The sequence below is a fragment of the Hyperolius riggenbachi genome, chromosome 5 (genome assembly GCF_040937935.1).
Source record: "Hyperolius riggenbachi isolate aHypRig1 chromosome 5, aHypRig1.pri, whole genome shotgun sequence".
Taxonomy (NCBI): Eukaryota; Metazoa; Chordata; class Amphibia; order Anura; family Hyperoliidae; genus Hyperolius; species Hyperolius riggenbachi.
Genome location: NC_090650.1, coordinates 342201124 through 342273212, shown reverse-complemented (window position 1 = coordinate 342273212; position 72089 = coordinate 342201124). Strand labels below are relative to the sequence as shown.

At 43.8% G+C, this 72089-nt stretch overlaps 1 protein-coding gene and 1 long non-coding RNA gene across 3 annotated transcripts; one reads left to right on the top strand and one right to left on the bottom strand.

Moving 5' to 3' along the window:
• Positions 1 to 38165: 38165 nt before the first annotated feature.
• MRPL15 (mitochondrial ribosomal protein L15) lies at positions 38166 to 58603 on the bottom strand. The gene is made up of 5 exons (XM_068234772.1): positions 58383 to 58603; positions 50302 to 50459; positions 43530 to 43695; positions 41144 to 41267; positions 38166 to 38679 (listed from the first exon to the last, which is right to left on the bottom strand). Exons 1-5 carry the CDS (start codon positions 58488 to 58490, stop codon positions 38342 to 38344), a joined length of 894 nt encoding a protein of 297 aa, XP_068090873.1. The 5' UTR covers positions 58491 to 58603; the 3' UTR covers positions 38166 to 38341.
• A 354-nt stretch (positions 58604 to 58957) lies between these two features.
• LOC137517737 (uncharacterized) lies at positions 58958 to 71486 on the top strand. Of its 2 annotated transcripts, none has more exons than XR_011020640.1 (4): positions 58958 to 59017; positions 69532 to 69577; positions 70996 to 71084; positions 71217 to 71486. It is a non-coding gene; the product is annotated as an uncharacterized lncRNA (long non-coding RNA). The 2 variants fall into 2 exon arrangements; XR_011020639.1 differs by lacking the exon at positions 58958 to 59017 and adding an exon at positions 68380 to 68458.
• Positions 71487 to 72089: the final 603 nt, after the last annotated feature.

Sequence of the window (72089 nt, the reverse complement as noted above, 5' to 3'; positions counted from 1 at the left end):
CTTTTCCTGCTGTCAGCCTGTGATTAATTACCATTCACTTGTGTGGGAATCTGCAGGTCTGCTCCCATTGGATGACCTCAGTATAAAGAACTGCTTCCTGCAATGCTTGATGGGCTACCATAGTCTCAGATTCTGTCTGTTACTCTGCTCGTGCCCCACCTTGTTCCTGGTCCGTGTGGACTGCGCTGACTCCTGCGAAGGGGTCAGCGAGTCCTCCTAGTTCTGCTCTTGTTCTGGAAGTTGTTACTTGCTTGTCTTGTGTCATATATTGGTTCATCGCCAATATATACGCATACTTGCGCATTTTGTTATTTTCCTTGTATTCGTGTTACGTTGATACATCAGTGTCGCTGATATATACGTACACGAACTGTTTATTTCCTGTGTTCAGTTAGTCAGCCTTCCAGCACGTTTTGGTAGTTTGCGCGTATCGTGAGCACCCGTGCTGAGCTAGTATCCTGGTCCTGTTTGTGGATTGCGTTCATCTCTGCGAGGAGATAACGAATCCTTCTGAATCCTGTCCTGTTACCGTTTGTGGATTGCGTTCATCTCTGCGAAGAGATAGCGAATCCTTCTGAGCCCTGTTTCCTGTATTGCTCCAGTGCTAGTCAGTGTTCCTGCTTATGTCATATATCGGTTCATTGCCGATATATACATATGTTAGTCAGACGTTACAAATAGTTTCATTGATAGCTGTAATTGTAATACGCTAGGAAAACATACTTATTGTATATTTGTCTGTGTTACGTTCATCTATCTTGATCCTGCTATTTCCTGACTATCTTGTCCTGTCTTTGTGAGGCACGCCATCGCTGCAATCGCATTGGCTGCCTCATTCCAGTCTGTCTTGTTTTGGACGCTTGCTGTCGCTAAGTAGTGGCTAGTTAAGCAGGCGTTCATTCTGTCTACCTGTCCTGATCTCCTCAGTCCTGGTTTATGCGCTCAGCGCTACTTTGCGCTGAGACGTTATTACGAAAGTGTTGTTTGTGGCTGTACGGATCTGCACCGGCTCTGTGCACCACAATCTCCTATTGGAGTCAGTCCTCTCCTCCACTAAACTGGGGATATCCTGATCCCTTGTGCTGGTGTGTGTACCTCCTTCACGTCAGCTTATGTGTTGTATGCTGACTGTGGAGATTACACCTCCAAGCTTAACACATCAGAGAGCAATATAATAGCTTGGCGGATGAGCTTTTTGTCCCTAGGCCTTCTCAAAGTACTAGAGGACATGATCTGCGCATGGAGGAAAAACGTTTTAGCCATTTATTTAGGAAAGGGTTCTTTACAGTAAGAGTGATTAAGATGTGGAATGCATTGCCACAGGAAGTCGTTATGGCAAACTCTATACCTGCATTTAAAGGGGGCTTAGATGCTTTTCTTGCGTTAAAAGACATCCATGGCTACAATTACTAGGTTATGCCTAATGATGTTGATCCAGGGATTTTATCTGATTGCCATCTGGAGTCAGGAAGGAATTTTTCCCTTTTGGGGCTAATTGGACCATGCCTTGTGGGCAGGGCCGGCCCGCTCATGAGGCGGGGTGAAACTTTTGCCGCAGGCGGCACATTTCTAGGGGCGGCACCCGCCCGTCCGTGGGTGCGGAGAGCCGGCCGCCGAGCTGGAGGGGTAGCGGGCAGGACGGGGTTATTGGGCCTAGCGGCGGGGAGGGGGGTCGGACCCCCCCCCCCTCCCTCGCCTGGGTCCCCCGATCTGCGCTCCCCTCCAGCCTTAAATAGTTAAGAAGCAGCCGCTACTTGTAAGAGGCACGGGCGGGAGGACTCACCTCTTACTCGCTCCAGCGTGCGCTCCACTGACGTCACTTCCGGCGGAGGCGGCAATTTTTTCAAAATTTGCCTCAGGCGGCAAAAAGTCTAGGGCCGGCCCTGCTTGTGGGGTTTTTTCGCCTTCCTCTGGATCAACAGGGGTATGTGGGGGACAGGCTGGAGTTGTACTTTGTACTGGTTGAACTCGATGGACGTATGTCTTTTTTCAACCAAAATAACTATGTAACTATGTAACATACATGCAGAATTAAGCCATTATTTATCAGTTAACTCCCTACTTGATCAGTTCCAGTCTGGCTTTCGCTTCAACCACTCCACGGAAACGGCCCTTACCAAAGTGGCCAATGACCTTCTTACAGCCAAATCCAAAGGTCAATTTTCCATACTCATCCTTCTTGACCTGTCATCAGCATTTGATACGGTTGACCACACCTTACTCTTACAAATACTTTCAAATGTAGGAATAAAGGGCCTTGCTCTCACATTGTTATCTTCCTACCTCTCTGGAAGGTCTTTCACAGTCTCCTACTCAGATCAGATCACTTCTCCTCATGCTTTGTCTGTCGGGGTTCCTCAAGGCTCTGTCCTTGGTCCCCTCCTCTTTTCCATCTACATGCATGGTCTTGGTGACTTAATCAACTCATTCGGGTTTCAATACCACCTGTATGCAGACGATACGCAACTGTACCTCTCGGACCCAGACCTTAACTCCCTCCTCAAACGTGTTCCTGACTGCTTTTCTGCTATATCCTCCTTCATGTCCTCTCGCTTCCTAAAACTTAATATGAGTAAAACGGAACTAATAATTTTTCCACCGTCTCTGGCCACCTCTCTGCCTGAAGTAACTATAAATGTTAATAACACTCCCATAACTTCAGTTCCCAAAGCACGGTGCTTGGGGGTAATATTCGACTCTTCTCTCTCTTTTATTCCTCATCTTAACTCCATAACCAGCTCCTGCCATCTCCAACTCAAAAATATATCTCGCAATCGTCCGTTTCTCACTCAAGACACAACCAAAATGTTAATACATGCTCTTATAATTTCTCGTCTGGACTACTGCAATGTACTACTTTGTGGACTACCTTCTAACAAACTGGACCCGCTCCAGTCGGTACTGAACTCAGCTGCTCGTCTCATTCATCTTTCTTCTCGATCTTCCTCGGCTGACCCTCTCTGTCAAGCTCTTCACTGGCTGCCAATTAACCAGAGGATCCAGTTCAAACTCCTAACCCTAATCTACAAAGCTCTCCACAATCTCTCTCCCCGGTACATATCATCACTAATTTCCAGATACAAACCCAATCGCAATCTCAGATCTGCACACGATCTTCTGTTGTCCTCCTCTAGAATCACCGCCTCACATTCACGCTTACAAGATTTTGCACGCGCTTCACCCCTTCTCTGGAATCCCCTCCCACAACACATCCGTCACTCACCAACCTTTGTTACTTTTAAACGCTCTCTAAAAACTAATTTGTTCCGACAAGCGTATGCGCTACCCTAGGTCACTTCCCTTTGTCCTAAGACCAAATTGCACTCCTACTAGGTATCTTAAAACACACTGCCTTTATATATTTTATCGTATACTACCCCTCCTCTTGTTTCCCCCCATTCCCTTTAGATTGTAAGCTCGCAAATCATTATACATTTTATTCATCATTTTACTTTTATTACTGTCATTACCACTTCTGTATTTTGGATTCTGTATGCTGTATCATTTTTTTTCAAGCGCTTTGAGTCCGACAGGAGAAAGGCGCTATACAAATACTGCCATTATTTTTGTATTTTGTCACTAATTATGTATCTTGTATATTAGTGTACACCATTGTCTGTATTATGTACCCCATGTTTGTTTCTCACTTTGTACAGCGCCACGGAATATGTTGGCGCTTTATAAATCCATAATAATAATAATACAGACCATAACTTTATCATTGGTCAGCTGAATTTGCCACACAGTCTCCTCTTGTTTCGTTACACAATGATGCAGAAGACTCCAACACATAGCAATATTCTGCCAACTACCTTAGCGACAGGTTATACCTGCAAAAGAAAACAGAACCAGTAACATCACTACAATCATTTTCTAGAATCAAAGTTCAATTGACTATTTTACTTAATATAATATTAATTCTCTTGCTCTCTTTTTATCTTAATAAAAGGGGATATAAAAGAAGAAAAAAAGGTTGGGGGGAGCACTCAGCAGGCGCTTGCTTAACCACCCTGGCGTTACAATTCTTACAGCCATGTGGCCGCGGTTGGCTTTTTAAAAAAAAATATTATTTTTCAGTGTAGCAAGCACTAGGCTAGCTACACTCTCCCCCCAAGTCTCCCGCACTGTCCCCCTCCCTCCGCTCGCTGGCCGAGATCCCGCGATGACCGAGACTTCCGCCATAGCTTTAGACGTTGCTATGGCGACGATCGGACATGACGTCTGACGTCATCGATCGCCGCCATAGCGACCCCTGGAGGCTATGGAGAGGTTGCGACGGCACAGGCTCCGGAAGGTAAGCAAAAAACAGCGTCGATCGGGGGGATCAGAGCGGCCGGCGGCGATCAGAGGGGTGATGTAGGTAGCCAAATGCTAGCTACACCCACTCTGAAAATTTGGTGCCAAAACACCATCCGGGGCTGAGCAATCCAACGTGGCGGTAATGGACGAGCTGAGCTCGTCATTATCGCCATAGTGGTTAATAGAGCTTTGGCCCAGCTACAGCTCACCCCACACTTCCTGTGAGCTACTGGTCTGCCTTTTTGTGCAGAGAACAAGTTTTCTGCTGGAGTGCAGGGATGTTGGGAAATACAGGACACAATTCCCTATGACGTGCTGGAGCTAATAAGGCAAGTGAAGACTTACCACACATCAGTATTTACTGTCAGATAGATTATTTCCAACATGTCCAATCGTTTTCCGATCGTTTTCCATTCACTGCTATGAAGAATCAATCGGAAAAACGTTCAGAAATACTAAATTTACTGTCAGATCAATTGTTTCCAACACATTCAATCGTTTTCCATTCGATTTTTCGTTCATTTCTGTGGAAAATGGATCTGAAAACGATCGGAAATCAGATTGCACCTGCCGGAAATAATTGATTCTACCTGTCTGTCTGACAGGAAATGGCATGGAGTGTACCAGGCATTAGATTAGGGATTGTGTATTCAGTTATTTTAGCTGCTCGGCCTAGGTAGTGGGGATAGATTAGGGTTAAAGGAGTTATCAGGCATATCTAAGTAAAATAAGTGCTACTTACCCGGGGCTTCGTCCAGCCCCAAGCACCCAGCCTGTCCCTCGCCACATGGTTCAGAGCGTACAGCACAGGCACAGAACTACTGCGCCTGCGCAGTATGCTCTGAACCACGTGGTGGTGATTGACAGCGCCGCTCGCGCAGGCGCAGTACAGGCCAACCTCTGGGCCGGCCCGACGTCATTGCCAGGGACCAGGAGGCAGCTGCGGCGAACGGCTGATGGCGGAGCTGCGGCGAGGGGCATGCTGGGAGCTGGGCTGGACGAACCCCCGGGTAAGTAGCACTTATTTTACTTAGATATGCCTGATAACTCCTTTAAGGATTATAGTGACACTATATATATATATATTAGTGTAGTTCTAGTGTTTCTCGTCAGTCACAGACACTGTCACTCGCTTTTAGTAGCCAGTTTGTGTGCCACTCCAGCCGTTACTTGTGAGCAGATAAGTTATTACTAGTGTCACTAGTCAGTCACTGTTGTCACTCACTCAATTTTATTGTATCATTACTAAGGTGACCACGAACGGTACAATTTGCTAAACAATCATTTACGAATGATTCTTTATATGAACGAACGGAAATCATCGTTGGGGACCACTAATGGACAAAAATCTCCTAACCAATCCGATCAGATTAATAAAATTGATCCAAAAATTGGATCAATTTAATTAATCGGATTGGTTAGGAGATTTGTGTCCATTAGTGGTCCCAAAGGATCAGTTCCGGTCGTTCATAAACGATCGTTTGCCATATTGTATCGTTAGTGGCCACTCTGGAAAAAAATCTCATAACCAATCCGATCAGATTAATAAAATCATTCCAATTTCCTAATCGATTTTATTAATCTGATTGGATGGGTTATGAGATTTTTGTCCATTAGTGGTCCTAAACGATCATTTCCTATCGCTCATACGAAGAATCGTTCCTAAACGATTGTTCAGCAAATTGTATCGCCACCTTCCACCTTTAGGCAGGGAGCACACTTGTCTGTTTTCTATATTTCTGCATTTCTGCACTGCATGTGTCTGTATGTGGGAAAATGGGCGTGGTTTTTCACAGAAGCTAATGTAATTGATAGAGAACGTACACACAGTGGTTCACTGCTGTAATTTTTTTTTCTGCACAGAAAAATGACATTCATGTATGCTCTAGCCCACTGATTTATAACATTGGTTCTCAGTATTCCGGAACACAAAATGCACACAATAACAGACACGTGTGCTCCTAGCCCTAGGCCCTATTTCCAATAGCTGCGTTTCCCCATTGTGTTTATGCAACATTTGTATTTTGGAAAACAAATTCTTATTGATTTTTGAAAAATCACGGTACAATGGAGTGCAACAATATTGCCGTGACTCTCTTTCATGCGAATGAGAATGTATTTTTCCGAAATCTAAAAGCAGCTAGTGGAAAATGGGACCCTATAGAGCAGATCAGCTGTCATTATTCCAGCACAGAGAAAACAGATGGATATCACATTGCTTGTTTTCTCATGCACTTGGGAAAATAATCAGAGACATATCTACCTTGCAGAAGCTCTCCTCAGTTAGGCCTTGTTCCCATTATAAATCACCAGTGTTATTGCAAACGATTTATAGTTCACTTTTTGCAAAGAGCTTTTCCCTGCACTTTGTGCTTTTTTGCTGAGTGATTAAAAAGACTCTGAAGCAAGAATTAATCTCGCTTCAGAGCTCATAGTTAGCAGGGGCACGTGTGCCCCTGCTAAACCGCCGCTATCCCGCGGCTAAACGGGGGTCCCTTACCCCCCGAAATCCCCTCCGTGCAGCCGGGGATCTCTTCCTGGTTGAGGCAGGGCTAACCGCCGCAGCCCTGCCCCACGCGCATCTGTCAGCACGTATCTGCGCCTCTTCCCCGCCCCTCTCAGTCTTCCTTCACTGAGAGGGGCGGGGGAGAGGCGGCGATGGCAGCTGATAGACGCGACTAGAGGCAGGGATGCAGCCGTTAGCCCTGCCTCTAGGAGCAGCAAAATATATGACCAATTTGGTCGTTGATATTGCGGGGGGGGGTTGGGGGTGAAGGGACCCCCGTTGAGCCGCAGGATAGCGGCGTTTTAGCAGGGGAACTATGAGCTCTAAAGCGAGAATTATTCTCGCTTCAGTGTCTCTTTAATTTAGACACTTCCTGATGTCAGTCACGAAGTGAACTTTTTGAAATGAATAAATACAGTGGGCTTGATTCACAAAAGCGTGCTAACAGTTAGCCCACTGGTGAAAAGCCCCTTATCACGCCTAAACTCAGTTTAGGCATGATAAGTTTAGGCGTGATAAGTTTAAGTGTGATAAGTTTAGACGTGATAACTATAGCACCAACTGGGTTAGCAACGCAGTGCACAGATGATCAAAAGTTTTGCGCTAGCTAAGTCTGGTGCGCGAGAATTGTTGCGTAGAGTTCAATGGCGCTGCTTTGCGCGCAGGACTTTGCGCGCGATCTAAACTTATCTAAACTTATCACGCCTAAACTTATCACGCCTAAACTTATCATGCCTAAACTGAGTTTAGGCATGATAGGGGGCTTTTCACCAGCGTGGTGCAATGGTTATCACGCCTAAAGTCTTTTAGGCGTGATAACTGGGTTATCACCGCTTTGTGAATCGAGCCCAATGTATTTATTCATAAAAGTGCTCGGGAAATCGCAATACAAAGCGCTTTTTCAAGCGCTTTGCGATTTTCCTATAACTTCCATTGAGCCAAAACACTCAGAAAATGGTACAGGTAACGCATTTGCAATAAAAAAAAAATGCTCAAATGTGAACAGTCTCACAGGAAATAATTGCACAAGTGCTTTTAGAGCGATTTCTAAAATCGCCAGCGCTTATAAAAAATCGAAAACACTCATAGTGTGTACAAGCCCCAAAGCTCAATACATACAAATTGCTGCCATGACATGTGTACATATAGGGCTTGATTCAGAAAAGGGTGCTAAGTGTTAGCACGCCAGTGAAAAGCCACTTTGCATGTGCTAACATGCTTTGCACGTGCTAAGTAGTTAGCACATGCAAACTACTTAGCATCGTAGTTAGCACATGTAAACTACTTAGCACCGTAGTTAGCACATGTAAACTACTTAGCACCCTAGTTTTTTTTTTTAAAAATCAGTGTTTATTCAACAAAGAAAAGGAACATATGACAGAATATGCAGTGTAGCAGTGCGCCTCCTAACTTTTCCAACAGTAGCTTCAGCATCTATTATTACTGTGGAAGATGAGAGGTATTGTTAACAATAATATAATGATCGTCACATAATATATAGAGCTCAGATTGAAATTGAAATTTCCAAATATTCTATCTTTTACAAGATCATAATTAGCAAGACCAGGGGTATCTAACCATGGAGCTTAGCACCCTAGTTAGCACGGTGCTAAGTAGTAGTTTGCATGTCCTAACTACGGTGCTAAGTTTGCATGTGCTAACTACGGTGCTAACTACGGTGCTAAGTAGTTTGTATGTGCTAACTACTTAGCACCCTAGTTAGCACGCTCAAAGCCTTTAGGCGTGCTAACTGGGTTAGCACCGTTTACTGAATCGAGCCCATTGAGTTCCTGTGCTCCTGTGGGTGGTGTGGACAGAAAAGGAGACTTGCTCTCAGGGTCCATGGGAAATGCAAGCAAGTTACCCCAGTCACTGGTATCTGCTACCACTGAGAGAAGATGGCCTGGAGAGGGATCAGGGTATAGAATAGTTACAGGGCAGGTGCAGGCTTACTACCAGCCAGCTGACAGCCTTTCACACTGGTTGATATACCAGAGAAGGGAAACCAAAATCAGTGAATAGATGCAGGTACTGTTTTTTTTTTCTTTTTTTTTATTATTATCATAGCTCCCAACTATCACTCTTTCGGGGGGACAGTCCCTCTTTAGGAACCCTGTCCCTCTTTCATCCTCATTTGTCCCTCTATCAGGACTAATGTACAGATCTATGTAAATATATTAATTTTTCAACTGAGAAATGTGTTTAATTGACCCTAAACATTATTCCCATCATTTATATTGATATTTCTAGATCTTCAAATGTTAATATCAAAGAAGATGAACCAGGATAGTAAGGACCAGTGTGGTTTGAATAATAAAACAACATATTTTTCATATGAAATTTTGATAGTATGCGTGATTAGGGGTGTGTCAGGAGGTGTGGTTAGAGGTGTGTCAGGGGTGTGGCTTAATTGTCCCTCTTTCTGATCTCAAAATGTTGGGAGGTATGTTATTATTATTACATAAAGAATAATAAAAAGTACAGCTATAAGCTCTGGGCTCAGTTAAAATTAGTCTGGGCTGCCCTTTGGCCTACCAGAGACCTGATTCAGCTTGCTCCAGCTCTCCATGCTCCAGGGGAGGTGACATTCAGCAGGGTTACAGGATGGTATGCATGGATTCACACACTAGTGACAGCCACCTCTCTGCAAACTGCCACCTCTAGGCTTGTGCCTGGCATGCCTAGTGCCAAATACGGCCCAGGGTATACCGGATATTCCAGGATCCTAGCAACACATCTGAGCCAGCTGATTAGCATGACAAGTCTAAAATAAGCATTATAAATGATAGTAACATGGCAGCTTCAGTAGTTCTTTAATGACAGGTATAGTTTATTGTAAAAAAAAAAAAAAAAAAGTACAATGAATGCTATATTATTGCTGTTATTAAAATTCCATCTTTATTATATAAAAATCAAACTCACTCCAAGACAGCTACAATTCTGCAGAGCCCAATGTAGGGATGTCTTGTGGTCTGTAGTTGTCAGCTGGTGGATTGCTTCTGTTTTGCAGGCTGTCCAGCATCTCAATCCTGGTCCCAGCAACACCCGATAAGCTGTGGAGCTTCTTGTGGTTGTGTGATACTTGCCACCAGTGGCGTAACTAAGGAGCTTGGGGCCCCGGTGTGAGATTTACATGGGGCCCCAAGAACTATATTGATATGGAGCCCCTAAACCTAGCAAGGATCACTGCAGTGTCAGAAAGGTGTAATTAGAGTAAGAAAATAGCTGGTTAAGGATTCCCAGCATTTAATACACATATAGTGGTGCTCCTTATCAGCATAGCACCGGTAAAACACTAATAAGATGGATGAAGGAAAGCCTCTAGAGACCCCTCTGGTCCAAGGGCCCCAGTGCGGTCGCATCCTCTGCATCCCCTACTGCCCCTACTGCTTGCCACATAAAAATGCAGTCATGTAGTCAAAAAAAGCCAAAATAAATAACCAATAATCAATGTAATTGGCATAGTTTGAAGAAAAATATCTGTTGGAAAAAAATAAAAAAAGTACAGTGTTGCTATAGATGCAGGATGCAGCGTATTGTGATATCATCTGGAGGTGAAACCTCTGGCTCATGCACAGCAGTAGCTCATGCACAGCATTGGCTCATGCACAGCATTGGCTTATGCACAGCACTGGCTCATGCAGAGCAGAGGCTCATGCACAGCAGAGGTTCATGCACAGCATTGGCTTATGCACAGCAGAGGCTCATGCACAGCAGAGGCTTATGCACAGCAGAGGCTCATGCACAGCATTGGCTCATGCACAGCAGTTACAGCCGTCGACTGACAAAGACCTGTCTCTTGCTTGCATTTGGTAAGTAGGCCTATTTTTCATGAAAAATGTGTATATATTAGAGTAAACTCACCACAATTGGTAGTAGTAGTTAGTATACTAGGTTTAATCCGGTTTCGGCTGGAGATTTTGGCTGGGAGAGATGTTAGGGCCGTCGGATGACAGCAGATCAGGTTGGTGACATAAACAGGGCAGGAAATGATGAGAAATATGGCAGAATATTGTAGAAATGCTGTTTTCTCATCATGTCCTGACTCTGTAAGTGAAATACAAACTGTTCCAAACTGATTTCAACTGATCCTGATATCAGGGGCGGATGGCACAGGGATGGCCAGTACTGGTTTATATAGGGCTACTGGGTTACATTGTGAAAGGCATAGGAGGAGGGGTTTTTTTTTTGTGTGCAAAGTCCTGTATATAGCTAATAAAGGCAGTGATGAACCATATTTTATTAATAAATGGGTGTCAAATATCCGAATTTCATCACATTATGATATCAGGAGTAGCTGGTGCAGTAACCACATCTTGCAGTCTGCTAGACTCTGCTATATCACTTATATACACTGCTCTAATGCTGGGAATACACGGCTCCTTTTTAAGCTGATAAGATGGTTTGATAGATAATTTCCAACATGTCCGATCTCCCTTTCGATTCTTTGGCCGCTCGTTTTCTGATAGAAGTGAACGGAAAAAGATAAGAAAAACGAGCGGAAGATAAGAGAATCGAGAGCTGAATCGAGCGGAAAAAACGATCGAGAGCAAAAACCGCAAGGCAGAAACAAACCGCATATTTCCAGCATAAGTAACGTTACTTATTAGCCCACAATTTATCTCTCCTTATCTAACTTAACTCATGATTTATCTCTCTTTAAACTGACTTGCCTCATGATTGATCTTTCCTTATCTCTTTATCTTGTGAATTCTCTCTCCTTGGAGCTGATGCACATAACAGCGATAATACTGTTGTGTCCCTTCCTTGGCCTGCAGTACCGCAAGTTATGCCATTAGCTCGGCCACAGTACTCGAGTAGCACGACTGTTGCTATGGTAACACGCGTTACTAATGGTAATGCTTGCTAGTAAGGCGTTACCATAGCCACGGTCACACTACTCAAGTACCAAGTCTCACTAATGGCATAACTCATGGTATTACAGGCGGAAGGAGGGGTAATATTGCCATGAGCTGTGTGTACGGCAGTATTACCGCTGTTATGTGCAGCAACCCCTTTATTTGTTTAATTTATGCATTAGCTCTCCTGTCACTGTTGAAAAACAGGTGAAAAATAAGTAAGCTTTGTGAATCAACCACATTCTGATGTATCCTTATATTAATACATTATCTTTCTCATATATCTACAGTGACAAAGTCTGAGAAAAATATGGCAACTTGGAGGAGCGACAGCAGGATGTGCAGCCAAGGCACCACCGAGATGGGCCTGCATGGACATGGACAGACGTAAGTACATCATTTTCCAGCCTTCTTCACATCCAAAGCAAATAAAGCTCTTCCTAAACTAAAGCCCCAGTCAGTAAACATGTTCCTTAATCCTTTCACCCCTCTAAAGGTAGCCACTAACTGTCGAATTTCTAGTGAAAAATCGTTCGAGCGTTCAGAAATTCTGATAGAATTGGTTGTAAATAATATCTGTTGATGGGCACAATCAATTACCAACGATTATAAAAGTCATCCGATTGGATTTTCGTCAAATCAAAATTTGGATTTTCTTGTTGGTTGTGATAGATAGGAAGCAAAGATTGGTTCGTTGATGGTGTAGAGAATGATTTTTCTTCCGATCAGAGTTTTCTGATCACTCGATTTTTCACTAGAAATTGGATCATTAGTGGCCACCTTAACAGATTAAACATGTCACCATCACTCCACTATAAAACCTGTAAATACCATACGCATGAAATCAATGAAGTATTAAATAAAAGGCTTCACCAAATGTTATCAGTTATTGAAATTCATTTTCATTCATTTTTTCTTATGCTTTTAATTTAGATTATTTAAATTTGCTTTTTTTTGTGACCATGAAAACATACTGGGGCTGAACCACAAAGCTTTTCTGTTAAATTATCTCAGCTTACTTATTATCTCATGATTTATCTTTCCTAAAATGATTTAAAGGGACTCCGAGCAGTGCAGAAACTATGGAAAGATGCACATCATTTTAAAGCTCTCTTTCTCCTCTTTCCAATGATATATAAACCACCACCCTACGCCTTTTAGTTTTCGCTATTTTCGCGATTGAATTTGCCGCGGCAGCGATTTCGATCGCGAAAATAGAGAAAACTAAAAGGCGTAGGGCAACGATTTAGGTGTCGTCAGAAAGAGGAGAAAGAGAGCTTTAAAATGATATCCATCTTTCCATAGTTATATTGTATTACACAGGGCGACTTTTTGTCAAAGTCAGCAGCTGCATTCAGCAGAATGGAGCTGCTGACACTGGGGAAAGTGTCGTCCTCTGTAATACAATATAACTATGGCTTGATGGATATCATTTTAAAGCTCTCTTTCTCCTCTTTCTGACGACACCTAAATCGTTGCCCTACGCCTTTTAGTTTTCTCTATTTTCGCGATCGAAATCGCTGCCGCGGCAAATTCAATCGCGAAAATAGCGAAAACTAAAAGGCGTAGGGTGGTGGTTTATATATCATTGGAAAGAGGAGAAAGAGAGCTTTAAAATGATGTGCATCTTTCCATAGTTTCTGCACTGCTCGGAGTCCCTTTAACTCACAATTTATCTCTCCTTATCTAACTTAACTCATGATTTATCTCTACTTATTTGACAAAACTCATAATTCTAATGCTGGCCCCACATCATACAATTTTTTGGCATATTTACCTGACCGATCGATTATTTCCCACATGTCCGATCTGAGAATCGATCGATTTTTTGGAGCAATTTTCTAACCGATTTCTGTTTGTTTCTACGGAAATCGGTCAGAAAATGGAAGCAGTAGATTTGGGCGCATGAGACAAGTGGACAAAAAGGGCGCCCCATTCACTTCCATTATAAATATCGTTTAATGGGCGCTGAACGGGGAAAATAAGGCGCCGGAGATTTTTAAGGATTTATAACGGCGCCCGGAGATTTTTAAGGATTTATAACTATGTTTGTGATGATTTAAGTTTACAAAATGAGCCCGTGACGAATAACGTTTATGAAGATAATAAATCACTATTTCTAAAACATTTCTAACACATTATTATCCACCCAAAAAAATAATTTACATTTTTTTTCTTTACATTTTTTATTTATTAATGTCTGTAAAACATTATTATCCATAGGGGGTTTTAGGTTTAGGCACCAACAGGGGGGTCTTAGGTTTAGGCACCAACTGGGGGGTCTTAGGTTTAGGCACCAACAGGGGGGTCTTAGGTTTAGGCACCAACAGGGGGGTCTTAGGTTTAGGCACCAACAGGGGGGTCTTAGGTTTAGGCACCAACAGGGGGGTCTTAGGTTTAGGCACCAACAGGGGGGTCTTAGGTTTAGGCACCAACAGGGGGGTCTTAGGTTTAGGCACCAACAGGGGGTCTAGGGGTTAGGGATAGGTACAGGAAGGGTTTTTAATAAACGAAAATATAAGTTTCACTTTACAAACAGGGAAGATTAACGTTTTAAGAATTGCCGATCCCATACACATTATTTAGTGATTTATAAATTCATAAAACACTATTTATAAACGAAATTCTACACAATAATTTCTATAAACGATATTTCCATTTATCGTTTATACCACGCGCCCTTTTTTCCCGACGCCCTTTTCGTACGTACGCCAGAAAATCGCTCAAAAAATCATTTGATCCTCAGATCAGACATGCAGGAAATAATCGATCGGACAGGTAAATCTGCCAAAAAATTGTATGTTGTGGATCCAGCATTAAAAAAGACCATATGGGGAGCGCTGGACATATTGGTACCAGAGTATTGCTACTTTATTAATTAAAATGTGGTTTAATAAAATTGCATTTTTTTCCCATAGAAAATTGTATATGATGTGCAGAGTTTGCAACTAACTCACACGCTCATACTACCAAAAGCATTCATACATTTCGAGCTACCTGGTGTCCCCTTTAAAAAACTGATTGTTGCTAACAAAAAGTTTTAAAAAGTAATAGTAAAAGATTTTGGATCCAAGCAACTCTGTTTTGTCTTTATGACCTGTTGATTACAAATTAATATTGGATGCACCTAAGTCGCATAGCCAAGTTCACAGAATTCCTTTGTCCCGTCTATATCTTATATGGTGCTCTATATTGCTCCCTGTATCTGGACTCTGTAACATAGGTCTCTGGACTCTCTAGCTAGCGTGTGCTGTTAGCCTAAACTAAGATCATCCTTTATGGCGATATTAGTTGCAGTTTTTATTACAATATATTTTCCCCAATAAGGTTCTGACACGGCTCCTCCACTAATTGCTGTTCCCTCGTGGACTGGTTCTTATGGCAGAGTCCTGGCCGGTGACTCTGCCCGTCATCAGGGCCGGATTTCTACTCTTTACCACCCTAGGCCACTGTCACCAGTCGCCCCCCTTCAGTATAGGTAGCGAGATGACCCCTCCCTCTTTCCCTCCAGTATAGGTAGCCAGATTCCCCCTTCCCTCTAGTATATGTAGCCAGTTGACTCCTCCCCCTTTCCTTCCAGTATAGGTAGCCAGATGACTCCCTTATTCCCTCCCCCCCCCCCCCCTCAGTATAGGTAGCCAGCTCGCCTTCACACCGCAGCAGCCATCTGTGTCGCTCATTTCTCCGCTCGTCTCCAGTGCCGAAGCTTCCTCTTCTTTCCGTCTCCAATGCTGCCCAAGTCCATAGCCACTGGCCACAATGCAAACTTGCACAGAGAGCAAGGTGGCTGCTGCAGAGGCGGCTAGCAGCAGAGTACCGCGGTCAGGCGCTTGCCCGATCTCTATGCAATGCAGCATTTGCAAACTTGCAAATGCTGCACCAGTTTAGCCTGCTGCTTTGGTGCCCTTCCCCCTGTGGTTCCCTAGGCCATGGCCTAGGGGGCCTTGGCCAAAATCCGGCCCTGCCCGTGACAGTGGGGCTAGCCTACTCACGTTGGCTCAGATGCAGTGTCTACTTCTGGATGCGGCAGCTTCGTGACCCGTGATATCACTTCCTCCGATGGTATCCGGGTCTCTTCCTTGCTGGGTTACTGGGTTACAAAACACGCTATTGATGCTATACGTGCTGTGAGTGCTCTGAGTCTCCCAGGATACCTCAGTTTATTTTCAGATCGACATGTTTCAACGGTCTACGGCCGTCTTCCTCAGGGCCGTTCAGCCAGTTCCCCGCCACCACTTTTTATATGTAAATCTTGATCACCATATCCCCGCCTTTCTTGGATCCTCCCATTAGATTCCATTCTGCTCCAATCCTTAAAGGGAAACATGTCCTGCATTAAGATGGCATATTCCATTGCACACTTATTGTAATCTCTACATTCATCCATCTATATTTTATTCTTCCCATACCAATATTTATATATATTTTTATGTTGCATGGAATGCTATTTCTGCTAGACAGATATTTTGCCAGATTTATAGGGTTTTAACGAGTTTTGAATAGTTTTAAATGGTTTTGATTGATTGGTTTTAAAACCCATCTCTTCATGTATACATGTAAAACGCACTGTCATAAAAAATAAAAATAATAAAGAGTATATCATATAATATTCATAAATGTACACCTGTATTCACAGGGAGTGGGAAGGCAAGTGACAAATGCAAAAATTGCAAATTTATCTCAATACTCCCAGCCTCTCTCCCCCCCCCCCCCTCGCTCACATTTCCTAACTCACTGAGGTGGCGGGTCACTGGGTGCTCCGGGTCCACCAGGTAGCTACAACTTTCTATTACTTCAAGAAACCAAACATCTCCACTTCCTCATTAAAGGCTTGACAGTCAGTTTCTGTGTGTCAGTTTTCCTGCATGAGTTGTTTAACAGTTTTGCATTGCTGTCAATTAGCGGGTGCTGCAAAATATCGGTATTTGGGGGCCCGCGGTGCCTGATATATAGCAGGTGCTGTATCAGCATGTGTCCCTTTTATCTGATACCGCATTACACACCGACCTTCCCTCCTGGTAACAGGAGGTGGGACGATAAATGAAGTGGCTTGCTCACCAGAAAAATGTCTTCACCAGGCTGCTCTTAGATAGATTAGTGATGTTTCTATTACTGGTAATAGATCTGTATTATCTACACTGTCCCTCTTTTAATGTCATTGTACTCATCATAAACACTGGACAAATACATTATTTCAGTGTTAAGATGAATATTATATATATTTGTTTTTATCTTGGATGTTGGTCTACATTTATAAAGATGGACAGGAATCATTAAAAGAAAAACAGTAAATATAAGTGATTTTATGTTGAAGAAAGAAAGACTTTATAACCCTGCGCAGCTGTCTGTAGTGCTACACTTACCACTGAGTTTCCACTGAAAATGTATTCAGGATCTTAAGTACTGCAAGTGATTTATTTTATTTGCACTAACACAGTATTTTTCTTTGAATAGGCCCATCCGGAGAGTGTGGCAGGACCACCCAGAGCTCCTGGACATGCACAGATCACCCATCTACGTGTAAGTACAAGATTTGGAAGGCATAAGAACATGACGTGTCTTTTGTTTGTAGAGGCCGTATACAGGTCATGTATAGAGTGCACTTGGCACCGGGGGGCACATTAAACATTAGGGGGGACAGCGTCAGGGCTTTCATCGCGTTCGCCGCTCATCCCGATATCGCTCGCTGTTACTGCCACGCACCCAAGCAAGTCGGTCCTACATCTTGCAGTAGTTTTGACCCATTAATGCGACCAATGTCAGCCAGAGATTGGTCACATTGTCGGTCAGGCATGCACTTGGCGGCACCCATTTTCATCCAATTCCGATTATAAAAATCGAATTGGATGGTTGATCGGCCGCCAAGGCGCCTGATGTATGGCCACCTTAAGAGTCACTGCCTCAGCAAAGCTGGAGAGATCTGTAATCTTTAAGGGAAAAGTCATCACAGAACCCTTCTGGCCTCAGAGGTTTCATGTGATCTCAGTAACTGGGCATGTCATCTGCACATTTGTAATGCAAAATCTTTAAAAAAAAAAAAAGACCTGTTTGTGTTATTTTCTGTTTTAGGATGCGTGAGACGTGTATCCAGGACCTTCTGGACGAGTGGGGAGTGTGGATTCCACCCGACATTTCCCTGGAGGACTTCCTGGACCTGCAGAGAGCGTGGCTTCCATCCCACCCAACGGAGCAGCAGCTCCAAGGTAAGAGCCTTGCTCACAGAAATCTTCCCCATTGGGTACACAGACAACAATGTCTGACATATGTTTTAACCATTCCCTGTTTCTTTTTAAATAAACAGGAAAATTTTGCTGGACTTACTTTAACAGCTGATGTGTTCTCAGCAATATAGGCCTTTGTCTAACAGAGTGTTTCTTGACTGTTGTTCTGTTAACAGACTCTGATGACAGCAGCCGCCGATCCTGGGGCTCCCGCTTCCGATCCTGGGCCTCCCGCATCTGGACCCTCTTCAGCTGCTGCGGCTGCAGCAGCAGGGTGAGTACGGAATAAACAGAGAGGTGAGTGGCCGCTGCGAGGGTCAAAGACATCCTTGGAGTGAAGCAGGCATTTTGCTGCATAGACTTCATTGTCAATTGCAGGTACAGCAGCTTTATGGCAATTTGGGCTCTAGGGGCACTGGGTAGGGTGGGGCAGTTAGTGCTAGGCCTAGGTAGGTTGCATGATGGAATTAGTGTAAGTAGGGTGGGGGGGTTAGTGTTAGGTGTAGGTAGGGTGGGGGTGGTTAGTGTTAGGTGTAGGTAGGGTGGGGGTAGGGTTAGTGTTAGGTGTAGGTAAGGTGGGGGGCTAAAGTTAGGCATAGGCAGAGGGCAGGGGAGGGGCTAGTGTTAGGTATAGGTAGGGTGGTAGGGTTAGTGTTAGGCATAGGTAGGGGGTGGAGGGTTAGTGTTAGGTGTAGGTAAGGTGGGAGGTTAGTGTTAGGCGCAGGAAGAGGGTGGGGGGCTAGTGTTAGGTGTAGGTAGAGTGGTAGGGTTAGTGTTAGGCATAGATGGGGGTTAGTGTTAGGCCTAGGTAGGTGGGGGGTTAGTGTTAGGCCTAGGTAGGGGGGAGGATTAGCGGGAGAGTTAGGTTAGGTAAAAGGATAGTAGAATATTGGTAACATTACTGATATTCTACTATCTGCATTATCCAGTGCCGCAATAGTAGAATAATAGTAACGTTACCAATATTCTACTATTAGCTTCATCCCAAATTGCCAGGCGCCTTTTTTTGCATGTATGCTCCTGTTACTGCTCTCGCAGCTTTAATTCCGACAGGTCCACAAAAACCACCGGCTATGGCTTTACCCACCAATTATGACACCGAATGGATCTTCCAATGGAGGTGATGTGACCGATGCACGAAGACGTAGGGGCGCTTCCTGGATTAGGGCAGATGGCGAAACATCCACCCATACTGAGTGCATCTGGATTTCCCTCCTTGGATTTGCCATTCACAACCGGACATGACAATTTTTTACTGAATGGTCATGAGTGGCTTTCTAGCCCCGTGGCAGACATATTGTGGGGCTCAGACCCCCCTTGCATAGATCAGACCACAATGTTCTGATCAGACGTCATGAAGTCATTGGGATATTTTGTTGCTGCGGCTGCAGCTGCAAACGATGCTTCCTTCACCTCAAGGAGCAATGCCCCGTGTGACGGTATGAGTGCTTCCTCCAATGAAGATGGCGCTCCAGCCACTCATACACAGTCCACACAATGACTTCATCACCGGACTTGGCATTTTTCCAGCATAGTCACGGCTGGCCATCCGGCCCCGTGGCAGACACATTGTGCAGCTTGTACCCCTGGAGTGCGGCTGCACATATCTTTACTACAACATCCGACCGCCGTGGAAGACTGAAGAGATGAAAGCAGAATCACAGCAAAGCAACACCAGCATCATCTTCCACCGCCAGAAAGAGGAGCATCTACAAGGCTACAAGACCGCCTTTATGCCTGATACACATAATGCAATTTTCCCATCAAATCAATGAGCATGTTGGATCTACTCTCAATCAAGAAACAGATCGATTTTGTGCAGTACTGATCTGACAATTGATCTGTTTCTTAATAGGAAGCAGATTGCACATGCCAAACATTATCGATAGACCCATTGATCTGTCGGGAACATTGAATTGTGTGTATCGGCCTTTATGCCCGGAGAGGTGGGGCAGTGCACTAGCCATGGTCCCTCCAGAGGTTTCCTCCACAGGGGGTTTTTCCTCTCCTGCGTGCTACGTGCCATATTGGTGGCTCCTCTCCAACACAGGACCACCACCAGCTCTGCTAGCTTTATGTAACATCTTCAATAAAGCTCAGAATCCATCTACTCCACTGCATCTTTTTACTTTAGCTTTATGATATTACTTTAATGTGTGTTGTGATGTTTCCTTAGTGTGGGGCACTATTTCTGTCATGTACTGTGTGTACCTTCCTGAGGAGGAATGGAGTGGCTGAGGGTGAGCAGTTTGTTTGTCACAGACTCACAACCAGCCAGTGTGCTATTGTGTTGAGCTGCAGCATGTCATGTGAGAACATTAAATGAAGCAGAGTAAATTGTCGGGTGCTGTACGATCATTCCAAATCGGGGGGTGGGGGCATCCTCACAAGTTTGCCTCAACCAGCAAAAAGTATAGAATCAGCCCTTAAAGTAATATTGCGATCTTTACAGATGAGATGATACAAAATGATCAACACTAAGCAGGATAGTGACATATTACAACAGGATCCTGACAGTATGGATGTATGGACAGTTACAGGGTTGTAACTAGAAATCACTGGGCCCCCGTGCGAAACTTTGGATGGGGTCTCCTCCCCCTCGCTTTCTGCACAGGTAAACTGAGAACCAATATTATTCAATTGACTAGTGCACACTTGAATGTGTTTTCCCCATGCAGATAAAAACAGACAGCAGTCAAGCACAGCAGGCATTTTCTCTATCAATCTCATTAGCTTCTGTAATGATGAAACCTGCATGTTTTCACACATACAGACACACATGGGGCTTGAGTCACAAAACAGTGCTAACTGTTAGCATGGCTGTTAGCACGGGTTTCGCGCAAAAAAAACTGTTATCATGGGCAAAAATTTGCGTTTGTGCGCTAACATGAATTTTTTGCACGTTAGCATTCGCACGAGAACACAAATTTATTGCGCAAACGCAATCGTTAATGCGTGAAAAATTTGCGTTAACACGCGAACGAGAATTATTGCGCTCAATAGCTGTTATCATGCAAAATTTCGCACAAAGCACTTTTCACAGCCCATGGTGTGCAGAAAACGCATACAGAAAACCGACAGACGAGTGTGCTCCCAGCCTCAGCTTATTACACTCACTCTGTCCATCTCTGATGGAGCAGAACTGTATCCTCCAGCATCACTACAGTACAGTGCACTCGGGGAGGGGGTGGTAAGGCTGGGGGCAGAACTGGCTCTGCAGACTTCTCCAGCATCACTACAGTACAGAGCACTTGGAGGGGGGGGGGGGGGGGTAGAGAGGTTGGTGTCTGGGCGTTGTATACAAGAGCCTGCAGCACACTGAATAGGGACTGTCTACAAATCTTTGTCTACAAAACTTTGTATGATTCGTTATCAGTGGCTGAGGGATGCAGTCATTAGAACAATTGTGCAGAGAGCAGAACGTTTTTCTTCTCTCCGTGCCCTTAGTTGTCAGTCTCTCAGGACAGGGAAAAGAAGCTTCTCCACCCACAGGGCCCCATGCAGCTTCTGGGTATCCCTGCTGCTGAATCCCCTGCAGGGTCTATTGTTACGCCCTTGGCTTAAAGGATTCCCAAGGGAAAGTTTTTGTCTAAAATAGTATCTATAAATATATGTGGGTTGGGAGTGAGCTGATCCTTACCGCACCTCCCATTTGCCACCATCCTCCTCCGTTACTCTGTAAAAGGTCCACTTTGCTTCTCCAAGTCGTGCAGTACTATGCAAGAACAGACCTAACGGTGTGCAATGATGATGCCTCCGCGGTCAGGAGCGCTCTGCGTATGCGCTCTATATAAAGCTCATAATTGTGCATGCACAGAATGCTCCCAGCTATGGGAGTGCAATCAAGGACGCACGCCGCAGGGCCGACACGTGCAGTTCTGCACAAATTGGCCGACTTGTAGAAGCGAACAGGTCTTTTTACAGAGAAATGGAAGAGGACAACGGCAAACGAGCGGTGCGGTAAGGAACAGAACACCTACCCACACCAGGGGCATAGCAATAGCCATAGCAAGTGCTATGAGGTCCTGGAGCATAGGGGGCCCAGTGGGTACTTAATGTATTTACCACTAGCTGATGGCCCGGCGTTGCCCGGGTATGAATTTGGCTGGTGTTGTCTCCGCCCACTTTTTGTACCCCTAACACACAATTACTCAATTGCTCAATGACCAAGTTTGTGAGCTTTGTGGTCTTTGGCATCAATAATTTGCATTGAAATGAAACAAATCTGATTGGCTGTGGCTCCACACCCTTTTCTAAATTTGAACCCCAGTCACCCAATGACCAACTGTACCAGGTTTGAGGCTTGTGCCACTAACAGTGCAGGAATGGCAGCAATTAAATATTCCCCTTGAAAATCAATAGGTGAATTTAGATTGGCTTTTTGTAGGCTCCACCCACTTTCCTAAATATTAATCCCTGTCACCCAGTGACCAACTGTGTAAAGTTTGAGAACCCTACCATTAAAGAGAACTCGAGGTGGCATATAGTAATCCTAAAAGGACCCAGAGGCGTGTCATGTGCACCATGACATGCCTCTGGGTCATTGCATTGTCGCTGCCAGCCCCCCCTGCACCGCTCTGTCGCGGCTTGGCTTCCTATTGGAGGAAACTAACAGAGGCGGAGAGCGGCAGGGGAGCCTGTCATGGAGGCGGCGGTGAGGAGGAGGATGATTGACAGCCTCACATTAATGAAGCAGGCTAGCGACAAGCAGATTGGAACTGCTTAAAGGGCAACCGAGGTGACATGTGAGATAGATATGTGTATGTACAGTGCCAAGCACACAAATAACTATGCTATGTTCCTTTTTTCTTTCTCTGCCTAAAAAAGTTAAACATCAGGAATGCAAGTGACAGTTTCTGCCCGGGTCAGACATAACCAGGGAGGGCATAACCCTCACTGATAAGTAATTACAGTCATAAAACACTTTCCTGTCAGTAAATGGATTCTGAGAGCAGGAAAGAGATAAAAAAAAGGTCAATAATTCATAGATTTGAGCTCTGACATACTTCCATGAAGGTGTCATTGAGCAGAGACAATGAAACAGTAAAAATGGAACCTCCTTAGCGGTAATCCCGAGTCAGGCTCGGCACAGAAAGCCGCAGAACAGGATGGTAATCCCGTTCCTGAGTGAGTTATATGCAGGAGCTGCTGCAGACCTCTCTGAGGTATGTTTTTCTTCTTGTTTTTAGGGTCTAAAAGCTTGTGAACATTTTTTATGGCTTTGAGGCCCGGTTCACATTAGCGGTGGCCGTCCGGAATCGCCGTGCCGGAGCCGGACCGCTTTCAGAACGGACGGAACGGACGCACGGCATGGCAATGAAAGCCTATGCGTCCGTTCACATGCGTCCGTTCTGCCGGACCGGAGCCGGACCGGATCCGGGCCGGATCCGGACTCCGGCGTCCGTTCCAACATGCGCTATTTTTTGGTCCGGCTCCTCCGGCAGCCGTATCCGGAGCGGAGCCGGACTGCACCATCCGGCCAATACAAAGCAATGAGAGCCGGAGAGCGCACAACACACTGGCTACAAAAACCGGACGTTCTACCCCACTTCCTATGCATTTTGGATGGGGACCACATGGGCCCAGCGAAGAGTGGGGCAGCAGCGATTTCATGCTGGAGCTCTTTTTGCCAGCAACATGTCTGATATGTCTGAAGGAGGCGAACAACAGAGAGAATTCCCAGGTTTACGAGTAAAAAATGCCTGGATCCATGGTCCCAACTGCAGTCTCTGTATCCATGGATGGTCTCCACACGTCCACCTGTCTCCAACAATGACCCCAGACCCTTCTGCTGACCTCCCAGACCCCAGGTAATTAAAAGGATGTTATCTCCTTAAGAAACCGGATCCGGACCGCAACCGTGTTCACACCGCACGGAAACCAGATGCAAACGGACCGGATCCGGATAGGAACCGTACGGATCAGGTCCGGTCCGGATACGGTGCGGTCTGGACATCCGGTGCGGTTTTTACTAAACCGCAAGTGTGAACGGGGCCTTAGACATTAAATCTGGAATAATCATAACACCAGGGAGGTTAAAAAGTAGATATAAATATAAAAGAAAAAACTGTGGGATAGATATAATTGTTTTTCTCATCATTTTATTTTCACCTTGAATGGGCCAGTGGCCACCAAAAACCTCAAGCAGATCTGCCACCGCTAGATGTTTTTGAAGCAGATTTCAGAACGATTCCTAGGCATGCTTAGAGAGGTTTTCTAAACAGGTCTAGCATTTTTTGGACCGTTTTTGTGTAGCACATTTCATATTTTGTTATAGCACAGCTGTATCTGACCAGCTTCTGTAACAAAAACGCCTGGACAACAGCTCTAATCTAGCGTTTTTCAGAGCGTTTTTCCACTTTCCTATACTTTAACATTGAGGCAGAAATGCCTCGGAAATCTAAAAAATGCTGCAGCCCCCGAGTTTGCGTTTGGGGAAAAAACGAACCGCTCTGGTGTGCACCAGCCCATTGAAATACATTAATCAAGCAGTTTTCAAACCGCCAGCATTTTTAAAAAACGCTCCAGAACCGCTCTGGTGTGCACCACCCCGATGTCCTTTAAGAGTGTCTCCACCTGAGGGCCCCATGAAAGTTTTGCTATGGGGCCCCATTATCTCTAGCTATGCCACTGCCCTACATACATATAGCAACCATTTTAGATGAAAATATTGACTCAAGTATCCTACAAAAGGAAATTTGAAGCGTGGGAAAAAATATAGGCGCCATCTATATCTATTCAACTCAGCATGAGTCAGATAGGTTTATTTCTGGCTGCATTTACCAATGCATCCATACTGGGCATTCACAAGTAAGGTCTGTGCATGCCCAGTGGAACAAATGTGCTGGGCATGCTCAGTCCAGATTCATTCATCCATGACCGGGAGCATGGGCAGTAGATAAAGAGTGACCCTGCATTGGTGGGCTCTATGTGGACTAGAAGAAGCCTCTGAACCATGTGGAGGCTTTTCACTATTCGTTTACTAGCTTGGTTACATTTGTGGTGTACGTGAGGCCACTGGTGTCAACCTGGTCAGATGTAGTGAGAAGGAGGGTCTACCTCGGGCAGTGGCCAGTGGGCTCAAAACTACACCTGCGCAAAGGTGGATCAGCGCATCACCAGGCCGCCTCCGAATGGCCATCAATCAGAGGTGCGCTAAGCCCCCCCCCTCCCCAAGAAACTACAAACGCACCTTGAAACCCAACAGAAGCTCTGCATAAACATCAATAAGTAATGCTATTACATGGGAGCAGCTGACCAAAGTTACTTACATTTGTAAATAGCGAGGAAAGGAACAGCGCTACTTAAAGAGACACTGAAGGGAAAAAAAAATGATATAATGAATTGGTTGTGTACTATGAATAATTACTAGAAGATTAGCAGCAAAGAAAATATTCTCATATTTTTATTTTCAGGTATATAGTGTTTTTTCTAACATTGCATCGTTCTATAATATGTGCAGATTACACAACACTCAGCATTCAAAATGATTCTTTCAGAGCAGTCTGTGAAGTAATGACCTCTCCTCTGCCAGAGGAAAAGTAAACAGTTCACTTACAGTTGAGATAATAAAAGTCAGATAACAGCCCTCTTCAGGACTAACTTAGTCGGAGAGCTTAATGGCTTGTTTGCATAGAGATAACAACTGGAGTTTCTCAACTCTTCCTGTACAGGAAACAATTACACTGATGTATCTGATCTTAATGTTTTATTTCTTAGCTGTACTACACATACAAATCATAATATCATAATTTGTTTTTCGCTTCAGTGTCTCTTTAAAAACAGATTGCATCCTTATGACTACCTGCTTGAGAGTGCAAGCCCCACTAGTGGGATAAAATACACACACAGCATTCAAATAAAATGCACCTGTCTACCACTGGAGGATGTTGGTTTCTGTAATAGCTTGCATGCAACTTATTAGGGACTCGAGTCCCTAATAAGTAGCCATTACAGAAACCAACATCCTCCAGTGGTAGACAGGTGCATTTTATTTGAATGCTGTGTGAGTATTTTATCCCACTAGTGGGGCTTGCACTCTCAAGCAGGTAGTCATAAGGATGCAATCTGTTTTTAAGTAGCGCTGTTCCTTTCCTCGCCATGTTCAAAACTACACCTGGCTGTGACCTGACACACTGTCTGGCTGTTACTGTAAGGCCTTGTTCACATCTAAAATCGATTTTGTGCAAACATTTTTTTTAGCGCCTCTTAGCGCTTGCCTGCACGCTGCGTTTTTTTTTTAAAGTGCTTTTGCAGAGTGATTTTTTAATTCACTCCCTTGACCCAGAAAAGAATAAATACAGTGAAAAAAAAAACCTTTTGAGATAAGATATAGGAGGGGTATGACCCGATTGAGTACAAATTTACTAAGTATAAAATACAAAACTTTATTTAACACTTGCAAACATATATGAATATAAAATCACATGTCAGCAACCTGCCCACTCCTCCCCCCACCAAACCCAAATATCCCCTCAAAAGCTCCTATAAAGTCCCCAATGGACCCTATAAAAACTCATGTGCACATGAATGTCTCTAAAGCTGGCCGCTAACAGTCCAATTCCTAACGAAAAATCGTTCGAGCGATCAGAAATTCTGATCGGATTGGTTGTAAATAATCTCAGTTGATGGGCACAATCGATAATGAACGATTATAAAAACAATCGTCCGATTGAATTTTCGTTGAACCAAAATTTGTATTTTCTTGTTGGTCGTTATAGATAGGAAGCAATGATTGGCTAGTTGATGGTGTAGTGAACGATTTTTCACCTGATCAGAATTTCTGATCGCTCAAATGATTTTTCGCTAGAAATTGGACCGTTAGTGGCCACCTTAAGGCTGCGCAGCCAAAAAAAGGTCAGCAGATAATATAAGGGAATAAAGATTCCATCCAATTGCACAATACTGCACTATACTGCAATATATTGCGTCTCCAAGATTGAATGCAAAAGTCACAGGTAAGCTCCTCAATGTACTAATACAATCACAGCAAGGTTCTAGTATTTGATGACAGGAAGCACAGGCAGTTATGATATAATCTGACACCAGTCTTGCAAAAGGAAACAAAACACCGCCTAGATAGGTGTACGGTACTCAGCAATCTTCGACGTGTCAGTCCATTTAATCAATGACCTGTAGCAATAACTTTTATCCAATGCATTGTCTTAAGCAGATGAATCGCAACTTGCATGCCCAGAAAAACAAAGTATAGTCACATCAATGTAGCCACAGTGTCAGCAAAGCAGTCAGCATAAATGAAGCATAAGCAAGTCCAGTATGATCTGCAAATAGGTGTCAGCTTGGAAAGCACACATGAATAGTGCAAGCAGATTCATACAATGAGGAAAGTTTATGCCATCATGATGCACCAGAACTGATAGCCTGGTTGCTGATAATGTTGCCCAATTCGGGCTCTGTCTCCAGATGGTGAGCTTGAAGTCCTCAAGTGGCTGGGAGGAGGTGAGGGCATCCCCAGATTCAGGGAAGGCTGAGCGGGCAAGCAGGTGCCGCCATGGAAGAGGATGGTGCACTCAATCGATTTTGCCGGCCCTACCGGCTTCTTCAGGAAGCCTGTCTTCCAGTCCGTGACACGCCGCCTATGTGCCTGGCCCCAATGGAGCGGGGGGGGCAGGGCAGGCAGACACGACGGGCATGCCAACCAATAGCGCGCCTGGCATGTCCACCAAGCCCCTCCCCCCGCACGCCAACCCGAGGGAGGGGGCGAGAGAGGCCAATCACTACGCAGAGCAGCCAGACCAGACGGCGGGGAGCAACAGGCAGGTGCATGAAACTATAATGCAAATTCTATGTGAATGTATGGGTACAATTCAATATAATCTAAATCAAAAATTGTTTACACAATAACCAAACAGAGGCTTAACATACAAAGCAAACAAATTAATATAATTTAACATACAAAGCAAACAAATTAATATAATATCCCCCAATAACAAGAAGTGACTACAGGCCTTAGCCAGGAGTCAGTTCTATAGGGCATGTCCACAAAGTGGAAATCATTCTTGCAGCAAATACAGCTGTCTATATAAATGTATGATGAAAGTAGCCTGTAATAGTACACTGGATGCTCCAGTGAGACAAACATAGCCCCCAAACACATTGGGTTAAAGAAACAAGGCAGCAGAGATAGAACAGAGAATGTATTTATATATACCGTATTTTTCGGACCATAAGACACACTTTTTCTCCCCCCCCAAATGGGGGGAAAAGTCACTGTGTCTTATGGTCCAGATACAGCAATTTTGGCCAAGTGTCTGTCCCCTGTTCGGAGTCCCTCATCTGCTTTGTCGTGCCCCGTGTGCTGTCCCGTGTCCCCTGCTATGTCCCTGTGTCCTTTAACGCATTTTAACGTGTGGGAGGTAATGTTTGTCACCTTTCCCGTTTGCTGCATTTCATGTGTCAGAGGTAACGGTGGTTGCATTTCAAGTGTCTGAGGTAAGGGCCCATTTCCATTGTACGCGGTGCGATGCAGCTACATAGACGCATCGCACTGCGGCCAAACTGTGACCAATGCATGGCAATGGAAGTTTTCATTGCGTGCTGGTTATGCGCAATGTGGAGAAGAAAAAGACTGGCACTAGATGAGGGCAGAAGACATTGGGTGCACCGGATCCAGTACTCTGTGCTAGAACGTGCTCTCAGAAGCATACACTTGCATATGAGGAAGAAAAGAGCAGAGGCACTATAGTAGCAAAAGTGAGGTACCTTTTTAATCGTGCTGGTTATGCAGAGCAATCAGAATTCTCGCACAGCTGCATCCGTGTCCCGTCTCCTCCAGTCCCTTCCACATGGGGAGATGCGGAAGTGAAACGACTGCAAGCGGAAGTGATGCAATACGGCTAGGTAGCCGCACTCGCATCACTTCGCAAGTGGAAACCGGCCCTTTTCCACTACCAATTGCGATTTTTTATTTGCATTGCATTATCCCTCAAAATCGCTACAGAATTCGATTGCGATTTGCAAATCGAATCACTGTAGTGGAAATACTTCTCATGATTTCTATGATAAAGTAGCAAACCTAGCGATTTTTAAAAATCACTAGCATTTTGCGATTTAGCTGTGCAGTAGAAAAAGGCCCTTAAAGAGAACCTGAACTGAAAATAAAAAGTCAAAATAACCATACACAGGTCATACTTAGCTCCTGTGTAGTCTACTACTCAATCTTTCTCCTCTCCTGCGTCCCATTTGTCCACTGTGATCAATGGAATTCTCCGCCCTCCATTTTAAAAATGGCCATTACTCCCTTACAGCTTGCTGGTCAGCACACTGTTAAACTGTAATATAACCCACTTGAACCATAGGGAAACATGGACATTACCTTGCACATTCAGTTTTAACTGACAGCTACTCATATATAACTGACAGCAACTGGTATATTTCAGTTCTGACAAAATATTGTCAGAACTGGAAGGAATCACTGTAAGAAGAAAATGGTGAGCTTCTGAGAGGAACTGACAGTGAGGTTAGTATGTAATATTCATTTGCAGCTACATCCTGTGTATATTTTAAATAATTTTCCTAGCTTAAGGTTCCCTTTAAGGTTGTTGCATTTCAAGTGTGGAAGGTAACGGCGGTTGCATTTCAAGTGTCTGAGGTAATGGCTGCTATATTTATTTTTTGATGGTCATAGTAGCTGTATTTACTACTTTAACCACTTAAGTACCAGGCGGTCTCTGCCCCCATAAGGACCAGAGACTGCAGAACACTGACGAATAAACGCACATACCTGCCGCAACCGCCATCCACATCGCACACTGGGAACCTCAGGCCACCCACTATGATGGCAGAGCTCTGTGAGCCGGTCAGGAGCTGCTTTGATTGGCTCCTGACCCTATCAGTGTAAGCAACTCCCATTGGCTTGTGTTGCTAGACAGTGTCAGGAGCCAATGAAATCGGCTTCTGACCCGCTCACCGGGCTCTGCAGTCACACAGATAGCAGTGGCGAGCGAGCTGCGGCAGGGAGATCGTACCACGATCACCGGGAGCGACAAGAGAGGCGGGAATGCACAGCGGCAGCGAGTTGAAATCTTTGCACTGGCAGCCACACCAGCATCAAACCAGGGCACAGATTTCAACTAGCGACGTCCTTAAGTGGTTAAGGTTATTGTTGCAGCAATTGGCATTTTGGGGGCTCATGATTACTAGTTGGTATGCTAATAAATTGTATCATACAGTTTCTGCAGATTTCTTGTCTGCACATCCATGTTGTGAATCTCCCATTTCACCACATTATGGGGGAAACACGGCTTTCTTATGTGTTTGGGGAACAATGTCAAATTACCTTTAGGGTCACGTTGCCTAAATGTGTTTTGGAGGCAATGCTGGCCCACTGCTTCAGATTTATACAGTTATTAGTTAGCTCCGCCCATGTCATGGCTACACCCTTTTGTTTTGCCAGGGAGCACCACACTAACGCACTTGGTTTAATGTATTTTTCTTAAGGTGCGTACACACCTTTTACATCATGGACCAGGAGCTGATCCCCTTGGGCGACAGCAATTTGCCGGGCTGCACACACGTGTCAGCTGACAAGGCACTGTGTTGCTATGCAAGGGGGGGGGGGGTTGCCACAGGTTTTCTTGCCTGGCAAGAAGGAATCTATAATGTCACATGAAGAGACTATATTGGAAATAGCCTGGAGTGACAAAAAGGCTAGAATCACCCCTGCTCAAGGGTGACAGCATGGGTGAGCGCTATAGGTGCGATGGGCGGGAAGGATGGAGTGAAGCCTTAGAGCCAAAAGTATCTTTAAAGAGACTCTGTAATAAAAATGTCATCCTTTTTTCTACTATCCTACAAGTTCCTTAACCTATTCTAATGTGCTCTGGCTTACTGCAGCACTTTCTGCTATCACCTTCTCTGTAATAAATCAACTTATCTTTCCCCTGTCGGATTTGTCGCCGTGTCTGGAAGGCTGCCAACTCTTCAGTGTTGTTGATCTGTTATGCACGCGCCCCCCTCTATGCACACTCCCGTGTGTGTTATTTACATTAGGCAGCCTCTCTGCTCTCTTGTCAGTGAGAGAAGAGAGCTGCCTATTACAAGCTGGATAAATAGTCCTCTGAGCTGGCTGGGCTGTCACATACTGAGGAATTACAGACACTTGCAGAGCTGTCTGCAGGAAGAAACAATCATTCTGTCACTCTTCAGTGGTTGAGAGCTGCAGGGAGAAGGTAAACACACAAATGATCTCTTGAGATTCAAAAGGAAGGCTGTATACAGCCTGCTTGTGTATGGATGTATTTTCTATGTGTGGACATACTGTACATCAACCTACTTCCGGTTTTGGTGGCCATTTTGTTTGTTTATAAACAAACTTTTTAAATCTGTTTTTGACTACTTTTAATACGGCAGGGAGCGGCGAAATTGTGACAGAGGGGAATAGGAGGAGAGGTCCCCTAACGCACTGGTATGTTTACTTTTGTGCGATTTTAACAATACAGATTCTCTTTTAAATCTCGCTCCAAGGCTCCCCATTGGTCTAATAACATATCAATTGGGATGAGGCTGATATCAGGTCTGTTATTAGACCAATGGGGAGTCTTTAAACCCAAATTTTTGCTATAGCTAGAGCTGTTCGGTGAGTAGAGGAAGTATGCGATGGCGGATGCGCAGAGCGGTGGAGATTTTCACACATGCAGCACCACACACACCTAAGGGCCTTACAGACCTTTTAGCGTTCAATCGCGGTAAACGTGGCTTTTGGTCTGTCAGTGTGAAGCGGGTATAACCCCTATTTATTGTCCCGCGCTGCGTAATATGTTGGCGCTTTAAAATACAATAATAACCCTTAAAATTACCACTCTGGACATTTAAAAGTTGCCATATCAGTTACCATCCATTACCTCCTCAGTGCACCGCCACTAGCTGCACCATTCCATCACCTTCTCTTTGGTGGCTTTTGGGGTCACGGAGCTGGAGAAGCGTTTGTGCTCTCCCAGTGCTGATTGATGTGGAGGGAGCGTAGGATAGACTGGGAAGAGGGATTTTGCAGGAATCCCTTATCCTGCATAGGGACTTCCGCCCTTCACATTAGTTTGTCGACATCTGCATGTCAGTAAAATGGGGGGGGGGGCGCATGTCCTTCAGATGGGAACATGCCTCTGTGCCCGTTTTGTTTACATTTTAAGCCGCCTCAGGTACACTTTAACCACTTTAACCCCGGCGGTACGAATTTCTCCGTCCCTTTTTTCCCCCCTAAAAAACCAGGGACGGAGAAATCCGTACCTTCCGCGCTACCACCGCTGTCCGCGCTCCCGCCGCTCGTGCGCGCGCACCCGCCGCTCGTGCACGCCGCCGCCCGCTCGCCCGGAGATCAATGAACGGGAAAATCCATTCCCGTTCGTTGATCTAAGCCCCCGCAATGATCGGCTGCTTCCTTTAGAAACAGCGCGATCATTGTGATTGTCCCAGCCTCCTACTGCTTCCTGTAAGCGTCCTTCCGGATGCTTACAGGTCGCATGAATACCAACTCACTGTGGCCATCTTGTGGCCAAATAGTAAACTACACCTTAAAGAATTTTACACAGTCAAATACATTTTTTTACACAATAAATTAACTCATTACCTCCCACACTTCCCAATTATTATTTTTTTGTAATTAAAAAAAAAAATATACAATAAAAAAAAACAAATAGTTACCTTAGGGACTGAACTTTTTAAATATTTATGTCAAGAGGATATAATATAACACTGTTACTTTATAAAGTACGGGCTTGTAATTAGGGATGGACGCAAAACTGAAAAAAATGCACCTTTATTTCCAAATAAAATATTGGCGCCAAACATTGTGATAGGGACATAATTTAAACGGTTTTATAACCGGGACAAATGGGCATATACATTTCATGGGTTTTAATTACAGTAGCATGCATTATTTAAAAACTATAATGGCCGAAAACTGAAAAAGACCACTTTACTTACGGTAAAGTCTTTTCCAGTAGTCATGAGGACAGCACCCCTGGATGAGACTTGTCTCCTTCCCCACTGTGGACAGGAAACTGTTAAAAGAAGAATTTGCATAAGCAATAGGCAGCCACATATAAGATACTACACCTGCCACAGTACCTCAGTTAATAAAAAGATGACACGGACATTTAATGATGCTTACACAAACTTATTTCTCTTTCCTACCCAAATAAGGGCGGGTTGCAGGGGTGCTGTCCTCATGACTACTGGAAAAGACTTTACCGTAAGTAAAGTGGTCTTTCCCAGAACGTCATTTCGGACAGCACCCCTGGATGAGACGATATACAAGAGTTAAAACCTTAGGGTGGGACCACAGCTTGCAAAACTTTCCTTCTGAAGGATAAACCTTCAGAGACAGATACATTAAGGCAATAGTGCTTTACAAACTTATTGTGACTTGACCAGGTCACAGCTCTGCAAATCTGATCTATAGAGGCCCCTGCCCTCTCTGCCCAAGAAGTCGAAATTCCTCTTGTGGAATGAGCCATGATAGAATTGAATTGCTCCCCCTGTGTCTGATATGCTAATGAAATAGCCCAAACAAATGTATAATCTGTGTAGGATTTAATTAAGGAAGGTTTCTCCCAATTAATGATCCAACCTAGATCTTGTAGTAAGACTATTGTCGTAACAATCTGATCTCTTACCGAATTGGGAGATGTCCCCCAAAACAGAAAATCAAGGTAACCCAAAATGTTAACTTTTCTCTGTCTAAGTGTAGCTAGAACCCCAGACATTACCTTCATAAACAACCCTGGAGCTGAGGATAATCCGAAGGGCAAAGCATTAAACTGATACATTCTTACCTCTTCCTCCATCTGGATGGCAAACCTTAAGCATTATTGAGAAGTCAGATGTATTGGTAATTGAAGATACGGATCTTTTCAGTCTAGAAAGGCTAGGAAATCGTCCTTCTGTAAGAGATGAATAATAGATCAAATCCATCCTGAATTTTCTGTATTTTACCTTCTGGTTTAGACTCTTTAAATTTAGTATGAACTGATAATTTCCCTGTAGCTCCTTTACTAGACAAAACACAGGGCAATAGAATCCCTGTCCTCTGACATTTCGGTACTTCTCGAATTACCCTTTTTTTCTAAACAGGGAAAGGACTTTCGATTGTAGGGCTGAAAACTTTATTTGGTCCTGCAAACGGGGAGTAATGCAAAAGCTCTTAAAAGGAGGCTGGCTGAACTCTATTCTGTATCCCTCCAACAAAAAACACCTTAAAGGCTCTTTCCCACTAAGACGTTGCGTTAGATGCGACGCTAAGGTCACATAACGTGCCCCCAACTCAACGCATGTGAGCTTTGAAGTTGGATGCTATTTAGAGCCACGTTATGCGTCTCCTGATGGGTCTGTGATGCGTACTTTTTGACGCTTACTATCGGATGAAAACGGCGCATGCGGCAAAAGACTGTGGAGAGCACGTGATCGGAAAACTCCGCATCACGTGGTCCTGCCAGCCAATAAGCGGCCGCTCCAGGAAGTTAACACTGCAGTGCATATTAATTAGTCATGTGGCTGGCCACAACAGCGGACTATCCCCTCCTCTCCTGCAAGAAAAAACAAAAAACACACATTATTGAGCATATGCAAACAGTCTAATGCGGCTAAAACCGTGTATAACGCACAGCATGATGCACTTTCTTTAAACGTCCAGCGTTAGAGTGTAACACAACGTGGGCACTGTGAACAGCCCATTGATTTTTCATTACTGTGAGCTGGGCTGCGTTACAAGCTGCTCTAACCTGCGCCTGTAACGTCCCACTGTGAAAGAAGCCTAAATAACCAATATTTTGTGCACTGTAGTTGCCATGTTTTGAAATTTGCAATTCTCCATCTCACTGGAATACTAGCGTCATTGCTTATCTGACTTCTTGGTAAAAGTGAAGTTGGACTTAGGGCCGGTTCACATTACAAACGCGGACGGCCACGCATGCGGAACGCAACGCGTACGAACGCACGCCATCCGCGTTTGCATGCGTTGCGTGGCTGATCCCATCACTGAAAAGTGAATGGGACAGCCGCGCGTTTTTGCTAAATCTGCGTGCAGCATGCGTTCCCGGACCGCACAGGTCCGGAACGCATGCAGTGTGAACATCAGACAGTGCACTCTATGCACTGTCTGATGTCGTGCGTGTTGGCCTTCTGCACGCGTTTCCAAAACGCAGCTGGAAACGTGTGCAGTCTGAATAGGCCCTTAGGCTTCTGTGACTTGTAGAGAGCCCATCTCCTGCCCTTAGAGGACTAGGGATCTGACTTATTCTTAGAAGGAGGGACGAAAGGACCGTTTACTTTGAAAAGGTCCTTTCTTAAAGGAATACTATCGATACCCAAGTGTTCTAAAATGACAATGTACAAATAATGTCTAAGTTGCTGTGTAAACATTTTCCTACCTTTCATGTTAAATATCAGAGGCAAAAGCTGTAATTTACTGAGGGTAGGATTAGCTATATTGGGACAAATCAATTGCAGAAGGGGTGTCTACTTCAATGCACAGCCAGAGTTGCATATCGGACTACAGAAAGCAAATATCAAACAAACTCTGAAAGCAAAAAACAGTATGAAAAGCTGTAACAATTAGTTACATTTCCTCTGCTCTCTACAGACACTTCAGTCCGAAACAGGACACAGAAGCTGCAGCTGTTCTCTCTGTCACACACAGTTACACAGAGTTATCTGATCAAGTGTGAGGGGAATTTCCACTCTCCTCATGGCTCAGAGTCAGTTTTGTCAGTAAAGTTTGAAAGCATTTTGATAACAGTAAACAAAGAGGTTGCTACTAAAATGTATACACCAGTACTTAGCAACACTTCCCAAACAATTCCTGTGTCAATTGAAAATATGTGAATCGATAGAATTCCTTTAACAGGAATACTTTTTTTTTTTTTTTTTTTAATGTGTGTCTGCCGTTCTGTCTAGAGGGTTGTCTAACTGACTCAAACAGCAGACCCCCTTCACAAGGTACACCACATAACTTGATTTTGAAGAATTGTCATCATTCCAAGTTTTTACCCATACACCTCTTCTGGCTGAATTAACTAATGCCGTAGTTCTGGCCATAAGTTTAACCGTATCATCTGAAGCGTCCACTAGATAATTGGAAGCATTCCAAACTTTAGGGAAATCATTCAAAATTTCCCAGAAATCCTCAAAAAAGTAGGTCAGTTTTGTTTGATACCCTTGAAAAATATGGATCTAATTTAGGCGGGGTTCCCCAAAACCCTGATCTTCAGGAAAAAAACAACATTTAGATAATGATCTGGGCCAAAAAAAACCTTTTCCTAGATTATCCCACTCCTTAATCCTAATCTTAAGAGTAGAATGGACTGGAATAAGCCGAGAATGAGGATCCGCCAAACTCTCATACATTTGATCCAAAGGTGTCAAAGATTTCTGCTCAGACTTAATACCTATTAGTAAGTCTTTCATTAATTCAGGAAAAAAACATTTTCTCTGTGCAGAGAGAGTTACTATAAAGGAGGCAGCCCCAGCATTCCTTTACATGTGCATTTTTGTTTAAATTGCCTCTCCTTGCCCTGAATCTGTCTAGTTCTTTTAAACAATCTATTTAATTGCTGCAGCTTAGAAGAACTTCAAGAATGTTACACATGCAGGCTTTCTGATGTGAAATTTATCTGAAAACAGGTACCCAAGGGGTTAAAAACACAGCCTGGGTATTCTGGGATGCAGTTTGTTCTGCTCTCACTGCAGCTGCCTGGGAGGTCTGTCTCTCCATTAGCTTGCCTGTTATGGCTGGCTTATAGCCTTCTCTAAACAGCCAGGGTTTCTCTGCTCACATTTGCCTGCTTTAATTTTTATGAATTAACCTTCAGTGACCTGTGTTGTGATAATCTCCGCACAAGGTGTTAATTTCCCGCACCTGCTCAGGAATTATAAATTTTCATGCGGACACAGGTTTTATGAATGCACACTTTACTAAATAGTGGGTAAAGTCAGCTGTTTTGAGCATTACCGCATGCAGGAATGCTCAATAAATAGAGGCCTATGTCTCTTGGAAGCAGGAGGCATAGTTAGAGGTGCAGACAACATAGGAGATGATGGATTAGCTATAACAGGTAGATAAGCCATAGCAGTACTAGTCCCAGGCCCATCTGAAGCAGCTGAGGCGGTAGAAGCAATAGCAGAATCTTTAATTTCCTATTGCTGTGGACCTTCTCTGTACAATACTGGCACAATTTCCATTCAGAGTTGCCAATCCATGCTGACTGGACTGAGTAGAAGATTTTTCAGACTTTTCAACCTTCTCAGTCTTATGTCTTTTGGGGTATAAAACATAATAAACGATAGCCAGCCATGAGACAAATCCCTCTATACATAACATACATCCAGCCAAGCAGAAGAAACATAATCACATCTACTTGCCAGAGAGGGATCCTGGGCAGATTCAGCAGATTGTGCAGGAGCTGACCCAGAGGCGTCCTCCATGATCCCAGCCACAAACCAGAGTGCATCATGGACTCTACAAACTTATACCTGTGCTGCTGATTTGATGCATCTGATCCAATTATGCATGCGGCCCCCGCCGTCTAAACATATGCTTAATCAGCTTCTTACCTTAAGGAATCAGCTGTATGCCGATTCCTAATCACCGCCGCGGCCCCTGCCGCCCGGCTCAGACTTCAGATCACGCGGGACGCCAGCGCGTGACTACCTCCGGTTCAACCGGAAGTGAACTCTCTCCAATGCACGCACCTGCGCGCATAAAGTTGCTGCCTCCAATGGAGAAGCCTCCTCCACGCTGCAGGGCTCCGACTGTTCACTGAACAGTGCTGCTTGGAGCCCTGGAAAACGCTGTCCCTGCCGTCTGACATGGATGGCACTCCTGGAGACCTCTCCCATGCATCCCGTCCGGGACAGGAAACTAAACTGAGGTACTGTGGCAGGTGTAGTATCTTATATGTGGCTGCCTATTGCTTATGCAAATTCTTCTTTTAACAGTTTCCTGTCCACAGTGGGGAAGGAGACAAGTCTCATCCAGGGGTGCTGTCCGAAATGACGTTCTGGGAAATAATATTGTTTTCTCACATTTTTTCCTATATTCGCATTAAAACACATTTAGAATAAAATAATTCTTGGCATAATGTCCCACCTAAAGAAAGCCTAATTGGTGGCGAAAAAAACAAGATATAGTTAATTTCATTGCGATAAGTAATAATAAAGTTATAGACGAATAAATGGACGGAGCGCTGAAAGGTGAAAATTGCTCTGGTGTTCAAGGGGTAAAACCCCTCAGTGGTGAAGTGGTTAAACAAACAAGACTGCTAATAGTTACAGTAGAAAAAAATATTTATTATACTTTGTTTTCAGTGCTGTACAACATAGGTATGCAGTGTGAAGTGGAAAAAACCCTGCAGAAATCAGAACCTCTTTTGCATGAATCTGCATAGACTCCCTACACTGCAATAGTTGCAGGCCGCACTGACTAGCATAGTCCTTCCTATCACTTAGGAGCTGTAGTATTCCAGTAATCGCTCATCTGTGGGCTTCAGGATCTTCTTTTCAGGCATGTTGACTACCCAGCCTGGCGCAAGGCCAAAGAAGATCTGTCGTGGGTCCTTGCGCTGGCACAGCATCTCGTACAGTTCATCCTTGGTAAGGTCGGGGAGAGTATAGCCATACTTCAGGGCAAGCAGTTTCCTGGCTTCAGCGACCATCACTGGATCTGCCAGATATCCACGCTTTTCAGCACTGGTATAATATTTTACCAAGTCCTCTGGAGGGAGCATTCGCTTAGGAATAGGTTTTCCACGCATGAAAAATGGGACAGGCTTACACAGAATCTCTGCATGGCGAAAGAAAGATGGTATAAACAACAACTAGAAGACACCACAAGCAAAAACATTTCAGGAATTCCATTTAATAATTCAACCACCCAATCTACATATACAGAGCAACTGCAGTGGAAGCACAATTACCGCTGCCACCTGGTGGTCGAAGAGGTACAGTGCAGAAGAGGACATGGTTGTGGACCAGGCGAATGTGCTCTGCTGCAGCCTGTGGTCTGCATATCGATGTCACCAGCACCTCCCCCTAGATTGTGCTGCCTGCATCACAATTTAAGTGGTCTCATGGTAGGACTGGCACTGGCTTTGTGCAAAGAGGCACTTGTAAGGTGCTGCAAAGCACATACGGTAAGTAATTATGCTCAAAAATCATTTCATAGGAATTACAGAATACCCTAGCAGCTCGGGGTGACCCAAAACCACAAAGTATAAGGGACTAAAAGACCGAAAAGCCCTCCTACTAAGAAGCAATGTTCAGTGTAATTCATCTTTTTAAAACATAAGGTATTTGCGATAATTCAGCTTTGAGTGCACAACTGTGGTTACCCACAATGCATCACTATTGAATACGTAAATTCTCTTTAAGCCCCTGAAGCCAGGGCTGTGGAGTCAGAGTTGGAGTCTGAGTAATTTTGAGTCGGTAGTTTAATAAACTAAGGAGTCGGGGTCGAGGTGTCGTAGTTGGAGCCATTTTGGGTACCTGGAGTCGGAGGTTTCATAAACTGAGGAGTCAAGAGTCTGATTATTTTTGTACTGACTCCACAGCCCTGCCAGAAGCCAGGCTTACATCCAGAACTGCTGGTGTATAGCAAGTCTACAGTTCAAATTTTACAGAGCCACATCAACACAACATGCAGACACCCTGTTTCAGACTTTTGTTCCTCCTCAGTGCAAGGCAGGGATTGATATGACTGACCGGAAAAACAATACAGGAGTAACTCTGGGTGACCCAAACCACTAGGAATGTATAGGGGACCACAAGAGACAGAAAGGCTCTCCTACTATAAAGCAATGCTCTCAATAGAGAGCGTGTTGGAGGGCCCCTGTTGGGTCTCCGGTTTAGGGGTCCTGATATGGCCTCAAGCTCTACATCCCCTAATGCTACGCCACTAACAGCTGCATAGAAAAAAAAAAAAAGGGTCAGGTGTACATTTATCCGAGTACTGTACAAATGTACTGTATTTTTCATCACAGTGTACCTTAAATGGCCGAGCCAGGAATTGCAACATTTGCTACCCAACATGATATTTAATAAATCCAGGGCAGGTTTTTAGCAGGGCTGTGGAGTCGGAATTGGAGTAGAGGAGTCAGAGAAATTTTGGGTACCCGGAGTCGGAGAATTTTATAAACTGAGGAGTCGGATGATTTTTGTACAAAATCCACAGCCCTGGTAAGTATTAGACTAAGGAGTCAGGATCGAGAAGTCTGAGCCATTTTGGGTACCCGGAGTTGGTGGTTTCCTAAGCTGAGGAGTCGGAGTCTGAAGATTTTTGTACCGACTCCACAGCCCTGGTTTTTAAAGATCATGAGAGACTATTAGTAAATAAAGATAAAGATGCACACACATTTATGCCAGTAACTTTCTGAAATGCTATTCGTCCCTCTTATGCCTATAGCTAGGTACACACGAGATAAAAGTCTTTGTAAAATGAAAGATCAGACCAATTTTACCCTTTCCATGTAGTATAAGAGCATAATCACACATCTATCAGATAAAAATATATGCAAACTGAGGATTTGTCTGTCACATAGGTTAGTCAGGGAGATTTGAAAGACTGATCTTTCTAAAGATGCTGTGCACATGCAAAATGCATACATATAGTCTGATATCTGGAAATCTCATACACACCTGGTATAACAGACATTCATCTGCAGATCAGTTTCATCCTGGTGGATCTGATCTGCAGCTGAATGTCTGTTATACAAGGTGTGTAAGATATCCAGACTATGTATGCATTTTGCAGGAACTGATCTTTTGCATGTGTACAGCATCTTTAGAAAGATCAGTCTTTCAAATCTCCCTGACTAACCTATGTGACAGACAAATACCTAGGTTTGCATATAGTTTTATCTGACGGGTGTACTCAGCTTAATAGAATAGACTGTGTAGATTATGCTCTTATACTACATGGAGGTGGTAAAATTGGACTGTGATCTCATTTTCCAAAGACTTAAATCATGTGTGTACTTCGCTTTAGTACGCACATTCAATTTTGATTGGCCAATCTTACCACTTCCATAAGCTCTTACCCAGGGCTGTAGAGTCTGTACAAAAATCATCCCACTCCAACTCATACTCCTCAGTTTATGAAACCACCGACTACACAGCCCTGCTCTTACCTACACATTGGCCAATGAAAACTGAATGTGTGTACCAGGCTTTAGCTTGGCCAACAGAATTGTGATTTTTCTAAGTTTACCATTTCTAATAATACAATTACACCAAAATACATGACAACTTACCAAGGCTGCGCGGGTCATAAAACCCAGTTGTAATAACTCCACCATTTTTTTCTATGGCTGCAACTGCCAACTCTGATGCCCACTGGACTTCAATGTTCACTTTGGCACAAAACAGGTCTGCCCCCTGAAAGAGACCAATGACAAATCATATTTATATATTAGATACTAGTTACACCAACCTATATTACATATTCATATACTATATTTTTCAGCATATAAGACGCTCCAGACTATAACGTACCTAGGTTTAGAGGGCAAAAACCAAGGGGAAAAAATATATATACACTAAACCTGGTGCACCTATGGTGCAGGGGCGTCTTGGAGATACTCATCCCCAATTATTGTGTCCCCTTCTGTTCCCCACATGTGCTCCTTTGCTCCCCCGTGTATCCCCCCTTCTGCCCTCCTGTGCTCCCCATGTGTCCTCTTCAGTACCAGTGTCCTACTTTGCTCCCCCGTGTCCCCTTTAGCACCCCGTGTCCCCGTTTCCCCTCCGTTCCCCCCCCCCCCCCCCCATGTTTCCTTCGCTCACCATGCATAAAATTAGCGACAGCGTGGCTCACCTCATCCATGGCTCCAGCAGCAATCAGACACCTCCCATATCTCCCCTAGTGCTGGCTTCTGCTGATTGCATCCGGTACTATGGAAACAGTGAAGGAGAGTTCTCTGATCGCTGCTGGATGAGGTGAGCTGCGCCGTCGCTACTTACATTTATACACTAGTATTTTCTGTATGAGTAATAAGCTGCACACCTGAGGCGATCAGGAGGCGTATACTTGGGATGGTCAATGAGATGGAAATAGTTCAGAGTTCATACAGGATCATCCAAATTCTACATACAAATTTAATAATCCTGCAAAGGTGGGGTTGGTCCATTTTCAAGCTGCATATATTTGCATAAAGAATTTCCATAGTCCTGTATGAACGTGGAAAGATTTGCATCTTACTGACCATCCCTAATGTATACACTCTAAACTGTTACCTAAAACTATCACAAAATGATTTACAATCTTCTCACACCATTGCATTGCAACAAAGCACAATAAAGTTGTGCTAAATCCTTAGGATGGGGTAAATTTCCTGCACAATTTGCCATTCATAGACAGAGGAAAAAAATGAAAAAAAAAAAAATAATTTCCAAACCCATTTGACAACTGAAAAGAAATACACCATACAGTTAATTATTCAGTGCAAGCAGTGTTGACAATTGAGAGCACCTCTACCTCACCCTAGTGGCCATTATTGGTTTCTCCACACAAATTCAGCTTTGTTTGGCTAAACAGAAATTAGAGGCGAGAGGCCAGACCCCTGCACTGCAGCAATGACTTGATGGATAAAAAAAAAAAAAAAAATATGACCCTAAAGGTACCCATAGACATGTTAGTTTGGTTGACAAAAACATTAACCATTATATAATTTAACTGAGTAATATTCCAAACAGTTACCTGAGGAACTGCAATTCTCTGCCAAAAACTTGGTGGCCTGGAGGAGGTATTGGCTGCAGGGTCAGGAGGGGTTAATTGCTGCAATACTTTGTGCAGTGTGGTCATTAACCCCTCCTGAGCTTTAAGTGCAGCCACTAACTTTTCTGGGTAGACTTGTACTTAAGTCGATAAAATAACTGGGTTGAATATTAAAGTTGACTTATACACGAGGATGACTTGTATTTGAGTATATACGGTACTGTATCAAGTAAGCACAGCAACCCATTTGCTGCTACAGGAGAACACCACCAGTTAGAGTTTGAAAAAATTTAACATGGGCAGTGAAGGTGGCCATAGATCTATTAATTTTGTGGCCCAATCAACCACCTGATAAAAAAAAAAAAATGTATTGAATTGCTGTAACAAACATGCTGATCGACGACTCAACCGGTCAGGCCAAAAAAAAAAAAAAAAAAAAAACAAAAGTACCAATCAAACATGCTGAGGAATCTCAGGCCGACATTGTTGATTGGGTGTGTGGCAGTAACGATGTGGGATATCGGTGCAACCAACCGACCGGTGCCCTGGGCTGCTATATCCCATCAAATGTAAATGCACCCCCCCCCCCCCCCCCATCATGCTTGTGCATTCAAATTGCTATTCCAGCTGCCGCAAGTCTCCGGCTGCTCCTGCTTCCCCAGAAAGTCCCCCTACGTGGCTGCTGTGTACAGCCGGTGGTGCATGTGTGATGTCACGTGTCACGCGGCATCCTTGGGGGTACCAATGGGGAAGCAGGAGAGAGAGAGGTCTGTCTCTTGGTTGATCTGCTCATGCATCGCCCATACCATTTCACAGTGTAAAAGGGCCATAAAAAGTGAAGCTTCACTGTATAGATGTTATTTTGTACATAAATGTTGCATAGTAATAAAAAGTGGCACAATGTGTTAGAGCTGCCATCCTACCTCTTCCACGAGCTGCACGCCATAATCTCTCTTTAGCGTCTGGATGGTCACTCCTCTGGCATTCACAAGCTGAGTTACATCTATTGGTTGTGAAGGATCCACTCGTCCCAGATCAATGAGGTACTGGAGCTTCCGAAGACTTAGCGGGTGATACTGCCGCCGGAAACTGCATGAAAGTAAATCAGGATATAAGCCAATAGGTAAAAATACAAAAAACTGCTGACAATCTAATATACATCAAGGGGCATTGAAAATAGATGATAAGGGATAGAGGGCTGTGGAGTCGGTACAGAAATCATCTGACTCCAACTTCTCAGTTTATGAAACCACCGCCTCCGAATGGAGGTGCCCAAAATTACTCTGACTCCTCAGTCCATACATGTCAAACTCCAGCCCGTCGGCCAAATCTGACCACTAGGGCCATTAGATTTGGCCCTCAGATGGTTTCCCCACTTTGCATTATGTTTGGCCCACCAGAGAAGCTATATTGGAGGGTAAGCCCTAAATCACCAGGGAAGCCATATTGGGGGAAGGGGGGGGGGGTGCACCGGACAGCACTAGATATCAGGGAACTGTATAGGAGAGGGAAAAGGGTCAGTAGACACCAGGGGGGGCTAATAGGCGCCAGGGAACTTTATAAGGGAGAGAGGTGGCCACTAGACATTGAGGTTGGCCAGCGACTTGGTACCACAGCTCAATTTCAGCCCACTTTGTATCTGAGTTTGACACCCCTGCCTTAGTCTAATATATACTAGGGCTGTGGAATTTGGTACAAATACCATCAGGCTCCAACTCATCAGTTATGAAACTTACAACTCCAGGTAACCAAAAATTGCTTAGACTCAACAGCCCTGAAAGGATATCAGTCGTGTACCTCATCTGGGGTATGTTAGCCCAGGGGGAGGTCAGAGTTAAGCAATTACAGGGGGAATACATTACTCGGGAAGGTTAAAGTTAGCCTGAAGTGGGTAAAAAAGTAATGTTAAGCCGGCACCATGTTTCTTACTAGTATATGACATTTTTACTGCAGTCTCAGTGCTCCTGTGTCACTTGTTTCCCAAGCCTGTATTCTTTTAACCTGGAAGCAGAGAAACAGAATCGCCCACTACCACAAAATGAGCACATTAGCTTTGGGCATCCGTGAGTTCCCGAATGGCGCATGCTCTCTGCATGTGAACGACCGCTTCTGAAATGGGCATGCTCAAGTTCAAAAACCGCACTTGCCCAGTAAAAAGGAAGCGCATGTGCACAAGCACTTTCTTTTACCGGGCATGCGTAGTTTGGCAACTCATGAATGTTCAGTTCAAAAGCATTCATTCGTGGCAGTGAGCACTTCCGTTTAACTGGTTCCCAGGGGTGGGGGGGGGGGGGGAAGAGTTAAATACTCACCAAGGTGGGGGGGTAGCAGATGGATGACCAGGAGACGGTCCTGGTCCATGTCCTGGACCCAACCACTGCTCACCAGGACCGGCTTCTAAGGTTCAGCTGAACTCCTCTCTGTGTACAAGTGCAGCCAACCCGAGGTGAGAGTGATAGAGGCTGACATTTATTTCATTTTAAGCAATACCAGTTGCCTGGCTGTTCCACTGATCCTTTGCCTCTACTACGCTTATGCTGGGAATACACAAAGATTTTTCAGTAGATTTACTGTCCAATCCATTTTTCCATCGATTTGCTTGTCAATTTCCATTCACTTCTATGAGAAAAACTAATGTAGAGTCGAAGTAACCGCTTTACTGTGGCGCGATAGACAGTGCAGGACCACAGGCAGCAAAACCCAATCAATGTAGAACAAAGGGGAGGTCCGCAACAATGTCTCCATTGTTCATCATAGCCGGCTATGATTAAAGAGAACCTGTACTGAGTAAAATTATTTAAAATAAACACACGAGGTAACTTCAAATGAACATTACATAGTTACCTTGCCATCAGTTCCTCTCAGAAGATTACCATTTTCTTCTTACAGTGATCCCTTCCAGTTCTGACAACATTTTGTCAGAACTGAAATATATCAGTTACTGTCAGTTATATATCAGTTGCTGTCAGTTACAGCTGAGAGGAGAACTGATGTGTCCATGTTTCCCTATGGCTCAAGTGGGCAATGTTACAGTTTAACTGTGTGCTGACCAGGAAGCTGTTATGGGGCAATAGCCATTTTCAAAATGGAGGACGGAGAATTCCCTTGATCACAGTGGAAAAACAGGATGCAGGAGAGGAAAAATAGATTGAGTAGTAGACTACACAAGAGGTAAGTATGACTTGTGTATGTTCATTTTGACTTTTAATGTTTAGTTCAGGTTTTCTTTAAGGACCTTGGTCCGAAACATGTCAGCTGCTCGGTTTTGGCTATATTAAGGATATGTCCTGAATAAAGATTTTCTCGTGGAGACATTATTGCGAACCTCCCCTTTATTCTATGAGAAAAACTATCGAAAATAAGATCGAACATGTCCGAAATGATCTATTGAACCATCTACCTGTCAAAATATCTCATGGTTTATTTCCAGCATTATGCTAGGTACACACCATACAATTTTCTGGCAGATTTACCCGCCAGTTTTTTCCAACACGTCCCATCTGAATGTCAATTTTTCGATCTTCCGGTCTTTTTTTAAAATAGTTTTTTTTTTTTACGATTTTCATAGAACGGAACAAAAATCAATCGAAAAAAATACTGTTAAAAGAAAGATCAAAAAATGTATTGAAATTCAGATCGGACATGCTGGAAATAATTGATCTGGCAGGTAAATCTGTTAGAAAATTGTATAGTGTGTACCTAGCATCAGTCATAGACCCTGAACAAACATGCAGCAGATCAGGTGTTTGACATTGTCAGATCTGACAAGATTGGCTGCATGCTTGTTTCTGGTGTGATTCAGACACTGCTGCAGCCAAATAGATCAACAGGGCTGTCAGGCAACTGGTATTGTTTAAAATGAAATATGGCAGCCTCCATATCACTCTAACCTCGGCCAGCGGAATGATTAGGCTAATCGCGGACCAAGAGCATTGTTTTCCCCACTAAACCTGCCACATGACATCACTTACAGTGGGTTGCAAAAGTATTTGGCCCCCTTGAAGTTTTCCACATTTTTTCACATTACTGCCACAAACATGAATCAATTTTATTGGAATTCCACATGAAAGACCAACAAAGTGGTATACACATGAGAAGTTGAAAGAAAATCATACATGATTCCAAACATTTTTTACAAATAAATAACTGCAAAGTGGTGTGTGCATAATTATTCGGCCCCCTTTGATCTGAGTGCAGTCAGTTGCCTATAGACATTGTCTGATGAGTGCTAATGACTAAATAGCTGTAATGTCAGTACAAATACAGCTGCTCTGTGATGGCCTCAGAGGTTGTCTAAGAGAATATTGGGAGCAACAACACCGTGAAGTCCAAAGAACACACAAGACAGGTCAGGGATCAAGTTATTGAGAAATTTAAAGCAGGCTTAGGCTACAAAAAGATTTCCAAAGCCTTGAACATCCCTCGGAGCACTGTTCAAGCGATCATTCAGAAATGGAAGGGGTATGGCACAACTGTAAACCTACCAAGACAAGGCCATCCACCTAAACTCATAGGCCGAACAAGGAGAGCGCTAATCAGAAATGCAGTCAAGAGGCCCATGGTGACTCTGGACGAGCTGCAGAGATCTACAGCTCAGGTGGGAGACTCTGTCCAAAGGACAACTATTAGTCATGCACTGTACAAAGTTGGCCTTTATGGAACAGTGGCAAGAAGAAAGGCATTGTTAACAGATAACATAAGAAGTCCCGTTGGCAGTTTGCCACAAGCCATGTGGAGGACACAACAACCATGTGGAAGAAGGTGCTCTGGTTAGATGAGACCAAAATGGAACTTTTGGGCCAAAATGCAAAGCGCTATGTGTGGCGGAAAACTAACACTGCACATCACTCTGAACACACCATCCCCACTGCCAAATATGGTGGTGGCAGCATCATGCTCGGGGGGTGCTTCTCTTCAGCAGGGACACAGAAGCTGGTCAGAGTTGATGGGAAGATGGATGGAGCCAAATACAGGGCAAACTTGGAAGAAAACCTCTTGGAGACTGCAAAAGACTTGAGACTGGGGCGGAGGTTCACCTTCCAGCAGGACAATGACCCTAAACATAAAGCCAGGGCAACAATGGAATGGTTTAAAACAAAACATATCTATGTGTTAGAATGGCCCAGTCAAAGTCCAGATCTAAATCCAATCGAGAATCTGTGGCAAGATCTGAAAACTGCTGTTCACAAACGCTGTCCATCTAATCTGACTGGGCTGGAGCTGTTTTGCAAAGAAGAATGGGCAAGGATTTCAGTCTCTTGATGTGCAAAGCTGGTAGAGGCATACCCTACAAGACTGGCAGCTGTAATTGCAGCATAAGGTGGTTCTACAAAGTATTGACTCAGGGGGCCGAATAATTATGCACACACCACTTTGCAGTTATTTATTTGTAAAAAAAAAATGTTTGAAATCATGTATGATTTTCGATCCACTTCTCACGTGTACACCACTTTGTATTGGTCTTTCACGTGGAATTCCAATAAAATTGATGCATGTTTGTGGCAGTAATGTGACAAAATGTGGAAAACTTCAAGGGGGCCGAATACTTTTGCAACCCACTGTATGCACTGCTCCAGTGGCCCTCTGCCATAGCAACAGAACACCTCACTAGCCTCTAGTCTGTACAGCATTAGCACCGCACTGTTGCCAGAGGGTTTGGTAACAATTCCTTGCTGGGGACATTCCTTCCCTAAAGCGGTTTAACTTTGTAGCTCTCAGCACACTGCATGCAATTCCGGATTTTTAATCTATTTTCAAATGCGATTCTGATTTTTAAATCGGTACTGCATGCTGCGTTTTTTCTGCTTTTCCCTTTTGATAGCATCCAGGGAAAAATCGGAATCGCAAATATGATTTGCAGTGTGCAGTGTGCCTTACACCAGTCCACCTCATGGGCAAACCTAAAGCACTCCCTGGCAAGGATCTTTACAGAGATGGCAGCTGGTCAGCTCAAAAAACTTGTCTGGCAAACAGACTGAGTAACTGCTATACATACGTGTACACACACACACACACACACACACACACACGTGTTCCCTGCCTTACTGTAAGTGACTGTTACCTAGAAAGAAAGTCATTTGTAGCGCATTTTATTTTTGGACAAAGGTACATCTTATACATGTGTACACATGCTTAAAAACAGTGTTTTCCTGATAGAAGATTGTTCAGGGAATACAACAATTGAAAACCGATTTAGTTTAATACAGGGCTGAGGAGTAGGACAAAATACATCAGACTCCTCAGTTTATGAAACCACCGACTCCAGGTACCCAAAATTGCTGCGACTCCTTAGTCTAATTCTTACCAGAGCTGTGGAGTTGGTACAACAATCATCTGTTTCTGACTCCTCAGTTAAATTGAAACCACCGACACCAAGTACCCAAAATTGATCTTCAACTCCACAGCCGGGTTTAAACAGACTGTTTGACTTTATGTTTTCAGCACATCGATCATCTAATCCAATGTTTTCCAAACCTATCCTCTGAGCCCAACAATGCATGTTTTTCAGGTTACCCCTTACCTCACACGTGGGGTAATTAGTGTTTCCACTATAGGGAATCCACACAGCTGAGACACCAATTACCCCATGTAAGCATATGAGAGTTAAAGAGAACCAGAGACGAAACACCCTCATGTATTTTATTACATTTATCAGTGGGAACATGACAGTAAACACCTACCCTGCTTTTAGTTTCATTCTTAAATGCTTACTTAGTTTATTAGTAAGTCTTATTAGCTCAGTCTAGGTTTGACCTGGAATCATTATAGCTGAGTCACTCTTCTGTGGAGTCTTTTCAAGCCCAAGCCTGCCACCTCCTGGCTCAGATTTCCTGCTTTGCATACTGAGAGCTGTGATGACATAAGAGGGGATGCTGCTGCTGAGAGAGAATCTCTGAAACAGACAAGTGTGGCTGCCTGCAATATGATCTGTGTGCACAATAATGATGACTGCAGTTTCATTCCTATGAGAGACACTTCCTACAGGCAGCTGCATGTCATACCAGAATAAAAGCACACAGATGAAAGACTGCAGCAGCCTTTCTCATATAGCCTAGACAGCACATCCAGAACAACTCATAACCCGGAAGCAGAAGGGATATGAGCCGGCGGCCATATTTGATTTTCCTGAAGCAATAATGGATAAACACTAAAAAAGGCACACCAGAGCGGCGAAATTATCAGGTAGAGCATTTATTCTTTACAAGCTATCGACTGATGTTTATTTTGTGTGAAACGTTCATCTCTGGTTCCCTTAAAGGGCAAATAAAGTGAGCAATATGGAGGCTGCCATATTTATTTCCTTTTAAGCAATACCAGTTGCCTTGCTGTCCTGCTAATTGTCTGCCTCTAATACTTTTAGCCATAGACCCTGAACAATCATGCAGCAAATCAGGTGTTTAACATTGTCAGATTTGACAAGTTTAGCCGCATGCTTGTTTCTGGTGTGGTTCTAACAACTGATGCAACTGGTATTGATTAAAAGGAAATAAATATGGCAGCCACCATATCATTCTCACTACAGTTGCCCTTTAACTTCAAAACATCTGCCTTTGGTGGGCTACAAGGACAGTTTTCAGAAACACTGGATTAGATGATAGATTTCAGAAAATATTGCATTGTGCAGCTTACTTCAAAGACTTTACCAATCTACAAGAACTGGCGGAACATTTTATTGAACTATCCTAGTGTATATACCTGTGTCCCTCATTGAATCCATACTTTGGAATAACCAAGTAGAAAGGAGTTTGGCCTCCCTCAAACCCCAGGTAAGGTTTAGTCCCCCTCTGGGTTTGTCCTTTGTGGCCTCTCCCACTTCTGTTACCGCCATGTTGGCCACGCCCTCGCTGTCTCTCCTGAAAAGAAAATGAGGACATTAGAATTTACATATTTTCAATACTTAAAGTGGTATAAAACTCAGTATTTACTCTTCATTCTAAAAGGATTTACAGCATGAAATCTACTACCACCAAAAAACAAAAAAAAAAAAAACACAGGGCTGGTTCACACTTAGCGCTTTTCAGCTCTTTTCTGATCGCCGGCGATCAGCAAAGCGCTGCCACCAACATATCTCTATGGATACATTCACACTGCATTTGCAATTTTTATCAATCCCAAACGCGGTGCATGCAGCGTCTTTGGAGCAATTGTGCTGTGATTCTCAATCTATTGAAGTGGAATCACAAGCGCATTTCCGCATACCTCATTTTATGCAGTAGGGTATTGTACCGTGTTAGCCATCAGTAAAAGCAAGAAGTTTTAAATCAGGATGGTACCATTTATTGGCTAACTAAAACTTTAGTTAGCCAATAAATGGTATCATCCTGATTTAAAACTTCTCATTTTATGCATTACTGCGCAGATGCTTTCCCGGTGGCCGAGCATCCTTGATTGCGCGCCTGCAGCTGGTGACGTCATGTGCGTGTGCAGAGCGCTCCTGGCTGCGGGCGCGAGATGGACGCGCGGCCGCCGGTAAAGCATCTGGGCAGTAATGCATAAAATTACATATGCGGTAATGACCCAGAGGTCATTCCCCATAGCTGTTCGCTAGAGAACAAGTTCGGGCCATCTCTACTGCTGAAACTGAACTGCACTGATCTGAGAAGCAAAGAGAGGAGAGAAATGATCACTACTAGATTTAATATATAAATACAGCAGCTATGCAATAAAATGCAATAGCAGCTTTCAGAGCAGCTAAACTGTACTTTGGGCAGTTATTTGAAAACAGAAAATTACTTGTGCACATAAGTAAACTGTGTGGGTAATAAAAAGTAGGAAAAACACATTTTGAATGTTATGTCAGTGTTTTATCCCATTTTAAACAGGAATATTACGCTTGGCAAAAGTTTTTATAATGTGTAATAAAACATCCCCAGACAAAACAAAAGATATCTAGGGAGAAATCCATATATTCTAAATAAAAGTTGGACATACAAATCTTCGATGGCTGATAACTATCTGATATTGATCATTTCATCACCCATGTCCCATTATGCTAGGTACACACGTTACGTGTTTTCATTAGTTTGATCATTTCTGTCATGTCCGATATTACTTTCATTACTACAGAGGAGCTGTGTCTTTCACACACACTTCTAAAGTTACTCCGTTTGTATTTTTGCCCGAGGAAGCGGCTTGAGCCCGTGAAACGCGTTGCGTATTTTTGGAGTAAGAATTCAAACTTTTGTTCATATAGATTTTGTGTTTGTCCTAGGGAGGCAAGTCCACCCTTACCCCCCCCCCTCCCATCTTGTTTTTAAATTTGTCATTTTTATTCTGTTGGCGCCTCTGTAGGATATTACTTTTGATCGTTTTACCACTCGATTTCTCATAGAAGTGAATGGAAACTGATTAGAAAAGATAAGAGAAGCGAGCAGGAAATCAAGCGTAAAAACAAATTAAAAATCGATCAAGTGGCAGAATCGACCAAAAAACCCGTAACACGTATACCTAGCATTGCAAATTGGATGGAATCTCAGTAAAGATTCGATCTAACATCCCTCTCCCTGTCACAAGCTTTGCACTGCATGTTTCAGTACAAAGCTATGAAGCATTGCCTTGTGCCATGCCTTGCTCCCTTCATCAGAAACCACCGAATAATTGACTAACAGCTGCTATATGTGGATATCAACATTGAGTACATTTTTTGTTCATCATTGCTAATGAACCAGGAGTTAATTCTTATACAAATGCTAGATGACGCTAAGCCTCTACCAAGAATCCAAGTGTGTACAGACCCCCTTGATGTGCCGGCAAGCTATCAGCCAGGCAAAAGCTGACAGAATTGTTCTCCTACTCACCCTGCCCGCTCTGTGTTGCTGCATTGTGCACCGTGTCATCGGCCCTCCATATCAACAGAGCGCATTGCTAGCCTATAAGCTAGTGGTGCATCTGTATAAAACTCAGCCCCTACTATCAAAGGGATGAAGTCCAGATCCCTTTAGGCAACAGTAATTGCATGTGTATGCACCTTTAGGCTTTGTTCACATCTAAAATCAAAATCGCCAACAGGCGTGCTTTGAGATTTTGAGTGTGATTTTTTTTTTTTTTTTTTTACCCTTCCCAGCGCTTACCTGCACGCTACAATTTTTTTGAGGCGATTTCTGTGCGGCGGACAGTTTTGTTAAGTGCTTTTTTAAACATTGCACAGAGCGATTTTTTTTTACTTCCTGACAAGTCAGGAAGTGAACTCTTTGACCCGGAAAATAATACAATGTATTCTTAAAAGCGCAAACGCAATCTCCACAAAAGCGATTTTGTGAGCGTTTTGCGTTTTTTCTATACCTTCCAAAATCATCCAAAAAATTGGAGCAGTCAGCGCTTTGGTCAACGGAAAGCTGATGAAACGCGCAGAGATATGAACTGTCCCATAAGGATTCATTGCACAAAGCTTTTAGGCTCCCTGCACACGAGTCCTATTCCGATTTGTTATCGTTACTGCATGCTGCGTTTTTTCCTCGTTTCTGTTTATTGCATTCATGGAAAATCGGAATTCCAAATCGGAATCAAAATCAGAATTGCAAATCGGATTTGCAATGTGCAGGGAGCCCTAAAGGAATTATCAGGCCAAAAAAAAAAAAAAAAAAAAAAAAAAAAAAAATATGAGTTTCACTTACCTGGGGCTTCTACCAGCCCCATGCAGCCATCCTGTGCCCTCGTAGTCACTCACTGCTGCTCCAGTCCCCCGCTGGCAGCTAGTTTCGTTTTTGCCGATCTCGGGGGCGGCGGACCGCATTGCATACATTCTTACGCATCCCCGCTGGTGCAGGAACTTCAACACAAATTTTTACGCTTTAGTGGTGCAACAAGTAAAGATTTACGCGTTGCACCACTAACGCGTAAAAATGTATGTGTTAATGTTCCTGCACCAGCTGGAATGCGTAAAAATGTATGCAATGCGGCCCGCCGACCCCGAGGTGTGAACAAACCCCAATTGAATGCTTATGCACCTTTAGTGACCAGAATGGCCTACACATAGGAAATATTTTCTGTACATCTGCAGGCATGGAAACACACCCCTGTGGTGCTGGAAATGCATGCAAAAATCGCACACAAGGCTATTGGCTGCATTGTAGAAACGCAGCTGAGTTTTGCACGGTAATGTTTTAAAAACGCACAACTTGCAGCTTATTCTCAGCATACTGTATGGGGATTGCATGCGATTAGCACACAATGCTTTCGGGAAGGGGGGGGGGGAATGCATGCGATTCACATGCATTTTTTCCCCCGTAGGAAAAATAAGATACTGTATTTTTCTCTATTGAAATGGGGAGAATATTAAAGAAAACGCAAACGCATATTAACCACCCAAAAAAAAAACCCACAAAAAAAAGGTAGAAAACTCCTGGTTTTCTACGCAGGAAAGTGTGCTTCCAGCCTAAAGGTGGCCACACTTTTTTCTTTTAATTTAAATCCATTCAAGCATTACAATCCACTTTTGCCCTTGATGGGAAGTTTCGATTAGAATCTGAGGTTCCACACGTGTATTTTCAAGATTGCTGCAATTTTGGGATAAAAGATCATAAACTCAGAAAAAAATGGTTTGTTAGCAAAATTGAGAGAAAAAAAAAAGTGTACTGAATAGTTAAACAATTTTTTTCAGGTTGAATACAATGTCACAATCCATCACACACACCACACAATTCTTGATAAAATTGGTCTGAATTTTCCACCATATCCAATCTCAAAAAACAAATAAATTGGGAAACTCGATCAGATTTCTTGATCAAAAACAAAAAAAAGCTTTTGATTTTTCGGTACAATCAATTGTATTTTTTCGAATCGGTGTAAAATTGGATTTTTATCTGTATGGTGTGTGGTCACCTTAAAGGACTACTGGGGGGGGGGGGGGGGTTGGTTGGTTGGTAGGGGGGAAAAAAGGTCGGAAATTCTAGAAGTGAACTGGAGGCGGAGATCGGAGCATCGATAAGTGGCTGCGCGGGCACAGGATGTCTGCGAGGGACCATTGAAGCCCCGGGTAAGTTCAACTCTTTTTTTTCCCCTACAGTACTCCTTTAAAGGGAACCTAAACAGAGGCATATGGATGTTTCCTTTTAAACAATACCAGTTGCTTGGCAGTCCTGATCTCTTTGGCTGCAGTAGTGGCTGAATCACACACCTGAAACAAGCATGCAGCTAATCTAGTCTGACTTCAGTCAGAGCACCTGATCTGTATGCTTGTTCAGGGGCTGTGGCTAAAAGTATTAGAGAAACAGGATCAGCAGGAGAGTATGGCAACTGGTATTATTTTAAAAGGAAAAATCCATATCCATCTCAGTTTAGGTTCCCTTTAAGGGTACATACACACATCCAATATTGATTGGTCAACTTTACCAGTTTCATGTAGTTTAAAGGCTGCCATACACTGGTCGATTGCCACCAGATCGACCAGCAGATAGATCCCTCTGATCGAATCTGATCAAAGAGGGATCTATTGCTGCCTACACTGCAAACAGATTTTGAATCGATTTTACTATGAAACCGATTCACAGCCTGTGGAGCTGCCGCTGCCCCCCCCCCCCTCGCATACATTACCTGATCCAGGCGGAGCGAGTCCCGTCTCCGCTGTCTTCTCCGCTCTGGGCTCCAGCTTCACTTTACTTCCTGTCGGGGGAAGTTTAAACAGTAGAGGGCGCTCTACTGTTTAAGCTTCATGTCGGACAGGAAGTGAAGCCAGCCAGAGCCCAGCGCGGAGAAGGGACCACGGGGTCACGCGCCGGCAGAACAGGTAATGTATTGCCGCAAGCGTCAGTCGTCGGATATTCGAACGCCGCTATCGACGCACTCCCGACCCGCCGGCGATCGAGCGATCAGCATTTGCATTTCGGACGGAAATCGATCGTTCGATCAGCATTTGCGCAATGATTTCACATCAGATTCTATCACAGTGATCGAATCTGCTGTATATTGGCGGGAAATCGTGTAAGTGTATGGGCCCCTTAAGAGCTTACCTATATTAACTGTTCAGAATATTCAAAATCTGTTGCCCCTCATACAAAATGGAAGTTGTAAAATTGTCCGCTGATTGGCCAACCAAAATTGGGTATGTGTATTAGGCCTGAAAGATAAATCGAATTTAAACCGAAATCGCGATCACCAAGATCACAATTTCGGAATCGTCAAAGAGCCAATTATTGCGATCAATTCATTTCCACGTGGGGAAGTTTGAAGAAGTGGCTTCAAACTTCCCCAAAGTCCCGATGCGTGTGGACCGCAACGTTGGACAAACCTTCCGCACAAGTCTAACGCTGTCCATCCTATATCACCGACTGCTGACTCTTGTGCTTGGCAAAACTTTGGGTTCCTGTATGTTGCATGACATACAGGAAGTATTCCATGCATTAGAGCCTGCAGGAGGCGAAGTAGATAGAGGGCATCGCTGGACTTGTGCTGGAAGCTATGTCCAGAACTGATGCAGCTTGGGGGACAGAGGAGGCACAGAGACACAGAGTGGGCACAAAGGCACACAGAGGAGGCATAAAGAGGCAAAGGGGGCACAAAGAGAGACAGGGGGACAGAGGAGGAACAAACAGGTAAAGAGAGGGAACAAAGCTTGATTTGAAGGAAATCGTGAATCGAAATCGCAATTTCAGACAGAAATCGCTCAATTCAATTTTTTCCTAAAATCGTTCAGGCCTAATGTGTATGCACCCCCAAGCCCTGAACAATACCAATATTCACTGCCATCAGAGAAACGAATGTGTTATTGCATGTGAAAACATACTATGCAGTATATAGTGTGAACAGAGTCTAAATGTGCCTTTGTAGGTTTTCATAAAGTATCAATCAAGCTCCTTTCACACAGGTGAATTCACCGCCTGACAGTTGCTCTCCTTCACCGGCTGCGCACTTGTTAGTGCTTGTTCTTGGCACCCTCCCCCATAAAGTCAGATCTGAGCGCGGAAGCAGCCGTGCGCAGACTAAATGTGTCGCAGTTCTCCACCGAGCAGTAAAGCCACTGGGTGTCAGCACTTGACACAAATGGTATTACTACCGCTGCAATTTGGCTGCATTGAAATTGCATCTGAATTGCACTGGCAGACAAGAGACAGAACTGCTCAGCAAGCGTGCAATTCAGCCCCCCATCTAAAAGAGGCCTAAAGGTGGCCATTCATCAGGCGACTTGGCGGCCGATCGGCAATACGATTCGATTAGTATAATCAAATTGGATGAAAATCGGTGCATGCCCGACAAAGCAACCAATTTCAGGACGAACATTGGTCGCATTGTCAATCGCTCATGCTGCAAGATGTCTGGGGCGAAGTTGGTTGGTCGGGTGTGCGTCGGTACGGTGCCCGATTTCAGAACGAGTGACAACACCCCCCCCCCCCCCCCCCCCCGCAATGTATAAATGTAACCCCACCCCCCGTGTGCATTTATACATTACATGTCCTGTAGCAGCCTTCCGCATGGTGTCCGCCCACCTCTCCACTTTCTACGCTGGCGGCATATGGCATCTGACGTCAGGCACTATGCAGCTGCTAAACTCTGGAGAGATAGACGGAAACCGCACAGAGGCTGCTACAGGACAGGTAATGTGTAAATGCACACAGGGGTGGGTGAGCGGCGATGCGGCGGGCTCAGCCAATTCCCTTCAAGATTTCATGCTGGAATCGGCCTGCAGTATGTGGACAGCTGTGTCTAGAGACAAAATCATCTCTAGATTTGTTTACAGATAAATTTGTCTCTGTTGAATCTGCCCATAATCTGCTGATGTATGGCTACCTTAAAGGTGGCAGCCATACATCTAGCGAATCTGATTAAAATCAACAAAGCGACCAACTTTAGTATAGTTGATCGAAAGTCGATCAAGTAGTGACCCACACACTACAAGCAATACACCTTCACTAATTGGTCTGACCCATGTTGTGTCTCCATGCTCTGAATGCAAAAATCAATTTTGAGCCGATCTAATGATACGTAAACAGTAACAGATTTCTGTGCAGTTGACTGAAATATCTTCCATCCTGCTCAACTAAGCTGATCGATTCAACACTTAATCGATTGGACATTTTGGAACACACTATTCGATAAAATGATAGAATCGAATGGTCATAGAGCAAAATTGCTAGATGTATGGGCACCTTCATACACGTGAGCACTGCAAAAATTGCTGCATTCTTCAGCTTTTTAAAAACACAAAAAGTCTGAAAGCTAATATGGATTTTCCTATCAAAGGTAAAAAAAACCGAAAACACCTGGGACCACATTTCCATCTGCGGAAACTGGCTACAGATGATTTTGCGCATTTAGGGCCTGTACACACTGCTGCGCTTTTAAAATTGCATGCGCTTTTTAATCACAAGGTCTTTTGAAAAAAATCATGAAAATCGCAGACCTGTACACACTGGTGCGATGCGATTTTTCTATTTTCATTAGGGCTTTGCGATTTAAAAATCGCAAGCGATTTTAAAAGTGCAGCAGTGTGTACAGGAACTGTGTCTGTTTTAACACATACTTCACCCACCACAGACCTCAAGCCTTTGCTGGCAATCTACAGCAATCACAAGCACATTGGAGGGCAGAGAAAGAGTGAGAGGGTTTATCAAATTAGTAAAATGAAGGTAGGTTATACAAATTTAAGGGCTGATTTATGAAGACAAGGGAAATAAAACGAATGGCAAAAGCATTTCAGCTTTCCTTGCACTGGTCCTGATAAATCAGTGTGTGATCAGGCAAGCAGCTGTGCTGGGACTGAACACTACAGCATGCTGGTACTTGCAGTGCTACAGCTCTTGTACAGAGTAATGGCTGCACCTCCCCAGCAGCAGCGCTCTCACCCTCTGTCTGGCTCCAGGGTTCGGTCTCAGGTTGGCCAGGGACACCCGAGGAAGAGTCTTCAGCAGGTCTCCTGCCTTCTTCCCACTATTACTACCAGAGGCGGCCATGCTTGCATCCTGAAGGACGGAGTGACAGTCAAAACCACGTGACCACGCCTGCCTCCCATTTCCGCCTGTAATGTGCTGCTTTACGGCTACCGCGTCACACCCCAGCTGATTCCGCCATGTTTGTGTTGGGCACAGAGCAGGGAGGGAGGGGAGAGTTAGGGGACAACTAGAAATCACGTGACCCTGTGTTGCCTAGTCTTATTTTTTTTTTTTCCTTTCGACTTGTAACTGCGACGTGCAGGTCCTCTGCCCATTCTCTACTTAGAATATTGTTACACATAATCAGCTTACTGGACAAATCTATATTGAGAGCCTGCCATGTTTTTTTTAACGGCGGCGAACAATAACAATTGCTCATTTGGTTAATGTAATGGTAGGTAATTATCAGTTAGCCGGGCGCATCCGGCAGGTGGCGACAAAACTCCACCAGAGTTACATCTTTCCCTACTATCCATTTCGGCCTGGAGGGGGAATAGTAATTACCGCCACCTGCCGGATGCGCCCGGCTAACGGATAAGTACCAAATGGTATTCCATTTATTTACACCGTCACCCTATTCTCAATCATGAGTGTATTTTAGTTAAACTAAAACGGGGAGAGACCTGCTCACTTTACAGTTGTCCTCATACTCTTCACTTATCAACTGTGTCTGATAAATTAATCATCACTGCCAGTGTGAGGGTAGCATAGTTTATAAAGTTCTATTAATTATATTAAGTGGAGTGAATATTTATCACACATGTTAAAGCATTGTTCAGACAAGAGAAAAAACTAGGTCCAAGCTAGATTGGTAACACGGAAGGTCACAGCGTAGCCACTTTTGTTAGAAGTTGTCCAGACAGCAAGAGAACATAGCAGACATGTCCGTTTTCAGTGTGGTGTCCAGAAAAGTAGTGCAGGATGGATATTAGCGTTCCAATCGGCAGAGGTGAAAAAGGCTCCAGCCTTAGGGCGCAGTGTAGGAAAGGGCGCACAACTCACTCAGCTATCATTCCCCTATTGTGAAGCTAAGAAAAATAGGAAAAGGGGGATACATGGCAGTGACAGCATGCCATATAACTAGAGAGTAAGGTGTTGGGGGCCCTGGGGTGCCTCTTAGTCTAATAGCAATCAGTGTGTGACGGCTGGGGTGGGAGAGATGGGGAGCACACTCTGGTGTCTCAGCCTTGGGTGCTGGAGAACCTTGTCCCGCCTCTGGTTCCAATACTGCAGCAGAGACAACAAATAGAGTAAATTGAAAATGGACATGTCTGAGCAGATTTTTATTACTTAGTACTTATATAGCACAGATATCTTTCACAGAGTCTAGTCACTCAACTGTCCCTCAGAGGTGATCACAACCTAATGTCTACCATAGCCATATGTCTAGCGTATGTAATGTAGCATATGTAATGTAGTCTAGGGCAGGAAGTTAATTAACTTATCTGTATGTTTTTGGGATGTGGGAGTAAACCAGTGCCCAAAGTACAAACTCCATGCAGATAGTGCCCTGGCTGGGATTCGAACCAGGGACCCAGCGCTGCAAGACGAGAGAGAGCGCTGACCACCGCGCCATCCTGCAAGCTCTTATAGATAACCTAGAATTTATACAAATCTGTTTATTGTCAAAGAATAGGGGGGGGGATTATATTTCTGATTTTGACCCTAGTCTAAAGGTGGCCACACACCATACAATTTTTTAAATATCTGTTCAATTTAAGAATTGCAATCAATTTTTCTGACTGATTGTAACATTTTAAAAATATGACCAATGTACCACTCACCTATGTTCAATTTTTTCCTCAATTATGATGAAAATGATTGGAAACTCAGAGAAAATTGCTAGGGTGTGTATATTAATAATTGAACAATTCAACACACACCATACAATCTTCAGTAGAAATTGAAGAGAAATATCTGGCATTCCGGATCGATTTAAATTGAAAAAAACGGGAAATCCGATCGGATTCTTCAGTCGAATGAAAAAAAAAGCTTCAGATTTTTTTCGAGAGATACGATCGTTTTTATCGAATTACTGTAAAATCGGATCATTTTATTGTATCGTGTGTGGCCACCATTAGGCCTGGGATCCACTAGCAGCGCTTTTCTAAGTGCTTGTGATTTGTAAAGCACTTATTAATACAATGCTATGGGGGATTTTTAGAAAAATCACATACCTCAAGTGTGATCACACATATAGCATTGCATTACATTACTGCTAGAAAACAAGCTCTGCTAGTGGGTCCCAAGCCGTGTTATCCATTCCTCTGACATGCTCAAAAAAAAACAAAACATTCAAATAGGTTTGTTGTTCAGGCGGGGTCTCAACACTGCAATCGCCTAGGACCACCCACATCCATGCTACACCAGTGTTTGGTTTTTTTTTTGTTTTTTTTTGGGGGGGGGGGGGGGTGCAGAGGCACTTTTTTTTCCCCTTTTGTTCCTTGAGATGCCGTTGCCTGTTGAAGCTATGTGGGACGGTCATCTTTATCCTCTATGAACTCTAGAAGGTCTAAGTTCACACACTATGGCCCATATGCAATTCACTTTTTCTCCTGAATTTTCTCCTAGGAGATAATTTTTTCACCTCCAAAATAATTTTTCTGCACTTTTCAATTGAAAATGTACCAACAAGTAGGTGAAAAGGTAACTGACACACATTTCAGTATTTTCGTGCTTGTTGGTTGCTTAAAAGTATTTTTTTTTTACAAGTTATGAAAATATCACATAGGAGAAAAACACCAGAGAAAACATTCATTGCAGATGGGCCTTTGCTGTTTATAATGCATGCATAATTTAGTGCACACTCTGCACATTAAAAGCAGCATGGATCATTGCTAGGTAACATGGGCATTTTCGCACACATTATCCAGAAGTGCACTGTTGAAAGTGCAGTAAGATAACGTGGTCTAACAAAGAACATGAATTCACATACAGCATCACAGTGCAATGCTTCCACCTATGGGTTATTCTTTTATTGGGGAGACAATGCTTTACTTGGAATGCTACTGGGAGACACTGCTACAGCTACACTAGGTTTCTAATGGCAGGGGGCGGGCAGGTGGCTATACTTGGTGTGTGGGGGATGAGACATGTAATTTCAGCACGCTCTAACCTGCTTAGCGTCTTACCTGGGTGCCGGCATAGACGTAATGTTAGTAAGTCTATAGTGGCACAGCAGGATTTTAAATTTAATTTGGGTGCCGGCAATAGCTCTCAGACAGCTACGACCCAGAGGGGCAATAGTATTTAAGGCCTGGACGCTACTAAACAGTTGTGATTTGAAAAGTTCTTGCTAATATAATGGTATGGGTGTGATCCCACTTGAGCGATGTGATTTTATAAAAATCCCCCATAGCATTGTACTAGCAAGAGCTTTATCAAATCACTAGTGCTTAGAAAAGGCTGCTAGTGGGTTTGAGCCCTAACACTGCCTGGAATTTCACCCTGCGCCCAACTGACCGGACACCGTATCAATATGTACGCAGGAAGGGGGCGTGGGTTTATTGGGAACCTATGGCTATGATTGGAAGCATAATGGGGGCATGGTTATACTTGGGAGAGGAAGGGGTCTAGGGCTAGTATGGCTATAACTGGGGGTCTGTTAGGAGAACATGGCTACAATGAGCAGCCTAAAGGGACCATGGGTATACATGGGGGGAGGCTGTTGGGGGAACATGGCAATACTAGGGGGCTTAATGGGCCATGGCTATACTAAGGAGTTTTTCTTGAAATGGGTGGATGGGTCTATTAGGGGCACATAGTTTTACTAAAGGCTCATACACACATCAGACTATAGTCTTTGGAAAATGAAAGATCACAGACCAATCTTACCACCCTTCATGTAGTATGAGAGCCATACTCTACACAGTCTTTTCTATGGAGCTGAACTCCCCATCAGAAAAAAATCTTTGCAAGATGCTGCACACACAGATGCTGTACAGACACAAAAGATCAGTATCTGCAAAAGATCTGTTCCTGCCAAAAATCCATTCCTGCAAATTGCAATGATAGTCTATGAGATCTTCAGATCATCATACACACATGATTTAACTGACATTCATCTGCAGATCAGATCCACCAGGATGGATTTTCAGATCTGCGGATGATTGCTTGATCTGCAGATGAATGTCAGTTAAATCATGTGTGTATGATGATCTGCAGATCTCATAGACTATCATTGCAATTTGCAGGAATGGATTTTTGGCAGGAACAGATCTTTTGCAGATACTGATCTTTTGTGTCTGTACAGCATCTGTGTGTGCAGCATCTTGCAAAGATTTTTTTCTGATGGGGAGTTCAGCTCCATAGAAAAGACTGTGTAGAGTATGGCTCTCATACTACATGAAGGGTGGTAAGATTGGTCTGTGATCTTTCATTTTCCAAAGACCATAGTCTGATGTGTGTATGAGCCTTTAGGGTAGCACGGATATATTTGAGGGTCTATTGGGAGCATGTCTGTACTTTGGCATTCTACTAGAGGCACTTAGCTATTAGAGATGGTCAATGAGATTCAAATAATTCAGAGTTGATGCAGGGTTATGAAAATAGACTTCGACTGATACATTTTCAAGTTGCATAAATGTGCATAAACACTGAATTATTTGCATCTTATTGACCATCCCTAAGGGCCTGTTTCCAGTACATGCAGAATGGATGCAGAAAAACTGACTCCAATGAATGCCTATGGGAAAATCTGCATCAGAAAAATCACGTTCAGTGGAAATAGGCCCGTAGGCATTCATTGGAATCAGTTTTTTTGCATCCAATCTGCATGTAGTGGATACAGGCCCTTATAGCCAAGTACCTCTAGCAGAATGCTAAAGTACAACTGTGCTCCCAATAGACCCCCAAATATAGCAGTGGCAGTCTATCAGGGGCATATGGGTATACCAGGGAGGTCTAATGAGTATTCTTGGCAGAATGTAGTAGACACATGACAATGGTTGGAGCCTGTGGGCACACAACTGAGAATCGGATAGGACACAGCTATACTAGGAGATAAATGAGGGCACTTTACCATGACGATTATTTGACTTTACCATGGCGATTATTTAGGGGGACATGTCTTTTCATAGTCTAATCATGTTATTTGTGTTATATGCATGCTTAACTATAGTATTTTTTGGGGGGAGGGGGAATGCTGCCAAATTGTGTTATTTGGGGTATGTGCCATCAGTGGGACATGCTTGCCTATGCTCGTTAATTGAGTAATATGCCTACCCATTTTTTCATGTACCTACATGATTTTGTTATTTGGGGAACTTGCTGCCCAATTGTGTTATATGGGGTACGGTACATACTGCATAATTGTATTATTTGGAAGGGATACTGCCCAGTTCTGTTATTTGGCGTACGTCAAATTGTGTTTGAGGGACCTGGTATCCAACGTCTTTCCAGGAGATGCGCCTAGTTTTGCTATTTGGGGACACATGCCACTTAATTAGGGGAACTTTCATTATCTAATTTGTCATACACTCTGTTCAGCAAAAGAATTAGGACCTGTGTTTTCTTTGGAATCTGAAGCTTACTAGTTAAATATAGCGCTATACTATCTTGATGTACATTCTATAGTGTGTGCTCTTTAGCTGAGATTATTTATATTTATATATATATACTTTATTTTTTCCTTATATGTATATTAACATGGATGACTGTAATATTATTCAAGATTGCAGTTATACTTTATAATTATCCCAAACCCACTCTGTTCTAATAACTCAAATGATTTGTGGCGAAGTGAACCACTTCAACCTTCTGCGGCACACACTGCATGCATATGGGGGGGGGGGTGACCTCTCTGGCTAGCTTTACTGGGGATGCACTCTGGCTAATACAGGGTGTCACATCTAGCTACCCATATTGGGGGGAGGTTACATGGCTACCAACGACTGGGAGACTACCTAATACTGGGTGCCCCCCTCCTCTCGCTACCAACCACGGGGGGACTACCTAATACTGGGTGCCCCCCTCTCGCTACCAACCACGGGGGGACTACCTTATACTGGGTGCCCCCCTCCTCTCGCTACCAACCATGGAGGGACTACTGGGTGCACCCCTCCTCTCGCTACCAACCACGAGGGACTACCTAATACTGGGTGCCCCCTCTCGCTACCAACCACGGGGGGACTAGCTAATACTGGGTGCCCCCCTCCTCTCGCTACCAATCATGGGGGGACTAGCTAATACTGGGTGCACCCTTCCTCCTCTGGCTGCCGCATTGCAACAGAGTACCAGAGTCTAAGTGGGTGGATTTCTACAGACTCACCCTGAGGGCTATTTAGCCCAGAAACTGCCAACAGACAGTAGAAAAAAATGTATGTTTATGCCGATGACCATCCTCTTACCATCTTAACAAATAGCATTCACATCTTTTTTAAAATAATTTGAAATCTTTTCTGTTAAGTACACTATGTCAATCAGTGGATATTTTGGATGTTTCTTTTTTCAGTAGTGATAGAGTAAACCTCAAAAGCAACTTTCCATTACTCTGAGACATTCAAATAAAGTACCCAAGGCATCCTTTCTACTTTTATGCTTAAATTCTTTAGAAAAGATTTTTAGTTTTCATTACCCACAAACAAGCGTAGCCATTCCCATAAAGCAAATGTGGCAGTCATGCCTCCTGTTTCAAACGTGTGGCGGTCATAATTCCCAAGTAACAACTTTGGTTATATCTCCCATATAACAGGTGTGCCCATTATGTTCTCTATATAAATGTGGCCATTACAGCTCCCATATATAACAAGTGTGGCTGTTATGGTCTAATATATAATGGAAGCTGTAATATCCCCTTCAAAAAAACTGTGTAATGTCATGTCCATGGATCATTAAAGTGAGTTTATATTCCCAAAACCAAAAAGTTCAGTAAGTACTCCTAAGTACATAAAACATTTTAAAGAATTTTCAAGCATTCACTGAGTAAAATTATTTACTCTCACTACAGGGAGCAGTGCAGGCTTGCTCATCTCTGGTCATTGGCAAATGTAATTGCTGCCAAGAATCTCTCTGCCTGTGTACTCACTCTTCTCTCCTCCTTTTCTGCTGAAGTGACTCATCTGTGTGTCTATTCAGCAAGGGAGCAAAGGCAGAGACACAGGCAGAGATTCAGATTAGCCAAGCAAGCCTGTACTGTTCTCTGAAGTGAAAATAAATGTTTTTACACACAGGTAATGCTTGGGAGTGCTTTCAAATGTTTTATGTACATAAGATTTCAGAGTATAATCCCACTTTAATGTTCAGTGGTGCCTGAAAAGACAGTATACACACCAAGAAGTTCACCCATGTCCCCGATCATCATCGCCTCATTCTCCTGCACCTATTGACATAGTCAGCCCCGGTCCGCCCATAAAGCGGGGTGAGGTGGGTTCCTCAGGTGGCAGAAGTAGGGGGAGGCTCCGCCAAGGTGGAGAGGGTAGCAGCCAGGAAGGGGGAGCAGCAGGCAGCAGTGGGGAGGAGGGTCAGACCCCCTCCCCTCCAGCTATGATTGTAAAATTTAGAGCCGGCAGCGAGCGGGGAAGCAATTACTCACTTACTTCCTTGCGTTCCACCGCAAGGAAGTGAGTAAGTGCTACTCTGCTCGCTGCCGGCTGTAAATTTAGCGATCATAGCTGGAGGGGGGAGCCCCAGGTGAGAGAGGGGAGGAGTCTAACCCCCCTCTCCTCCACTGCGGTTGCTGCTCCCCCTTCCTGGCTGCTAACCCCTCCAGGCTACCTCTGCGGGGGGAAAGGAGGGGGGGGGCTGCATCCTCACAAGTTTGCCTCAGGCGGCATAAAGTCTAGAACCGGTCCTGGACAGTGTTAAGCTGAGACCATTACCACCTTGATGGGTGATGTGGAGTAGCATCCATGCCATGGAAATGACACAGAATCCATGAAGAATAAATACTCCAATAAATGTAGATAGGATATATAATTTAAATCATCATCATCTAGTAAACATTCTCCAAAGAAAGCTTTCCACAATGCTTGTTATCCATGGTTTAGATGATTGTCCAAATATAAAATGAACATCCTGTGAAGAATGTCACGTTTGTTTCAGACACTGCCTATTAAAATTCCACTGCCATGTTTAAAAACAAACATGGCAGTGGAGACATGCACATGGCAGGGTTCCAGGGCTCAGGAAAGAAATATATAGAAAGCAGGAGCGTGTTGACCACTTCTAAAACTACAGTATATTATAAAGCAGCTATACTCAACCATAGCTCCCAACTGTCCCTCTTTTAGAGGGACAGTCCCTCTTTGGGAACCCTGTTCCTCTGTCCCTTTCTCTTCCTCATTTGTCCCTCTTTCAGGACTGATGTGCAGATCTGTGTAACTATATGTATTTTTCTACTGAAAAGGGATTCATTGACTAAGCTTTATTCAGATCCTTCAAATTGATATATTTATTTTAATGTAAGAAGTTTTTTAAATCAGGATGATACCATTTATTGGCTAACCAAAAATTAATAAAAAAATAAGCAAGCTGTCGGGCTTATATCCTGTTAGTTTGCAGGCTGGTGGTACAGACAGCTTATATACATGCAACATCAAAAGGGAAAACAGATATTTTTTTCAAGCATAAATACAGGTCATTAAGATGCCTTAATTCAAACAGAACATCTAAATGGGGTTAGAGGTTGTTAGCTGAGATAAGGATCCTTGTTTACTCGATGCTCACAGACCTGGATTAGGATTGACCCAGAGGTATCGTAAATTCTTAGTTCACAAGTTTAGCTAGAATGGCTGAGAAAGTTCAAATATCATCAGCCTCATACCAATATAAATGGTATCATCCTGATTTAAAACTTCTTGTTTTTACTGATGGCTAACACGGTACAATACCCTACTGTTACTATTATTTTAATGTGTTAATATGAAGGATAATGAACCAGGATAGAGAGGACCAGTGTGGTTTGAATTATAAAACATTTTTCTTATGAAATCTTTATGGTATTTCTGACTAGGGGTGTGCTGGGGGCATGGTTAGGGGTGTGTCAGAGGCGTTACTTAAATCTCCCTCTATCTTATCTAAAAAAATTGGAGGTATGCTCAACCGAGCCATTGATTGGTTCCATTAGACTGTTCTGGGTCTCAGGAGGGAAGACACAGGGCTCAATTTACTAAAAACCTGTTCGGTAAAAAGGTCAGGTCAGGTAAATTACCTCATGTGGTAACATTCCGACTATTCGCTAAGATTTAATAATACAGCAAAGTCCCCAATATTCGGCACCAGCGGGGATCACCTGATACAGTATACATGTACTTGTTGGTTGCTTGAGCGACCGGCCTTAACAGCTCAAACCATCCGCCCCCCCCAATCAAGCATTAAATACTTACATTGTGTCCAGCGCCATCTTCCAACCAACCAGTAGCTTCTATCGGCTTTCCGGCGTCCCCTATACACGGCTCCCGGTGTGTCACCTGAGCCATGTAGAGACATACCAAGAGCCGTGCACGGAAGCCAGAAAGCCTCTAGGACAGTGATGGCTAACCTTGGCACTCCAGTTGTGGCTAAACTACAAATCCCATCATGCCTCTGTCTCCCCAAGTTAAGCTTAGAGCTGTCAGAGTATTGCAATGCTTCATGGGACTTGTAGTTCCACCACAGCTGGAGTGCCTAGGTTAGCCATCACTGTTCTAGGAGCTACAGGATGGTTAGAAGACACACAGTATTTGATGCCAATCAAAACCACCTGCAAACCCCTTAACAGAGTCCCTGTTATCCCCTTAAGCATGCCGGTTAGTTAAGAGTTCCAGATTACAGGGACTTTGCTGTACTTTGGTAAGTTATCAAAAAGAAAAAACTTCATGACAATTCAAAGATTTTTACCTCGTGTGGTATTTCATTTGGTATTTTAAGGAATTGTGCAGTATTTGGTAACGCGGTGGAGATAAGGGCTCAGCGCCAACTTGCTATGAAACCAGAACGATTTTACGCAAATGGAGGGTGCCACGGCCACAAGAGGTGCGGCAAGAGACCGAACACCTCCCCATACACTTACGGTGTGTACCCCTCCCGAGATAACCCATTCTCCCCCCACCCCCCCCCCCCCCAAAAAAAAAAACAGCCCTAGCACATACTGTATTTTTTGCAGGGCTGTGGAGTCGGTACAAAAATCTTCTTACTCCAACTCTGACTCCTCAGTTTATGAAACCACGACTCCGACTCCAGGTACCCAAAATGGCTCAGACTCCGACTCCTCGACTCAGACTCCTTAGTCTAATATTTAACAGGGCTGTGGATTTTGTACAAGAATCATCCGACTCCGTCTCCTCAGTGTATGAAATCAACGACTCCAACTCAGACTCCGGGTGCCCAAAATTGCCCCGACTCCACAGACTGATTTTTTGGACTAGAAGACTCACTTTTTCCCCACAAAAGTGTGTGTGTGTGTGTGTGTGTGTGTGTTTAGGGGAAGGGGGGGGGGGGGGGGAGTCACTGTGTCTTATAGTCCAAATGTAGGGAGTTTCTGACTTGTGAACGCCTGCCAATACGAGCCGCCAACCCGCCGCAATGTCGGGGACTCCCTGTACTGTGGCCATGCAGGGGAGGACACAAAGGGGCATAGCGGAGGACACAAGGACAGAGGTGGACACGTGGGGGACATGGGAGGATACGAGGGGGACACATGAGGACACAGGGAGACACGAGATACAAGGGTGCATGAGGTACAAAGGGGGCATAATCCACAAGATGCTCCTTCACCATGGATGCTCCAGGTTTAGTATATATTTTTTCCCCTGGCTTTTGTCCTCTAAACCTAGGTGCGTCTTATGGTGAGGAGCGTCTTGTAGTTCAAGAAATACGGTATTTTTCTCCCCAAAATAATGATAGATTATATATATATATATATATATATATATATATATATATATATATATATATATGCACTTTTTTTTCAGGGAAACACGGTAATATACAAAATCTGCCATGAGAGCTGTATGCACAGTGGCATGACTGTACAACACCTTCTACCTTACATTTAATTGAGGAAGTGTATGAGAACTTGCAATAAAATCGTGAATAACAGCATTACTACAAGTACAGACTAAAGCTCACCTTGTTTTCATTCCAGAAGTGAGAATCTAATAAGCTACCATCAATGCAGTCTATTACAAGTGGTGAGTTTCTGCATAGTTATTATAAATGGCCCAACCATTTATCATTGTACAAAAAAAATAATGTGGCTGCCAAAGAGCTGGCAAATTAGAGTAGTGTCATCTTGTATTACCAGTCAGTGTTCTCTTAAAAGTAAGATGTTAATACTTGCAATGGCCTTGCTTCTCCATATTCCATGGCAATGTAAATTCTTCCAAAATGTTTTCCCTTGAAATTTTACCCAGCCTTGTAAGCTCCCCATATGATGGTTATTAGCCTGATTGAGCGAAAACCACTTATTTTGCTGTGTATTGCTTGGTGTGTGCAGAGGCATGGGGGAAACTGCTAACATATTCACACCATCCAACTTTTTCACGCTTTTTGATTGCAATATATTGCTTCATTATAAGTCTCTCCATTTCCATGTTAAAACACCCCATTTATATACATCTGTTTTTAGTTTGGGCTATGCATTCCACTATCAGTAGCCTTTATAATGCTGGGTTTACACCATACAATTTTCTGTAAAGCCCCATCTACACGATACGATTCTTTGTACGATTCAATTACGATTCTATTTACGATCCGATTAAATCCGACATGTCCGATCAGCATTCGATTCGATTAAATTCGATTTGCCATTGTTTTGCAATGGCAAATCGAATTGAATCGAATCGAATCCTGATCGGACATGTCGGATTTAATCGGATCGTAAATAGAATCGTAATTGAATCGTACAAAGAATCGTATCGTGTAGATGGGGCTTTAGATTCTTTTTAGATTTTTCTGTTAGATTTTCTGTTAGAATGCATAATTAGATTATTTTCTGTAGCGAATGGTCATTATCTCTGGTGCATTGTCTTCTGTTTATCTCCTGCTGAGTAGAACAATGCCTAATTGCTCGGCAGATAGATCGTAAGATAGATACATTTCCAACATGTTGAACTTTATCTGGCAGGTAAATCTAACAGAAAATTGTATGGTGTAAACCCAGCATAAAGCCCCATCTACACGATACGATTCTTTGTTCGATTCGATTACGATTCTATTTCCGATCCGATTAAATCAGACATGTCTGATCGGGATTCGATTCAATTTGATTTGCCATTGTTTTGCAATGGAAAATCGAATTGATTCGAATCCCGATCGGACATGTCGGATTTAATCGGATCGTAAATAGAATCATAATCGAATCGGACAAAGAATCGTATCGTGGAGATTGGGCTTACTGGACTTCTCTTCTCACCCGTGAGTACTTAGAGAGTATTCTGCTAGCAACTGCAGTGTGTTCCAGAGCATTAGATCGATGGCATAGTGATCGTTTTGTATTCCTCGGTGATGTGAATGTTTCACGTCATTTTATTAATTATATTTTATTGTATAATTATTCCTTCATTAATGTTTGTGGGATTAACTCTAATGATCATATTGGATTTTACAGTTATAGTTCTTTTTATTAAATGACATCCCAGTGAGTTCTGAACAGCTGCCGTGATCCTGTCCGAATTGGGGTAACAGCGCTAATTTGATGTAGGTTTTGAAATTTCGCTGTCACGTGTGATTATTTTTTTAGTGCAGATTTGTGCAATTATTTTTTTATCTACAAATTTAAATTTATGACAAGCACCCCCCCCCCCCCCCCCCTTTTTTGCATGTATCCAGAGGTGTGGACAAGCTTTCTTTTTAAACTTTACCGTCCTGTCGTCACCAGAAGAAGGCGTGGTTATGCGCCGAAACGTGTAGTGATACAGTCATACCGTTACCAGCTTCTGCCGGATGATCCTAGCGTACCATCGTACCTGACAGCTCTGGCCAGGCTCAGGCACCGTGAGAGGACTCGCTGGCAGCTTTTAAACGCACATCGCTTCTGATGTTGTAAGTTTGTAAGTGCAATTTGAATTGCACATTTTAAATAAAGAAGTTAATGCACCATTGGAGCGCTCCCTCCCTCTGTCTCTTATACGTAGAACACTGGCACTACCCAGCATTGGGAGCAGCTCTAGGAGCAAAGGACATTCTTAAAGGGACATAGCAGTTTAGCCAGCGCAAGTTTGTTTTGTGTTTTTACGGGGGAAACTGCTGGTGGTTCCCTCTTGATGTAAGACTGCAGCCAACCTCAGGCAAGTCTGTTTTTTAGGTTGGATGGTGTACTGGTTAAGGGCACTCCCTTTGACCGGGGAGACCAGGGTTCGAATCCTCGATAGGGTCAGTACCTATTTAGTAATGAGTTCAAGGCAAGATCCATAACACTGCAGGTGGCCTCTTGAGCGTGTACCAGTGGCTGCAGCTCTTGAGCAGCATGGTAGCGTAGTGGTTAGCGTTCTTGCCTTGCACCGCTGGGTCCCCAGTTCGAATCCCAGCCAGGTCAAAATCTGAATCAAGTTAGTTTGTATGTTCTCCCCGTGTCTGGGTGGGTTTCCTCTGGGCACTCCAGTTTTCTCCCACATCCCAAAAACATACAGATAAGTTACATAGTTATTTGGGTTGAAAAAAGACATACGTCCATCGAGTTCAACTAGAGAACAAAGTACAACA

Excerpts from the sequence above, each read along its gene's own strand:
- MRPL15 (XM_068234772.1), bottom strand. The coding sequence starts at position 58,490 with ATGGCCGCCTCTGGTAGTAATAGTGGGAAGAAGGCAGGAGACCTGCTG. Across the intron at positions 43,696-50,301 it reads GGATTCAATGAGGGACACAG|TTTCCGGCGGCAGTATCACC; the intron begins GTATATACACTA and ends ACTTTCATGCAG. Across the intron at positions 38,680-41,143 it reads TTATGACCCGCGCAGCCTTG|AGATTCTGTGTAAGCCTGTC; the intron begins GTAAGTTGTCAT and ends TTCGCCATGCAG.